At 46.2% G+C, this 71428-nt stretch overlaps 2 protein-coding genes across 2 annotated transcripts in view; both read left to right on the forward strand.

Annotated features, from left to right (window-relative positions):
- Window positions 1–18048: 18048 nt before the first annotated feature.
- On the forward strand, window positions 18049–42223 carry LOC130483034 (vitamin D-binding protein-like). Its single transcript, XM_056855927.1, has 12 exons — window positions 18049–18112; window positions 23836–23905; window positions 25159–25291; window positions 27866–28077; window positions 29095–29227; window positions 31926–32020; window positions 33190–33319; window positions 35871–36073; window positions 38118–38250; window positions 39129–39226; window positions 40363–40495; window positions 42170–42223. The coding sequence occupies exons 1-12, from the start codon at window positions 18049–18051 to the stop codon at window positions 42221–42223; spliced, it is 1458 nt and encodes a 485-aa protein (XP_056711905.1).
- A 6901-nt stretch (window positions 42224–49124) lies between these two features.
- LOC130483033 (vitamin D-binding protein-like) overlaps window positions 49125–71428 on the forward strand; it is a 25023-nt gene continuing 2719 nt past the window's right edge. The window contains exons 1-10 of the mRNA XM_056855926.1: window positions 49125–49188; window positions 52870–52939; window positions 54233–54365; window positions 54994–55205; window positions 56473–56605; window positions 59426–59520; window positions 60690–60819; window positions 64229–64431; window positions 66448–66580; window positions 68561–68658. Of these exons, the coding sequence (XP_056711904.1) occupies window positions 49125–49188; window positions 52870–52939; window positions 54233–54365; window positions 54994–55205; window positions 56473–56605; window positions 59426–59520; window positions 60690–60819; window positions 64229–64431; window positions 66448–66580; window positions 68561–68658 (1271 nt within the window). The remainder of the gene's footprint in view (window positions 49189–52869; window positions 52940–54232; window positions 54366–54993; window positions 55206–56472; window positions 56606–59425; window positions 59521–60689; window positions 60820–64228; window positions 64432–66447; window positions 66581–68560; window positions 68659–71428) is intronic.

The raw sequence follows: 71428 nt of genomic DNA on the forward strand, positions 1-71428 counted from the left end.
AATGAGAGAGTCTGTGCTTTGCCAGTTTGCATTTCTTCCATGGGGTGGTTAAAGAGTGGCTATTTCCCCCCTTGCTTTCAGTTACTTTAACCAATCAATTTACTTTCAAAAGAATTACATCCTAGGGGTTAACAAAGGGAAACATCTCAATAAAATATAAATCCCCTGAAAATAACATGAATCTAAAACGTAAAATGTGAGCCAGCATAATGTAGTGGTTAAGAGTGGCAGACTCTAATCTGGAGATCGGGGTTTGATTCCCCGCTCCTCCACATGAAGCCTGCTGGGTGACCTTGGGCCAGTCCCAGTTCTCTCAGGACTCTCTCAGCCTACGCTAGGCTTACCAGGTCCTGTTGCTCCACCAGCGGGAGCTCTTCAGCAACGTGTGACCCGTGCGACTGCCTCGCGCGACGTGCCCACGTCCCTTCCGGTTTTCCCTGGAAGTGACGCAGACACTCTATCAATCTCTGCCAAAACTCCCCCACATTGCCCGCCGGCTCTCAGATGGTCAGTGGGCAGCCCGGTGGATTGGCGGGATTTTACCCACCACCACTGGGCACTTGGCAACCCTAGCCTACGCGGAGGCAGGCAATGGCAAACCACCTCTTTCCTTGGAAACCCTATGAGGTCGCCGTAAGTCAGCTGTGACTTGACAGCACTTTCCACCACGAAAACGTAACATCAATAACCCAAATGTGAACCACGCAATAGCACAAGAGCCAGCTTGGTGTATTGGTGGGAGCAGAGATTCCCAACATTGTACCCACGGCTTCCATGTAGGGTTGCCGGCTCCAGATTGAGGAATACCTGGAGATGTTGGGGGTGGAACCTGAGGGGGGCGGGGTTTGGGGAGGGAAGGGACTTCAATGAGGTATAGTGCCATGGAGTCCACCTTCTGAAGTGGCCATTTTCTCCAGGCAAACTGATCTATTGCCTAGAGATCAGTTGTAATACCAGAAGATCTCCAGCCACCACCTGGAGGTTGGCGATGCTACCTCCATGTTTCCCATCAATGCCTGTTCTGGTGCTCACCAAGTGTTTTTAGGAAGTGATAGGGGCCATGTGGGGCTTTTGCCCAGCAAGGCTTCTCTATTGGAGATTTGATTGGCTATGTGGATTTTTTAAAATGTTGCTTTGGCAGCAGCTGCCACCACACCACAAGGATCTGCACTGTGTTATTGACTTTAAGCTGTGGCAGCCCTTTTGTGGCTGTGCTCACCAAGCTCCAAAGGTGCCCATTGGGCTCAAAAGGTTTGGGACCCATAGGACAGAGTGTTGAAGTAGGACCTGGGAGATCCAGGTTCATATTCCTACTCTGCTGTTGAAGCTTGCTGGATGATCTTGACCCAGTCACACACTCTCAACCGAACCTACCTCACAGGGTAGTTGTTTTGAGGATAAAATGGAGAAACCGCTTTTGGGTCCCCTTTAGGGAGAGAACTGGGGTATAAGTGATGTAAATAATGCCCACTTATTTCTTCAGCCTGTTTTTTTTCCCCTGAACATTTCTTCAGGGGATTATGCAACAGGATGCTGACAGAATGGGGTTGCCAACCTCCATGTAGTGGCTGGAGATATCCCACTATTACAACTGCTCTCCAGTCCAGCCGATAGAGATCAGTTCCCCTGGATAAAATGGCCACTTTGGCAATTGGACTCTATGGCATTGAAGTCCCTCCCCTCTCCAAACCCCACCCTCCTCAGGCTCTGCCTCCAAAATCTCCAAGTATTTCCCACCCCGGAGCTGGCATACCTATGACAGAAAGACCTTGGAGCGCACAGTCAGCAGCTGAATGGCCCCACCAAGTCACGGTGTGCTCCATACCGTGCACACCATGTGCAGCAGCAATTGGTGAGGAAACAAAAAGTTGCAACAGAGCCTTAATCTGTGTGGCCATCTCAGAGCCAGCATGGTGCAGTAATTAAGAGCGGTGGTTTGGAGCAGTGGATTCTCATCTGGAGAACCGGGTTTGATTCCCCACTCCTACACATGAAGCCAGCTGGGTGGCCTTGGGCTAGTCACACTCTCTCAGCCCCACCTACCTCTCGGGGTGTCTGTTGTGGGGAGGGAAAGGGAAGGCAATTGTAAGCCAGTTTGATTCTTCCTTAAGAGGCAGAGAAAGTCAGGATATAAAAACCAACTCTTCTTCTTCTTCTTCAGTCTAAGGGTATAGCATGAACTAGTGACATAAAGCTTGCAGTTGTCACTGGGAGCTCGAGAATTTGAGTTTCCATGGCAAATGCCAGTGATTTTCTATCTTTCTGAACGCCGGTGGAGAAAATAAGGCAGTGAAGGACAGCGTTCAGAAAGCAGTGTTAGGCTCCCATTAAAATGTTATTTTCTTTCATCGCTCTGTTTAAAAAAAAAAAAAACAAATTTTGCCCGAGTGTCTCCTGCTTAACCATCTTCCTGCTTATAAGGAAAGGTGACACATAAATGGCTCAAATGAATAAAATTTCAGGTGAAACAAAAAGGAGGAAAAATAAAGGAAGTCTCACCCAGATGTTGGTTACAACTGGACGTTGTTCCTTTTCAAACGACGCAAGATGCAGCCTTAACACTAGAAAGAGAGATGGGAGATACAAAATCTGGCAAGAATGAATGCCCTTCCTTCGTCAATTTTGGAGTACAGATATAAAAAAAAGTGCCATACTCAAATAGAACATGTGGATGCTCATCTGACAAAGTTGAAACTATTGAACATATGATCATGGATTGTCCTATATCTGATGAGCTGAGGGCCAGTTTAATTTACTCCTTTATTTAAAAATATGGAAATGTCCAGCGAGGCATCTGGCAGTACAAGGGTGCAGGTGACATGGCTACTATCAGATACAAATGATTCTGTTACTCTGAGGCAAAATTTATAAGGGTAATAATTAAATACTGAAAGAATAGCTGTATGAGCAGTACTAGATGACAGACAGACAGACAGATTAGATAGACAAAGATGACGAAGAAGAAGAGTTCGTTTTTATATGCCGACTTTCTCTACCACTTAAGGGAGACTCAAACCAGCTTACAATCACCTTCCCCTCCCCACAACAGACACTCTGGGAGGTAGGTGGAGCTGAGAGAGCTCTAAGAGAGCTGTGACTAGCCCAAGGTCACCCAGCTGGCTTCACGTGTAGGAGTGGGGAATCAAATCCAGTTCACCAGATTATCATCTCCCGCTCATTTGGGGGAGTGGGGAATCAAACCTGGGTCTCCAGATCAGAGTCCACCTCTCCAAACCACCGCTCTTAACCACTGCACCACACTGGTGATAGATAGATAGATAGATAGATAGATAGATAGATAGATAGATAGATAGATAGATAGATAGATAGATAGATAGATAGATAGATCAAGATGCAAATTTCCGCTTTTGCTTGTTAGAATCATAGAGTTGGAAGGGACCACCAGGGTCATCTAGTCCAACCCCCTGCGCAATGCAGGAAATTCACAACTTCCTCCCCCCCACACCCCCAGCAACCCCTACTCCATGCCCAAAAGATGGCCAATGTGGTGTAGCTCTCCTTAGGATTGCACTGTAAATCATAAAATCATTAAAATGAGCTTCCTGTTTTAACATACTTGGGGAGTGTGGGGGAGAGCCAAGTTCTCTCAGGACCCATTTTGCTGCTTAAGGCACTGAGCATACCTTCCATAGCACTAGCCACTGTTCTGGCAGCTCTGGCAAATCTCCTCCAGAAGATGAGATGGGTTTTAAAAAGGAAAGAAGGATGCAACCCCTGGGAGAACCACTTTGCTGCAATCTTTGCTTCAGCTTGTCATAGTCCCACCTGTGAGAGTCATTATGTTCATTTGCTTCAGCGCACTCTGCCACTGTGTCACATGTCACCCTCCTCCACGTTTTGTCAATCCGTGAAAAGCTGTTCTCTGACATCCCCCGGAATCATTTGGGGCTTGTTTACCAACTTTCTAGGCCTAATCTCTTTGTTGTTGTCAACTATTTCCAAGAAAACTAAATGGGTTTAACAACCCAAGGTGGGAGAGAAGGAGAATTTCATAGTAATCTTTGTGGCTGCAAACACTACAAGGTTGTTTATGCATGGGTACTTTCACTCACATTCGCCCCTGGTCTGTCTCAGTTGTTCCTTGGAGTTATGCATGAGTTTTCCCTCCATTAGAGATGACCTCACTGCCAGCCCAGGCAAATCCCGGGACTTCCTTTTCCTCTGTTAACCAAATTCTTCCCTCTCCCCTGAACTCAGCCTGGGTGAAATCCCTGTGCAGAAGGCAAAGTGCGGGATGCAGAAGCTTGTTTTCTCTCACACCCAATTACAAAGCAGCGTGTAAAGGGGTGGGGATTCAAATGCTTCCTGCTTCCTCGGAGCTCTTTCTGAGCAGGCATTTTAAAACCGAGGCTTGGATTCCCCCCCCCCTTTCAGATTGTTCCGTTTTTTGTTTTTTGTTCTTAAAATGCCTTTTTATGCAGCAGTTGGGTTTTGGAGGGGGGAATTTTCACTCACAGTAAGCTCTACAACGTAGCCAATTACAAAGCAGCATTTCAAGGGGCGGGGACTTGATTTGAGCTTGGAGACTGCTGGTGCATAGATTCCCAACAGGAAAGTGTAGGTCCAGCAAGCAACGAACCTCAGGTAAAACTGCCATGCATAAACGACCTACGATAGAAACATAGAGATGGAAGAGACCTCAAGGGTCATCTAGTTCAACCCCTGCACAACACAGGAAATTCACGGGGGGAGGGGAGAAATCCAAGCCTCTTTTTTAAAAAGCCTTTCTTTTGCTCAGAAAGAGTTCCGAGGTAGCAGGAAGTAGGAAGCACTTGAATCCCCGCCTCTTTACACACTGCTTCGTGATTGGCTGTGAGAGAAGCCAGCTTTGAACAGGAGCCTGAGCCATCAGTTTGAATGGTGAGAATTTAACATTTATCCACTGTACACTCAGATGTCCATAACCATCCACATCCTGTTGCCCAGGAGACAAGGGAATGGGGGCTTGCTTTGAGCACAGAGATAACAAAATATGTGTAGAGATGCAAGAGCAAAGCCGTGAGTGTAGAAGAGTAAAGATGAAAGGTAAGATAAAGAGATCAGAAGGTAAGGAAAGGAAAATATAATATTGGAGGTGAAGGAGGAAAGCAGATTAGAATGCAAAGAGGAAAAAACTGGGGGTTGGGGTTGGGTTTTTTTGCAAGGCTTCGACCTTAACAGTTTTAGCAACATCCAATTCAATTCAGTTCAATAACCTTTACTAGGCATAGTACAAAAGTCAGCTCATACAGATTCTCACGATCGAAAACAGATCACTAGGGCTGTCGATTTGGTTTGGCCCAAACCGAAAAACAGCCGAATTTCCCCCGATTTGGCGGTTTTTCGGTTTGGATTGAATCAAACTCAAAAAGGGGGGGAAACGGGGAGCCGAATTTGGCGAGTTCGAGTGTTCCTGAATAAACCTCTATGCATTTCCCAACCCAGAGCTGACAACCACTGTGTGAACAGACTGCTGGACTTGATGGGCCTTGGTCTGATCCAGCAGTGTCTTTCTTATGTTCTTAACCTTAGGCCTGTGAGAATCCACCATGGGCTGTTCTGTCTGGCCTCCTGCCCATGCTAAGCTTCTTAGCAAGCTAGGGTTGCCAACCCCAAGTCTGGAAATCTCCTGGAATTGTGACTTACCTCCATGTAACAGAGATCAGTACCCCTGGAAAATATGGCTCTTTGGAGGAGGAGGTTCACAAGGTTGGAAGAGACCACAAGGGCCATCCAGTCCAACCCCCTGCCCTGCAGGTTCCCACAATCAAAGCGCTCCCGACAGATGGCCATCTAGCCTTTGCTTAAAAACCTCCAAAGACGGGGACTCCACCACCCTCTGAGGCAGTGCATTCCACCATCGAACAGCCCTCACCGTCAGGAAGTTCTTCCTAATGTTTAGGTGGAATCGCTTTTCTCTTCGTTTAAATCCATTACTCCATGTCCTAGTCCAGGGGTCTCAAAACTGCGGCTCCAGAGCCGCATGCGGCTCTTTGGCCCGTTGAGTGCGGCTCTCCGAACTTGGTTCGGAGCCCCTGCTCTTGTGCCTGCTTGCGCCTGCAGCCGGGCTGCGGAGCCGGCGCGCCTGAGAGAGAGAGCTGGCACGCTGTCTCTCCCCCCCCCCCATGAAGAATGGCCGGTCCCCCTTTCCCTTGCCCTCAATGGTTGGGAGGCTAAAGCTTGCCCTCCCCTCTAGCCGTGCGATTGCTGGGCGGGCGGCTCGGCAGTTCCTGGCCTCCCTGCTCGCCTATCAGCTGTTAGGCGGGGCGGGCTTCCTTTGGTAGACCTGGCCTCCGGCTGAGTCTCATTGGGAGGCCATGTCTACCCACTGGCTTTCTTGGCGGTAGACCTGGACTCCGAGGAGGGGAAAAAGTCCCCCTTCAGAGGCCAGGTCTACCAATTGGCTTCTATGGGCCTCCGGAGGCCAGGTCTACTGCCAAGAAAGCCAATGAGTAGACCTGGCCTCCCAATGGGACAGCCGGAGGCCAGGTCTACCAATAGGCTTTTATGGCGGTAGACCAGGCATCCAGAGGAGGACTCCAGACGGGGAGGGGGAAATGGCAGGGACTTACAATTTAATTTTTATCAATAAATAAGATCACTATTAAGTATGATATCAAGTTTTATTCAGTGTACCTATAGTTTAATTAAGACTTAAAACTTTAATTAAAGTTTATTAAGTTAATAAACAGTGTACCTATATAGTTTAAGTTTAAGAAATTTGGCTCTCAAAAGAAATCTCAATCATTGTACTGTTGATATTTGGCTCTTTTGACTAATGAGTTTGCCGACCCCTGTCCTAGTCTATGGAGCAACAGAGAACAAGCTATTTCCCTCATCAACATGACATCCCTTCAAATATTTAAACATGACTATCATGTCACCCCTTAACCTTCTCCAGACTAAACAAACCCAGCTCCTTAAGTCTCTTTTGAGGTCCCGCTCCTCCCCAAAACCCACTCTTCCCAGGCTCCACCCCAGATTTCACAAGAATTTCCCAACCTGGAGTTGGTAACCAATACACTGAGTGACCCAATGCTTTATAAATAGGATTGCCAGCTCCGGGTTGGGAATAGGGTTGCCAGGTCCCTCTTTGCCACCGGCGGGAGGTGGAGCCTGAGGATGGTGGGGTTTGGGGAGGGGAGGGACTTCAATGCCATAGAGTTCAATTGCCAAAGCGGCCATTTTCTCCAGGTGAACTGATCTCTCTCGGCTGGAGATCAGTTGTAATAGCAGGAGATATCCCGCTAATGCCTGGAGGTTGGCAACCCTAGTTGTCCTGTACCCTGTGATTCTTGGGGGCTTCTGTGTTAAATATCAGGGCTGTGTAGAACCACCCAGTGTCCAGGAGGTTCAGCATAGCTTTGACAATTTCTCCTGAATCCGCACACTCGTATGTTGACCATTGCAAAGGGAAAAACTCAGCCAGGCGCTTAGTTTGTCTCCCTTAACTCAAAATATCAGCCAGCGTCTATTTTCTCACTGCTTAGTAATGTTCTCTCTTTGATACGTAATCAGGAGGGGGTTTGGGATAATGGCCATTCAAGATCTTGAGCCTGCAAAAGAAAATTACCATATAATTAAGTCCATTGTACTTTATCCTTCAGGGCCTTTACCAATTTTCAGCCAAGACTGCAAAACAGACCTATTCCAAAACTTCACCTTCTGTTTCTATGTCATAAGGATATATATTTTTTACACCCCTCTATGATTAGGAAACATTATCTACTTGGACAAAATGGCCTTTTTTTAAAAAAATTGCTCTCTCTCACATCTTGAAAATGCTACACCAGTAATAATAGCAAAGCAGTAATGACCTTAAAAGCAAGATTGTGTTCACTAGGGGAAATAGCTGGACTCCAAACTGTGCATTATTCTGGATGTGGAAAAAAAAATTTTTCCAGAACAAACCCTACACAATGGATGATATCTAACTGCTATTCAAGGAAGTGGTTACCTGTTAGCTAGCCTCAGAGGCAAAATTGTGTGGCTTTCTGGGGAAAGATTATGGTCGTTTATGCATGGTAGTTTTACCTGAGGTACATTGCTCGCAGGATCCACAATTTCCTGTTGCGGATCTATGCACCAGCAGTCTCCAAGATCAAAGCAAGAAGCATTTGAGTCTCTGCCCCTTGAAACATGGCTTTGTTAAATGGCTGTAGTGCTTACTGTGAGAGAAACCCCCATCCCGAAAACCAATTGCTGCATTAAAAAGCATTTTAAAAAACAGAGCTCTCTCAAAGGAATGGGGGGTGGGGGGAGAAACCCAAGCCTTGTTTCTAAAATCCTTTCTTCTGCTCAAAAAGAACTCTGAGGAAGCAGGAAGCATTTTAATGCCCGCCCCTTGACACACTGCTTTGTAATTGGCTGTAGTGCTTTCTATGAGAGAAAGGTCACTTCCCCAAGCTTCCGTGTCCCATGCTTTGCCTTATGCATGGGGAATTCACCTGGGCTGATCTCAGAAGAGATCGAAGAATCGGGTTAACAGAGGAATGGGAAGTCCCGGGATTTGTGAGGGCTGGCCACGCGGTCAGCTCTAATGGACAGAAAATTCATGCATGACTCCAAGGAACAACCGAGACAGACCAGTGGGTGATGTGAGTGGAAGTACCCATGCATAACCAACTTATAACTCTAGTCCAGGAATAAGTGACTCCAGATAATATGTGCTGTTTGAAGGATTAAAATTAGGGGAGGGACAGAAGTACATGAAGTAAATACATAGTTCACAACAGCAGAAGCTATGCAACTATCAGCCTCCCTTCCAGAAAGATTAATTGGGCTCCGTCAATATGCTGTAATAGGATTACTACAGACATATCTGTCAGGTACATGAATTGTGGAACTCCCTGCCCCAGCATGTGGTGATGGCTGCCAACTTGGAAGGCTTCAAGAGGGGACATGATCATGGAGGATAGGGTTACCCATGGCTGCTAGTCAAAATGGATACTAGTCATGATGCATACCTATTCTCTCCAGGACCAGAGGAGCATGCCTATTCTATTAGGTGCTGTGGAGCATAGGCAGGGAAATGTTGCTGCAGTGGTCTTCCTGGAGGCACCTGGTTGGCCTCTGTGTGAACAGCCTGCTGGACTTGATGGGCCTGGGTCTGATCCAGCAGGGCTTTTCTTATGTTCTTAATAACAAAGTTATATATCATGGCAGAGAACTCTCTTGGCAATTAGGTGTAGTAACTGAACAGTATGTCTTAACACTCTGCACTGCTTTCCTCTGTGTTGCTTTCCTCTGGCCCTTCATAATGCCCCAGTTTCAAACAGCAACGTTACTTCAACCCCCATCAATACCTTCTGTGTATTATAACTCCTGTGTTCAGCCACCTCCTCTCCCCCCACATTTGGAAATAATGAGAGAATTAGAGAAATCCTTTCCGCACGGCAAGGTTTCCTAGTCAGAATGAAACAGATAAATTCACACCGAGTCATATTTGAATTTGGGCTACGTCTTGAGGGATGACACTAAGTTATCTAGAGATGACAGTTTTACCACAGGTTTTTTCTCACATCTGTACCCAGTTGTAATCACTTGGCAGGATGTCATGGGCAACCAGGTAGGGTTGCCAGCCTCCAGGTACTAGCTGGAGATCTCCTGCTATTACAGCTGATCTCCAGCCGATAGAGATCAGTTCCCCTGGAGAAAATGGCCACTTTGGCCATTAGACTCGATGGCATTGAAGTCCCTCCCCTCCCCAAACCCCATCCTCCTCAGGCTCCGCTCCCAAAACCTCCTGCTGGTGGCGAAGAGGGACCTGGCAACTCTACAACCAGGTTACTCCAGGGTGAGAAGGCTCACTTCAGGATAGTTTAATCATCTGCGTGGGTTTGTTGATGATGAGTATTCTCCAGATGGAAAACTGAATTTTGTTCCAGATCGGAGAGCCGCATTAATTAAGGAGTGAAATTAGCAGCGTGCTACTGACGCCAACTGGCTTTGAAAGAAAGTAGCAACTAGCCAATAGTGCATACAGAGAACAATTACCTGGCTCCTGTTCTCTGTCAGACTCCATCTTTCCTTTCTTGGCAGGGCACCATAATACTCTTTGGCATTAGTGGGTAATACTAAGCTATTTTTAAACTAAACCAGTGACTTTCAAACTGGGCTGGGACCAGAAAGTGGGTCATGATACTCTCACAGGTGATTCAGGAGGCCAGGAGAGAAGGAAGGAAAGAGTGAGCTAGGGAGGAGACTCGGGGCCTTCCTCCTGTCACTTAGATAAGGGCAGGGAGCTGTTCCTGTTGGCAGGATAGGACTCGCAAGAATGGGTTTAAATTGCAGGCAGAAAGGTACCGGCTGAATATTAGGAAAAAAACTTTTACAGTAAGAGTGGTTCAGCAGTGAAATCCACTGCATAGGGAGGTGGTGAGGTCCCCCTCACTTGCAGTCTTTAAGCAGAGGCTGGACAAGCACTTGTCAGTGATGCTCTAGGCTGATCCTGCATTGAGCCGGGGGTTGGACTAGATGGCCTCTATGGCCCCTTCCAAGTCTTCGATTCTATGATTCTATTCTCCCCTTCTTTTGTCATGTGGTCCCAGTCATTGCCTCTAGGTATGCCAGCCTCCAGGTGGGGACTGGAGATCTCCTGGAATTACAACAGAGGTCAATTCCCCTGGAGAAAATGGTTCGTTGGGAAGGTGAACTCCATGGCATTATACCATGATAAGCTCCCTTCCCTCCCCAATCCCACCTTCCCCAGGCTCCATCCCAAAAAACCTCAAGGAATTTCCTAACCTGGCAACCCTGTGTGGCCCTCTGGGTCAGAGACACAATACATGTACATTTACCTCTGAAATCTTACATTTCATACATTTAAACCTGCATTAACAACTTTCCCCTCCATAATGTGCGTGTGTTCAGATGATAGATCTGCATCTAAAAGCGCACGTGTGTCCTTCCCTTCAACATCAACAGCACATTTTTGCTGTATCTGGCTGTTTGTTCCAATACTTTAACACACACACACACACACCCGTTTAAACGTGGTTTGATGTTTGTACCCTGACAGTCTCTGGAGCACCATCTGGCTAACATCACCAATTAAAGCCCGATGTGGTGTCAGTGAATTCAATCAGGCCAACCCTTCCATGGAGGGTATTTAAAAGGGAAGTTAATTAATGATCAGATCTAACCGAATGTGTGTTTGCAAAGTACAAACAGTCTGACGGGGAGAGAAGAGCGAGAGTGAAGGGAGCCCGCGGGCATTGTCCTCCTCCTTGTTTGCAGAATATTGTGCTTAAGGGATCTGGACGAAGCATCTCAGGGAATGTTTAACCAGGTCAGCAGGAAAGCGATGGAAAGTCAGTTCAGCAATGGGATTCCCAGAACTGTCTGACATGCTGTTCGATGTGCAAGCTGAGTGAAGCTACCACAGTTGTTTGGGTTGCCAACCTCCAGGTACTAGCTGGAGATCTCCTGCTGTTACAACTGCTCTCCAGCCAATAGAGATCAGTTCCCCTGGAGAAAATGGTCGCTTTGGCAATTGAACTCTATGGCACTGAAGTCCCTCCCCTTTCTAAACCCCACGCTTCTCAGCTCCGCCCCAAAAACCTCCCACCGGTGGCGAAGACCCTGCAGCAAGAAGACAATTAGATAATGATAGCGAAGTCATCGGCACCTTCTCTCCTGTTATGTGTTATTCCTTGTCTGTGAACTAGTTCAGGTTGGGAAATACCTGGAGACTCGGGGGGTGGAGCCTAAGGAGGGTGGGATTTGGGGAGGGGAGGGACTTTAATGGGGCATCATGCCATAGAGTCCACCTTCTGTCGCTAGGGTTGCCAGGTCCCTCTTCACCACTGGCGGGAGGTTTTTGGGGTGGAGTCTGAGGAGGGTGGGGTTTGGGGAGGGGAGGGACTTCAGTGCCATAGAGTCCTATTGCCAAAGCGGCCATTTTCTCCAGGTGAACTGATCGCTATTGGCTGGAGTCTGATCTGGAGAACCGGGTTTGATTCCCCACTCCTCCACATGAGCGGCGGAAGCTAATCTGGTGAACTGGATTCGTTTCCCCACTCCTCCACATAAAGCCAGCTGGGTGACCTTGGGCTAGTCACAGCTCTATTAAGAGCTCTCTCAGCCCCACCTACCTCACAGGGTGTCTTTTGTGGAGAGGGGAAGGGAAGGTGATTGTAAGCCGGTTTGATTCTGCCTTAAGTGGCAGAGAAAGTTGGCATATAAAAACCAACTCTTCTTCTTCTTCTAATAGCAGGAGATCTCCAGCTAGTACCTGGAGGTTGGCAGCCCTATCTGTCGCCTGGAGATCAGATGTAATAGCGGGAGATCTCCAACCACATGGTTATAGCAGGCTTCCTTGGCTGGTGGCAGTCGGTCTCCCTTTAATCAGAACTAGCTGGTAAAGCACAAGCCGAAACTCTGTCTAACAACTCTCTTTCCCCAAACCCCCGTTCTCCTCAGGCTCCACCCCAAAAACCTCCCACCGGTGGCAAAGAGGGACCTGGCAAACCCTATCAGTAGCCCCGAGCCCTAGCAGAGCTTGAAACTGTAGAAATGCAAGGGAGAAGTCCAGGTTTACTGGATATTTTTTATTGATGATGACCTAGAAGCCCCCACCCCATTTGCATCCTCCCCCCAAATAAGAACAAAGTTTGCTCCCAAGTATTGATTGTTCTGTAAAGCTCATCTGGATTCTCATTAAGTATGGTTCCGAATCTCCACTGATTGACCGCTGCTTTCATATTCATTTGCTCAGGGGTTGGTGCTGGCCTTTGAATTACTGATGTCATTCATTTCTCTCCATTCCTATTAAAAGTTGGCATCTGGCTTGACCTTCTTCTTTTCCTTGGAGCACTCTGATGCTTTGTCAAAATTCCTTTTAAAATTATTATAAGCGTCTGCTGGCTCATCAGAAGCCCTGATGGGTGTTGGGAGAGTTATCTCTGCTGGATGATTTAGAAATGTTAATCCTTTTTAGACAGTGATTAAAATCCTCTTTAGTTACAGACAGAACCGTTAATGGTTTGAATGCAAAGAAACCGCTTCGCTTTTGTCTGCGTTATTGTTAAGAATGTTGACATCCCTAAGCTATCTTTATTACTTCAAACTAATTCCCATTAAAGTTAAGAGCGGTGGTTTGGAGCGGTAGACTAATCTGGAGAACTGGGTTTGATTCCCCACGCCTCCACACAAGCGGCAGAGGCTACTCTGGTGAACTGGGTTGGTTTCCCCACTCCTCCACATGAAGCCACCGGCGTGACCTTGGGGCAGTCACAGTTCTCTCTAGTCGTAGACCTCTCTCAGCCCCTGTCTGTTGTGGGGAAAGGAAGGGGATTATAAACCTGTTTGATTCTTCCTTAAGTGGTAGAGAAAGTTGGCATATAGAAAACCAACCACTACATACAAACAATACAATATCACATACACAACACTGCAAATTGCAACACAAACTCTACAGTGCACTACAATATACCCTAACGTACTTTACCAGATGCTCTTAAAGCATATAATCTCATTATAAATTGTGTTACCTGCCATATAAGTCTATACTATTCATCACCAACAACCTTACACAATATTTATGATTTCACTTTTCATATGTTACTCCCCCTATTCATCTAAACTTGTTACCATCTTATATTTTTATCCCGGGGGTAAATGAGGGCCACATTCATATAATGTTATATCCACACACAAATCTAGCCAGTTTTACATTTACACAAGTCTTACACAGCATATGAATTATACAGTTCCCTTTTAAAAAAAAAACATCATTAGAGCTTTTGTTCACAAAAATTTGTCAGCTTTGCCATCACTACATATTCTGCAACTTTGTTTCTCCAGTCTTCTGTGTCAGGGCTATCTTCTGATTTCCATTTCGTTCAGAAGTGGTGTGCCGTTGCCTGCCTCAGCATCAAAACTTTGGTAGTTCCTTGGTGGTCTCCCATCCAAATACTAACCAGGGCCGACCCTGCTTCGCTTCTGAGATCTGACTAGATTGGGCAAGCCTGGGCTATCCAGGTCAGGGCTAGAAGACAACTTTATGAAAACCCAAATACTAGCTGAAACAATACATTGCAGGTCTCCCATCCAAATATTTGCCAGGGTTGAAGCTGAGAGTGTGTAACTAGCCCAAGGTCACCCAGCAGGTTTCCATGGATTTCCATCTGGGTTTTCCAGATCCTAGTCTGACACCTTAACCACTACCCCATGCTGGCATTTAGATTTTACTTAAAATGCCAATGCAACCACAGTATTTACTCCAGCGTGGTGTAGTGGTTAAGAGCGGTGGTTTGGAGTGGTGGACTCTGATCTGGAGAATTGGGTTTGATTCCCCCGCTCCTCCGCTTGAGCGGCGGAGGCTAATCTGGTGAACTGGATTTGTTTCCCCATTCCTACACATGAAGCCAGCTGGGTGACCTTGGGCTAGTCACACTCTCTCAGCCCCACCTACCTCACAGGGTGTCTGTTGTGGGGAAGGGAAGGGAAGGTGATTGTAAGCCAGTTTGATTCTTCCTTAATTGGTAGAGAAAGTTGGCATATTAAAACCAACTCTTCTTCTTCTCCTTCTTCTTCAGTGTAAGGCTAATTTTTTTCCCAGGTATGCCATCAAGAAAGGAGGGGATTATCTTACATCTGCATGCACTTCATAGTTATGTCCAGTTTAAAAAAATTGGGGATTATATAAAATGGGGGGGCATCTTTCATTCAGAGTAGCCTTTCAAGTAAATACAGTACTTAAATTCAACAACAACAACAACAACAACAACAACAAAACCTTTATTGACATAAAAAATAAGGTGTACAAAAGCAAATACATAAAACCATACTGTACAAGGATCTCCATTGTTTTTACAATAGGCCAGCCTTACACAAGCGCTCACGTTCTTGGATTGCAAACTGTAGAAATCTTGCCACCAATTCAATTTTTATTGGGTCCTGAGTGGTCATAAGGAAAGACGCCTTAATTTTGGCAGGTAACCATTCCCTGTCCACAAATAACGGGTCTATAAACTGAGAACGACCCATAGAATAAAACGAACAGTTAAGAAGGACATGAGGAATTGATTCTATTACACCCTCCCCGTAAGGACAGGCCCTGTCCATATATGAGACATTATTGAATCTTCCATAGAGCAGGGCGGAAGGATTGGCATTGAATCTAGCAAGCATGTAAGCCCTTCTCTGTTGGGGGCCAGTTAAACATGTGAGGTAATATGCCAAGGACTGATTGTATGGCCAGTACTTAAATTATGTGGGTTTTGAGTACCAATTCTTTTCTAAAAGACTATTAACCGAGGAACACACGGAGGAGAGAAAGGCGGATAATTGTAGAGCGGAAGAGCACACCTCATAACGAAAGGCTTTCATTTCATCCTTTCAATCTGTCGAGTTTATTACAGAGGTTAAGATGTGCCTTGATTCAAGTATGATTTCTTTGTTAAAGAGGGGAGAAGGAACGCAAAAGGTGCCTCGGCCAAGATTCAGCCAAGAGCTCTTCAACTTGACCGTAGTGAACTTTGCCCACCTCAGCCTCTCCAACCATCTCTGAATGCCATTAAAGGAATTTTTGAAGAGTCCTTCCTTTTGGAGAGATTGATGTGTACCTTTCCTCAGCCAGGGCCTTTTTAGCTCTGGCCCCGACCTGGTAGGATGTTCTGCCAAGTGGGATCCGGCCCCTGTGGGACCTGAAGAAATTCCGTAGGGCCTGTAAGTCTGAGATTTTCCACTATGCTTATGGTTGAGGACAGCAATGGTTTCCATCTTGCTGGCCTCCCTTCTTTCCTTCCTCTCCATTTTTACTATTTGTAGGATATATTTTATTATTTTTGCTGGAATATGTATATTCTTTTATCTTTTCCTCTGTTTGGTTCCCGCTATGGCTTTATTGTTACCATGTATGGTTTAAGGGTAGGGTTGTCAACCTCCAGGTACTAGCTGGAGATCTCCTGCTATTACTATTGAGACAGCAGCAAAAACTGGAAAAATACACTGGAAAGATTCAGACAGGTACAGAGTGAGGTCAAGTGAAGAGGGAATATGATTAGAACGTGATTTAAAACCAAATGGTATAGGATGGTAACTAATGGGATGCTGAGTGAATACAGCTAAGCAAGAAGAGTCCAGATAAGAGTTAATTGGAATGGCCAGAGCATAAGAAGAATGTTAATTAACAATGGTTAAACACAAACCTATGCATGCAAATGAAGGGTCCAAACAGAACCTGGAGAAAATGGCCACTTTGGCAATTGGACCCCCATGATTAGAAGGCAGGATCCAGCCTCCTGCCATCCAAATACTGAATTCCCCTGGAAACCCTACACGTCCTTAGAAACCAACTTAGCATAATATGCAAAGTAGAAGGAAAATACAGCTTTTTCCATCATGCTGGCTGAACATTAGAACATTATTTATTTTATTTATTTTTTCAAATGTATAGCCTCATTAATTAGAGGTGTCATTGCAGCAGCAAACCAAGAAAAGAGCATATGTCTGTTTATTGTCAGAAATGCAGAGCCAAAATCCTTTTTAAAAATACGACATTCCATTTCACAGACGTGATGATTCGATATACATTATAATCATTTTGTCAAATTTCAATATATATATATATATATGTATGTATGTATACACACTTGAAAGAAGAGGGCGGGAAGGAATCGGGAAAATGGCTCAGTACATTGATTCGAAATTACAGGTGCAAGCACAGAGAATTTATTTAAGTAATGGTGTTTAAACTATATCATTTCATTGATATCAAAGCAAGCTATTACTTGTCCTTCTATCTTTAGCTCAGAAGACGAATGTGGGAGGCCACGCTCCGCCCCCCATACCTTCGTTTCATAGACAGCTAAAGATTTCCTCAGCGTTGTGTGCATAGTAGGGATGCCAGGTCCCTCTTCGCCACCAGCGGTTGGTTTTTGGGGTGGAGACTGAGGAGGGCGGAGTTTGGGGAGGGGAGGGACTTCAATGCCAGAGATTCCAATGGCCAAAGCGGCCATTTTCTCCAGGGGAACTGATCTCTATTGGCTGGAGATCAGTTGTAATAGCAGGAGATCTCCAGCTAGGACCTGGAGGGTGGCAGCCCTAGTGCATAGTGTAGCAACATTTGCAGCCCAAGATGTTAGAAGTAGGTGTGTGCAGTGGTCAAACCTCTGAGTGTCGGGGAAGCAAAAACCAATGTGGCGAGCCTGCCGGTATAAGGTGGGAGGTAGGGTTGCCAGCTCCCTGTCAGGAAATACCTGGAGATTTTGGGGGTGGAGCCTGAGGAGGGCAGAATTTGGAGAGGGAGGCACTTCAATGCCAAAGAATCCAATTGCCAATTGTCGCCTGGAGATCAGTGGTAATAGATCTCCAGCCGCCACCTGGAGGTTGGCAAACCTAGTGGGAGGACAACCTTGTGCTCCACCCTAAGGGCTAAATAAAAATGAATCAAGAGAGATTCAGACAATGGATGTGGACCTAGGGCTGCCAGGTCCCCCCTCTCCTCTGGAGGGAGCTTTTTGGGGCAGGAGAGTGGCATGCGCACATGTGCGCACGCGGGCGCCAATGCGCCCGTGCAGCATTTCCGGTTTGCAACCAGAAGTGCCTCCTCGCGAGGAGCCTTATGCCACTCAAAATGCTTTTACAGCCGGAAGTGCCGCATCGCAAGCCGCCCTTTACCACTCAAACTAAGAGCTTGAGTGGCATAAGGCTCCTCGCAAGGCGGCACTTCCGGTTGAAAACCCCAAAAACCTCCCACCGGTGGCGAAGAGGGACCTGGCAACCCTAGTCTCTGAACTCTGCTCGGACAAGCCTGAGTGCCTGAGCTCAGCTCAGTAAATATTTAAAACTGAGCATGCTTTAGGAGCATCCACCCGCACCAAGGTCTATTTGCATTTCCCAGATTCCTCTTTTTTTATCTCTGTCAGGCCAAGGATAGCTGCCCTTTTGCCTTTAAGCCACAATTAATAATTGATCAGGATATTGGGGGTATAAACTGCAGGATGACCAGTTCATCTTTTTTTCCTGAAGAGGACTGGGGTTAGTGTGAGCTGTGGTTAGCTAATAAGCCCTGTGTGCCACTGGAATTGTGGAGGGTCCAAAATGAAGACGGTAACCATAACCATTTTGCTACTTACTTTAACAACGAGCCATGCGATGGTGAGAGGTAAGGCTATGTTTGGCTGTTTTTAATATTTGAATGTGTGTTGCAGCTATGATGTATTCTATTTTGCCAAGGCCTTGGTGTTGTGCCAACCTCCAGGCGGGACCTGGAGGTCTCCTGGAATTTCAGCCGATCTCCAGACAACAGAGATCAGTTCACCTGAAGAAAATGCCCACTTTGGAAGGTGGATTCTATGGCATTAAACCCTACTGACCACCCACCCTCCCCAAATCCTGCCCTCCTTAGGCTCCACCCCCAAATCTCCAGTAATTTCCCAGCCAAGAGTTGGCAGCCCTACCTTGGACTGATCTTCCTCTCTTAAGGTGGCATGTGGAAGCACAATTTAGGCATCATAGCTCATAGCCATTGAGAGACCAACCTTTCACGAATTGTCCAATCCCTTTTTTATAACCCTCTAAAGCAGCGGTTCCCAAACTGTGCTCCCCGGAGCATTTGGTGCTCTGCAAAACATCTCCTAGTGCTCCGTGAAGAGATTGGAAAATAAAATACTACTGTCATTCAGTTTAGTATATAGGTGCTAGGTGAAGATTAGTTCTCCGTGACAAATTTCTCTCCTGAAAAGTGCCGCTGACAAGTGCTCCAAGTTTGGGAACTGCTGCAAGTATTGGCTCTTACCCCACATGGTGGCAGCACATTCTGTAAACTGAGTGAGATTCTTAATTACTTCTATGTGGAAGGGTGTGTTTTATTTTCTCCCCCCCCGGAATTACTGCTCACCTCCAGACCTCAGAGATCAGAGAGGGTGGACTCTGTGGCATTTTACCCCACTGAGGTCCCTGTCCTCCCCAGGGTCATAAGAACATAAGAAAAGTCATGCTGGATCAGACCAAGGCCCATCAAATCCAGCAGTCTGTTCACACAGTGGCCAACCAGGTGCCTCCTGCCTGCGTCCCACAGCACTTAATATCATAGGCATACTCCTCTGATCCTGGAAAGCATAAGTATGTATCATGACTAGTATCCATTTTTACTAGTAGCCATGGATAGCCCTCTCCTCCATGAACATGTCCACCTCCATGAACATGTCCACCACCTTCCACGTTGGCAGCCATTCAAGTTGGGTCCATCCCCAAATCTCCAGGAGTTTCTCAACCTGTATCTGGCATCCCTACCCCTCCCATCCCCCACCGGTGGCCGGGGGGACCTGATAACCCTAGGGTGAACTAGCCAGGGGCAAATGACTAAAAACACCTCACTTAGAAAATGGACTCTGTCTTTATTTCGGAAACATCAGGTGTTAAAGCAAGACTAAAAGCAGGGGGGAATGTTTCATTGATATTCAGAAAGCTGTACCAGGAATTTTTGGACTGGACAAAGCCATTGGACAAAAATAGGGTTGCCAACCTCCAGTTGATAGAGATCAGTTCACCTGGAGAAAATGACCACTTTGGCAATTGGACTCTATGTAAGGTTGCCAGGTGCCCGCTGGTGGCGGGCAAACCCCCAGTAATGTGCCCCTTTGCCCGCTGACCAGCTGAGGGCCGGAGGGCAATGGTGCACGCACACGCCAATGCGGCACTTCCGGTTTACATTTGCCGCCTCACGAGGAGCCTTAGACCACACGCGCATATGCGATCTACAAAGAAACCTCCCGTCGAAGGTGAGTGGGGACCTGGCAACCCTAACTCTATGGCATTAAAGTCCCTCCCCAAACCCCGCCCTCCTCAGGCTCCGCCCCAAAAACCTCCCGCCGGTGGCAAAGAGAGACCTGGAAACCCTATTCCCATTCCCCACCAGTGGCCAGAAGGGGTCCCTGCAACCCTAATCAGGAGTCACCCCACAAGTAAGGAACAGTGGAAGCATCATTTTCGCAGAGCGGGTACTTGTTGAAGTTAAGGAAAAACTCACTGCCAAGTTTCCAATGGTCCTGTTTGACCTATTTGACATTTAATTGGATTGGGGGCGGGGGGGGGGGGTCTAACCAAATGCACTTTGTAATCTAAATCAATTCTGTTTTGTGGGATTACCTGTTCATTAATAAGTCCTTTGGTGTCTGCTGTAGCTACAGCCCTAACAGCCATCTCTTCTGTGACTGTGTTACAGGGCTGTTTTTGTAAATATTTCTGCAGTTAATATATATTTCTCTCCGATAAGTCAGTACCGCTGGAGGATTGTCCAAACTATTGGCCTTTTCAAAAATGTGCAGCGCAATATCATCCTCTTCAGGTCTGTGGTTGAACTACAATCCTGTTTTTCAAGCTTATTCAGAGACTGCTCCCAGCACCAAGCAAGAGGAGTAGAATTCTAGACATAAGAACATAAGAGAAGCCCTGCTGGATCAGACCAAGGTCCCTCAAGTCCAGCAGTCTGTTCACACAGGGGCCAACCAGGTGCCTCTGGGAAGCCCACAGCACTTAATATAATAGACCTCCTCCTCTGATCCTGGAGAGAATAGGTATGCATCATAACTAGTATTCATTTTTACTAGTTGCCATGAATACAGCTCTGCTCCATGAACATGTCCACTCCCCTCTTAAAGGCTTCCAAGTATCTATAGACAGCTATAGTCAGCAGCTGCCTTGACCTGGACAGCCCAGGCTAGCTTGATCTGGTCAAATCTCAGAAGCTAAGCAGGGTCAGCCTGGGTTAGTATTTGGATGGGAGACCACCAAGGAAGACCAGGGTCACTACGCAGAGGCAGGCAACGGCCAACCACCAGCACAGGCAACCCTACTTCCCATATAAACCTTTCCACCTGAAATTCTCAGCATTGTTTCTAGAACAAAAAATAATTAGTTTTGTTCTGTGGGGTGGGAAGAGGCTAGGGTTGCCAGGTCCCTTTTAAGTGCTGCGTGTTTTCACAAGAATTTTTTTAATTTCGGCACTCTCCAAAGGGGATAAGGTCATCCTCCACAGCAGAAACATTTTCTAAACAAGGATGAAAGATAAACAGATGCTCGAGGTAGGGGTTGCCAACTCCGGGTTTCTAAATACCTTGAGATGGGGTGTGGAGCCTGAGGAGGGCGGGGTTTGTGGAGGGGAGTGGGGACCTCAATGGGGTATAATGCCTTAGAGACCACCTTCCAAAGTGGACATTTTTCTCCAGGTGAACTGATCTCTATCGGCTGGCAATCAGTTGTAATAGCAAGAGATCTCCAGCCACCACCTAGAGGTTGGCAACCCTACCAAGAGAGGGCCTTCTCAGTTGTAGCACCCAAACTCGAGAACTCTCTCCCCAGGGAAATTCACCTCTCCCCTTCTATTTAGGGGTGTTGATTCGGTTCGGCCCGAACTGAAAAACAGCCGAATTTCCCCTGATTCTGTGGTTTTTAGTTCGGGACAAACCGAACTCAAAAATGGCGGGCAACCGGGGGGGCCGAATTCAGCGAGTTCGGGAGTTCACGAATAAATCCGGCAAATTCGGCCGTCTGTAAGCAGCATAACCATCACTAAACAGCATTCTCCTCCCCCGGCCAATCGGTGGCCAAGCTGGGTCTTCTTCTGGCCAATCAGTCAGGATTGAGTACTGGAGGAATCAGCTGATGTGCGGCCCGGCCGGGGAGAGAGAGAGAGAGAGAAATCATTGTGTGTGTGGGGGGGTGCTTGTGCACATTCACTCCTTTTTGTGGCTGCAGGGGGCGTATTTTTGGGGGTTCAGACACAAAACTTTCAGCAGAGATTCAGACAAGCCTTCTTAAGAGACCACCCAAGTTTTGTAAACATTGGGTCAGGGGGTCCCGAGATATGGGCTCCCCCCTTTTTTCTTTCCATGGCTGCAGGTGGCGCATTTTTGGGGGTACAGACCCCAAACTTTCAGTGGAGCTTCAGATGAGCCTTCTTAAGATACCTCCCAAGTTTTGTAAACATTGGGTCAGGGGGTCTCGAGATATGGGCTCCACTCCTTTTCCCTCCCCCCTTTTCCATTTCCGTGGCTGCAGGGGGCGCTTTTTTGGGGATAAAGCCCCCAAACTTTCAGCATAACTTCAGACAATCCTTCTTAAGATACCACCCAAGTTTTGTAAAGATGGGTTCAGTGGGGGCAGAAATATCGGCTCCCCCCTTTTCTCTTTCTGTGGCTGCAGGGGGCGCATTTTTGGGGGTGCCGATCCCAAACTTTGAGCGGAGCTTCAGACAAGGCTTCTTAAGAGACCACCCAAGTTTTGTAAACATTGGGTCAGGGGTCCCGAGATATGGGCTTTCCCCTTTCCCCTTTTCCCTATTGGGATGAATGGATCAGCTGATCCTGTGCATCTCCAGAGCAAAACGTTCCGTGCCTAATTGGAATCGTCTTGGATTACAAGTCCTCCCCAGCCCCTCCTGATGGAACAGAAGACAGCCACAGTAAGACCCCTTTGGGGGCTTTAATCTATAATTTTTCTCCTGTGTGTGGGGGGGGAAGCAGAGTCTGTGTGTGTGTGGGGAGGGAGCAGTTTCTGTGGGTGGGGGGGAAGCCAAAGGGGGCTTTTGCCGGTTCTGCCTGGGGGTGTGTTCCCCCTCGAGTCTCTCTCTCCCTGGTTTGAGGGGGGGTTTCAGTTGTGTGTCTTCAGGTTTTCCCTCATTCATAAGAGCGGTTAGGTCTATTTGGATGCTTGCTCAAAACTTGTTTTCAAATGGTGACTAAAGAATGCATTTGGAGTCCGATGCAAAACGGGAAATTCCACCCCTGCTCATTATGCATAGCTAGCTGCCTCTGTCTCTTTCCATGGTTTGCAAACTCCCAGGTGTCAGGTGTTGCTTTGCACAGTTGCAAAGGTGTTGCTTACAAGGTTGTGTTGCTTTTGCAGTCGTGTTGCTTGCAGTTGTGTTCGGGGCCCATATCTCAGCCCCCCCTGACCCAATCTTTACAAAACTTGGGGGGTCTTTCAAGAAGCGTCCTTTGAAGCTCTGCTCAAAGTTTGGGACCTCTACCCCCAAAAATGCCCTCCCAGAGCCGCGGAAAGGCGCGGTTGTGTTTTTAATGGCTTTATTCGGCCGAATTTTTTTCCCGAACTTTGAATTCCCGCCGAATTGCACGGACCCGAAGCGGGGGAGTTCAGACTTCGGCATATCCCGAATCTAAACGGGCCAAATTCAGCCGAATCCGAACTATACCGAATTTTTTTTAATTCAACAGCCCTACTTCTATTGCCGTCTTCTGCCAGTATTGACGTACACAGTGTAATCCACTGTTTGAGCAAGAAAGGCGGATGATAGATGGATAGACAGACAGACTCAGTTCACAGAGGCACCCTCCAAATTGCTAAGCAAGAAAGGAATTAAGAAAATGTTATTTTGGTCACTGCCAATCTGCTAGAACAAAACAAAACAAATTCCGCGGCACTGATCCTGTCGAAAAAGTTAAGGAGGAGCAGGACCACGGAGGTGCCCCTCGCACTGCGATAAGAGCAGACGTACTCACGAAGTGGCAAAGCAGCAGGGCAGGAACGCCTACAGTTCACACACACGCTCTGCATAATCCTCCAGGCGGGAGATACACTCCGAGAACGAGAGTCTCCCGGAGGCCGGGAAACATGCATGGGAAGTGGGAATCCCCCACGGAACAGAAAACCATGTAATGTCGGAAGGAATGAAGACACGTGAAGTCCAACAAAATTAGCTGCTCAAATGAACCAAGTGATGTCAGGTTTTCGGCTTCAAAAGCAGCCATGTTTAATTGAAACTGCCTCTTTTTTGGGTACAAAAGAGTACTGAACATCTGGATGCATAAAATGTAATTGGGATATTTAAAAAAAATGATTGCCATTCTCCTTGATTGGTTTTTGCAGGGCGAGACTACATGAAAGAAAAAGTCTGTCAAGAATTCAACGTCTTAGGGAAAGAAAAATTCCGAGCTGGGTATGTATTCTGAAGACTCCCTATGCTGAGTCACACTCTTATGTTCAGTCTTGCTGGCATTCAGGATACCAACTACAGTTTGCAAAAATATAGATGTAAAGGAAATCATGAAATATTTCACCATTCCTTTGTGTAGGCTGACAGCTTTCAGGTTCAAAACTACCAGCTTTGGGGGAGGGGGGGCAGAGCAGATCCTGGTAAGTTGGGATGGTTTGAAGGAATCTTGCAGGCCAGGGAACCAAGTCAGCATCTGGCAAGACTAGCTGGAGCCAAGGACACTGGGCAAGTTGGAGGTGGTCAGGGCCAGCATGTAACAAAATCTGCTTTTCTGACCCACATACTAGCTGGTTATCACCCTTCTTTTAAGTAGTATGGAAACTGTGAAGTCAGTGGGACGGGTCCAGCGGTAATTTCTGCCGATGGAAGGGATTTCTGTTAACGGAACAGGGCTTTCTCGCCTTCCCACCTGCTCTGAAGCCTCCCAAAATGCAAAATCCATGGTGGTGGTAATGACCTTTAAAGCCATATATGACTTGGGGCCACCATGCCTTAGGGATGGCCATATGAACCTACCTGACCAATATGGTGATCTTCAGAAAGCCTGTTTCAGGTGCCGCCTCCATCTGAGGTTTGACAGGTGGCAAACCTCGAACTGGCCTTTTCGGTTGTGGCACCAAAGTTGTCTAACTCCATCTCCAGGGTGATTCATTCACCCCCTTCTATCACTGGCCATTTATGCATGGGAGGTTTTGCCTTGGATTTTCCACTCTCTAGATCAGGGGTGTCGAACTCAATTGTTACGAGGGCCAGATATGATAGAAAGGACACTTGGTCGGGCCAGGCCAGGCCTCACCAGGCCAGATCAAGAATGAGGAGGGTTGGCTACCTCAGCTGGCTTGCGAGCCGGATAACAGCTCTCGAGGGGCCAGATCCTGCCCCCAGCCTTATGTTTGACACCGCTGCTCTAGATGCACATTTTCCCCATCCGAATTCTCAAAACTCAAAAAAAAGCCCCCATGCAGAGTTTTGAGAATTCAGATGGGGAAAATGTGCTTCTGGAGAGTGGAAAATCTCCCGCGCATAAATGGCCACACAGCCCGGATAACCTACAAGAACCAATGAACTCTGACCGTGAAAGCCTTCGACAATATCCTCCTCTATATATTTACATGATTCATGAAGGAAGGGAGCAGGCAGGGCAGAACAATTTCCCAGATTATAACTTTGAATCGTTCACTCCTATTTGTCCACAGAGCAATTATCGCAAGCAGCAGAAAATACTCCAACGCCACGTACGAGGAAATCATGAACGTCGTGAACGAGATTCTCTCTATCGCAGAAAAATGCTGCCCAGAAGGAGCTGATCCTGATTGCTATGAGAATGAAGTATGTTTCTGCCGGCTCCCATCATGATATAAGTGGACACAGGCTGTGTCAACCCTGTCAGGTCTCTCAGCTTCACATTTGCTATTGGAAAAAATGCTTCTTAAAAAATCCATTCCCTTTGTGGTTACTCACAAGGGCTGCCAACCTCCAGGTACTAGCAGGAGATCTCCTGCTATTACAATTGATCTCCAGGCGAAAGCGATCAGTTCCCCTGGAGAAAATGGCCACTTTGGCAATTGGACTCTATGGCATTGAAGTCCCTCCCCTCCCTAAACCCTGCCCTCCTCAAGCTCCGCCCCAAAACCAATCGCCAGTGGCGAAGAGGGACCTGGCAACCCTCACATATTCTTCATTCCTTCATGGTTCCTTATACTCCCAGGGCTATGCATCTCCTTAGGGCCTCCATAGGGTGCCAGGATACCCCCTGGGTCCCCAGTGGGGGATGGGGGAGTAGGGTTGCCAAATCCAGGTTGAGAAACTCCTGGAGGTTTATGGGGGAGCCTGGGGAGAGCAGGGACCTCAGGGGAGCACAATGCCAAAGAGTGCACCCTCCAACACATCCATTTTCTCCAGGAGAACTGATCTCTATTTGCTGGAAGTCCGTTGTAATAGCAGGAGATCTCCAGCCACCACGTAGAAGTTGGCAAACCTACCTACCTCACAAGGTGTCTGTTGGGAGGGGAGGGACCTCAGCAGGGTATGATACCACAGAGTCCACCCCCCAAAGCAGCCATTTTCTTCAGGGGAACTGATCTCTGTCATCTGGAGATCAAGTGTGATTAGGGTTGCCAGCTTGCCAACCTCCAGATGGTTCAAAAAATCACAGCACCAGCTCAACTTATAATATTTTAAATGTATAATATTTTTATACTTCAGATAGAAATAAAGGAAAAGGGTTACTTCACCACAATTAAATACAAGTAGTTCCTGTAAAAAAGTAATTAATTAATAGTCCATGGGTTCCACAACCTCAACACAAGGTATCCAATATCAGGAAATAGTCCACACAGCAAAGTCCAAAACGAAGGTGTCCAATATCTGGGAAATTTCCAAATTCAACAAAAAACATAATCCAAAGTCCAAATTCAAAATCCAAAACGGCACTTCCGGATAAGTGATCGTTTCACAATATATATTGCTTCTTCAGTTGATTATTCCTTTTTTAATCCTGCCCTTTGGGGTAATGTTATCCTTATTGCGAAGGGGTACAGAGACCTCTGTAAAAACAACATATACAATGTATATCCACACACATTTAGCATGCTATAACAATCAAATACTACATTATTAGTGAATTGAAATTCCAAAGCTTACCACCAATAGACCAGCAGACCCTCACGGTTCCTCAAGCTCTGCTAAAGCTGGTATAGAGTGCAAATCTCATCCTGAATATGTTGCTAGTCTCAAATAGTCTACACCTGTCGGTTCCAAAGAGTGTATGCATTTAAAGGAAACTGCTCAAATCAAATTCATTGTTCAGACCTAATGGCATCATCGTTTTAAATAAATGGACAAATTTCATTTCATATCTGTGCAATTGTTTAACAACGTCTTCTTGACAGTACGGACGCGGTTTATATTGCCATAATGCAAAAAATAGTAAGTCTTTGTCTGAATGGCCTTTTTCTAGATAGTGATTGGTTAAAGGAGCCTCACGTGTTTTGGAGCGAATCCTTGCCCTGTGCTCTCCAATACGAATTTTTAATTGTCTTGATGTTGATCCAATGTATAATAAAAAACACGGGCAAAAAATTCCGTACACCACATTGGTGGAAATACAGTTGGTGAATTGTTTTAGTTGAAAGTAAAATTAGAGCTCAAGGAACTAACTTCCTTGATCAGCAAGCTATAAGCGCACATGGCGCATGCGCCACATTTAAAATGACCGTGCGGTTTAGTTTCTTTCTTGCTGTCCAAAACATCTGACTTCACCAAATAATTCTGCAAAGATTTGGTTTTCCTGAGTCCAAATAATGGAAATTCAGCGCATCCAGGTATATTATATAGAACATGCCAGTGCTTACGTACGATCTTCTGAATCTCATAAGAAAGATGATTAAACTCTAAGGAAGCAAAGATTCTCGGCTTGGTAGATGGTGGCTGGAGATCTTCTGTTACAACTGATCTCCAGCCAATAGAGATCAGTCCTCCTGAAGAAAATGGCCGCTTTGGCAATTGGACTCTATGGCATTGAAGTCCCTCCCCTCCCCAAACCACGCCCTACTCAGGCTCCATCCCCAAAAGCTCCTGGTATTTCCCAAGATGGAACTGGCAACCCTAAATGTGATAGTGGGAGATCCCACCTGGAGGTTGGCAACCCTACCCACGCACCTGAACAGATTCATAGAATCATAGTGTTGGAAGGGATCACCAGGGTCATCTAGTCCAACCCCCTGCACAATGTAGGAATTTCATAACTACCCCCCACACCCCCAGTGACCCCTTCTTCATGCCCAGAAGATGGCCAAGGTGCCCTCCCTCCCATCATCTGCCTAAGGAAAGTGAACAAAAAAAATGTAATTTGTTCCTTCTTGTCTCTTTCTCCCCCTCCTGTTCGCCTCCCGCCTACACCAGTCTGTAGCTCTCTCTGCCAAATCCTGCCGGGAGACTGCTCCATTCCCCAAGCACCCGGGAATAGCGGCCTGTTGTACAGAGGTAGGCCTGGAACGAAAGCTGTGCCTGGCAGCCTTGAAGCACCCTCCTAAGGAGTTCCCTACATACGAGGAGATAACGGATGCCACAGTATGCGAGGACTTCGCAAGGGATCCCCAGGGCTTTGCAGACAGGCAAGTTTTTTAAAGCAAGTTCATTTTAATGGTGCTGTTTCCTGAAGTGCTCACGGCACAATAGCAATCATAACTAGGGCTGCCAACCTCCAGGTGGTAGCTGGAGATCTCACATGAACACAGGAAGCTGCCTTATACTGAATCAGACCCTTGGCCCATCAAAGTCAGTAGTGTCTACTCAGACTGGCAGCTAGGGTTGCCACGTCCCTCTTCACCACCGGCGGGAGGTTTTTAGGGTGAAGCCTGAGGAGGGCGGGGTTTGGGGAGGGGAAAGACTTCAATGCCATAGAGTCCAATTGCCAAAGCGGCCATTTTCTCCAGGTGAACTCATCTCTATTGGATGGAAATCAGTTGTAATAGCAGGAGATCTCCAGCTAGTACCTTCAGTCAATAATCTTACCCTTAGAGGAAGGATTTTTGAATTTTACCCTGCTTGGGACATTTTGATATTGCAATATTTTGGAAACCTTACCCTAAGGGGATTGTGCAATATGGATGTTAACATAGGAATTTATGAGACTTCTGTTATGAAGGACTGATGAAGATTTGAATTTGAGTCTTCGAAATGATCGTATCCTCATGATGAACTTTTGTCCATTGACATCCTTTCGTCCATACAAACCTGCTCCTGTTGTAAAAGAAACATAGAAAGATTTTTGACTGAAGTGTACTCACCCTATTTATTACTCACCTTTTGTGTTTGATGTATGTTGCGTTTTGTATGTTGATGGTCAACGTGACTATTTTTGGAATATATATGTGTGTAGTCACAATAAGAATTTGTTGATTTCTAATAATATTCGCTCCTGTACTGATTTTCTTAGCTCCTGGAGGTTGGCAACCCTACTACAACATGGAACCACCTGACACTGGACCACCATTACAACTCTGCATACAAATGATGCTCATTGCGCTATGTCTGGCTAGAATGGAGCTGCCCCAGGGCTTTACTAAGCTGGATGGACTAATTTGTACCATAGCACTTTCTTATGTTTTCTTTTGTGGTTTGTTTTCTAGGTATCTCTATGAGTATTCCACAGACTACAGCAGCGCCCCATTGCCTGTGCTGGCAGCCTCTACAATGAGTTACTTATCCATGGTCACATCGTGCTGCACTTCTGCCCAGCCCGTGATGTGCTTCCTAAAAGAGGTCTGAGCATTTCCCTTTTTAATCTGAAATGTTTCATGTTTCCTTTGCATGCTTCCTTTGCCACCTTCCACCGCCCCACCCCCAAAGACAGCCAGACCCCAGCACTGGTGGCAAAGGAAGCCTTAGCATCTATGCAAGTACCACAAGTACATATATCCCATTACTGAGAAGCCCTTTCTTGCTAGATTTAGAGGAGGGGCTGTGGCTCAGTGGTAGAGCATCTGCATGGCATGCAGAAAGTCCCAGGTTCAATCCCCGTCATCTCCAGTTAAAGGGACTAGGCTTGAAGATGATGTGAAAGACCTCTGCCTGAGACCCTGGAGAGCTGCTGCCAGTCTTATTAGACTTCCTAGAGGCGCCTGGTTGGGCCACTGTGTGAACAGACTGCTGGACTTGATGGACCTTGGTCTGATCCAGCAGGGCCTTCTTATGTTCTTAAGCCCAGTTAACCTTTGAAAACCTCCAGCAACCATTCAGGGAAGGTTGCATGAAACAAAACGTTCTGTACATCTGACAAAGTGTCCACAGGGCTGGGGAGGGGCTGTGGTTCAGTGGTAGAGCATCTGCCTGGCATGCAGAAAATCCCAGGTCCAATCCCCAGACCCCGGCATCTCCAGTTAAAGGGTCTAAGCTTGCAGGTGATGTGAAAGACCCCTGCCTGAGACCCTCAAAAGTCGGCTTTGATGGACCAAAGGTCTGATTCAGCATAAGGCAGCTTCTCGTGTTCATGTGTTCATCAGTCATGCCAGGTGCTGTTTTAGGGCAGGTTTAATATCTTGTCCCACTTTGTGGCATGGACAGCCATGCCTGGGGGAAGGGGTGGTCATGCAGACACAACCACGTGAGTCAAGGCAAGAAGAAGAAGAGCTGGTTTTTATACCCCACTTTTCTGTACCATAAGGAGTCTCAAAGCGACTTACAATCACCTTCCCTTCCTGTCCCTACCACAGACACCTTGTGAGGTAGGTGGGGCTGAGAGTCTGGAGAGAAATGTGACTAGCCCAAGATCAACCAGCTGGCTTCATGCGTAAGAGTGGGGAAACCAACCCGGTTCTCCAGATTAGAGTCCGCCGCTCTTAACTACTACACCATGCTGGCTCCCAATCTTAAATTAACATTTGATAATTATTTTATTTTTATTTTGTTTTTTACTTCATTTATACTCCACCTTTCTCCCCAGTGGAGACCCAAAGCGGTTTCATTAGTTCATTAGTTCCTCCATGTTATCCTCCCAACAACCCTATGAGGTAGGGCATCTTGGGCATCTTCTGGGCATGAAATAGGGGTCACTGGGGCTGTGGGGGGAGGTAGTTGAGAAATTCCTGCATTGTGCAGGGGGCTGGACTAGATGACCCTGGTGGTCCCTTCCAACTCTATAATTCTATGACTCTATAGGTTAGGCTGAGAGTACGTGACTAGCCCAAGGTCATCCAGCTGGCTTTATGTGGAGGAATGGGGAAATCAACCCAGTTCTCCAGATTAGAGTCCACCGCTCTTAATCACTACACCGCACTGGCTCTCCAACTCGTCTTACAATACTGCTATGCCACCTCTATGGAGTGTAGAGAGTAGAACAGCTATAGCAGCAAGAAGCTTGAGGAGAGGATTTGAATCGCTCATTTGTTCATTCCCTTAGAGGGTTTCTGCACCACTTCTCCAAGAGAAATGCCTAAGACAGCAGTGAGATCACAAACAACAATTACATTACGACAAGGCCCTGGAATATAGCTTCTCATGGTGGGAGTAGGCCCCTTGTGCCAGAGAAATAGGGCTGTCAGGTCCCTCTTTGCCACCGGCAGGAGGTTTTGGGGGCGGCGCCTGAGGAGGGCAGGGTTTGGGGAGGGGAGGGACTTCAATGCCATAGAGTCCAATTGCCAAAGCGGCCATTTTCTCCAGGGGAACTCATCTCTATCAGCTGGAGATCAGTTGTAATAGCAGGAGATCTCCAGCTACTACCTGGAGGTTGGCAAGCCTACTCAGGGAAAGTGCCAGTGTTAATTAAACAGATCCATCTGTCCGTCCATCAGTAGTCTCTGACGCCTCTCCGTGGGATTGGTGCAGCATCTACATCGGCTTAATAGATCAATATCTATTTTTCCCCATTTTTTTACACATGGGGTTTTAAGGCTGAATTACCCTCCCACCCATACCTACACCAGTCTAGTGCTGCAGATCCAGATCTGAAACGTCATCTTTAAGTATATGAAGGGCTGTCACATAGAACAGGGCAGGGAGCTGTTCCTGTTGGCAGCAGAGGATAGGACTCCCAATAATGGGTTTAAATTGCGGGAGGAGAGGTACCGTCTGGATATTAGGGGGGAAATTTTTTACAGTAACAGTTGTTGGACAGTGGAATCGGCTGCCTAGGGAGGTGGTGGTCTCCCCCTCACTGGCAGTCTTTAAGCAGAGGCTGGACAAACACTTGTCGGGGATGCTCCAGGCTGATCCTGCATCGAGCAGGGGGTTGGACTCGATGGCCTGTCTGGCCCCTTCCCACACTATGATTCAATCTGCCAGACCAAACGGAACTGAATGCTGTAATTGGAAAACTGAGCTCTCTCTATTCAGAGATATGAGCTTTGCTACTTTTTTGCGCCTCGTCAGAGGTTTGTGTGCATTTCCAGGCTCACTTCAAGCGACTGTCTTTGGCAAGTGGTTCGTCTCTGTCTAAGTAACCACTATCCTTTTTGCCTTGCAGAAGTTCAGCCGGAGGTCTGCTGTAATGCTCACCAAAGTGTCCAACAAAATATGCTCCCACTATGATTTGTTGGGGAAAGAAAGAACCAAGTTCAGGTACGAAAGGTGTCTTATACGTTCAAATGTGCAATATGTAACTCTTGAGCACTTCCTGATCGCCATGAAAACCTGGGGAGATTTGTTGGGACCGTAACTCAGTGGTATCCCTGGCATCTCCAGTTAAAAGGATCAGGTAGTAAGTGACATTAAAGAACTCCCATTCCAGTTCCAGTGCAATAAAGAGCTCCTGTATGCAAATGAGCATTTAGGTGTTACTTGATTATAACATTTGGTGTATTTTCAAAGCTGTTAAGTAATAAACTACAGATAGAGTAACATGGCTTTCTTAGAATGGCAATGCCGTAATAAAAATCTGTTCTGTTCTGAGTTACATGGCGCTTTCACATATGCCGAATAAGGCACTTTCAATCCACTTTCAATGCGCTTTGCAGCTGGATTTTACTGTGTGAAATGGCAAAATCCACTTGCAAACAATTGTTAAAGTAGATCGAAAGTGGATTGGATGTGCATTATTCAGCATGTGTGAAAGTGCCTACAGCCTTATCATTACCAGACAGCAGATAGATTAAGTGGCAGTCATGAGAATATGCAGGAAAGTGTGAAATTAATGGAGTTCACCAGATTAGAGTCTGCCACTCATGTGGAGGAGCAGGGAATCAAACCCAGTTCTCCAGAGTCCACTGCTCACGTGGAGGAGTGGGAAATCAAACCCAGTTCTCCAGGTTAGAGTCCACCACTCTTTAACCACTACACCACACTGGCTCTCCACGAGACCCCGCCCCATGAGTATAGAGATGCCCTAGGAGAAACCGGGTACCGAAGCCAGCCTGAGAAGCCAGGTCAGGAAAAACACAGACAGCTCCCAGGTAGCTGTCATCCAATAAGGATGAGTTGAATGTTCCCTATGTCGCTTCGTTTTACACGTGTTTACATTTTGTCAGTAGCAGGCTAAAAGCCCAGACTAGCCTGATCACATCACAGCTAGGAAACTGAGCAGCCTCAGCTACTGTTAGTATTCGGCTGGGAGAGCACCGAGAAAGTCTAGGGTTGCTATGCAGAGGAAGGGGAGATGCAGATGATCCCCAAGATTCATCAGTGCATCTAAATCTAAATGTTTGTCCTATCAGGATCACCAAACATACTTAGGAATGGCCTATGCAGTGGCAAAACTAATCTTACATCTCATTTCATTGGCCCTCATCTAGCTACATAACAAAGTTTGCCCAGAAAAGTACCAATGCTTCACTCGATGATGTCATAGCTCTGGCCACAGATGCTTCAGAAGTGTTTTCCAGGACCTGCAATTCAACAACCGATGACAGCTTCCAGAGAGAGGTGGGTGCTGTGGAGCCAAAGGCCCTTTCACAAGTCACTAGGAGCTGTAGTTCAGACCTCTGGCCGATAATTCGGTTGGTGGAAGGGTGATTCGGGTTATCCGGTTGGTGGAGTTTTCTGTTCGTTCGTGTTATTAGGGTGTTTGCGAAGGATAGTCCACAATTCAGGTAGTTCCAGCACAGGGGAGAACAGCAGCCTTTTGGAACAACGGGAAGACAGATGTGCTGAGAGCCAGCAAGGTGTAATGGTTAAGAGGGGTGGTTTGGAGCAGTGGACTCTAATCTGGAGAACCGGGTTTGATTCCCCACTCCTAGGGAAATCCATACTGCTATGGGGATTTGGTTTTCAGGTCCAATATACTTGAATCAGAATTTTACCTTCTTCTTTTTTTTGTGATGCACACCCCTAATGAGGACAGCATATTGCAGCTAGCAGTTAGGCACAAAGTTTACTTAATTTTTCTTCGCCTCCACAGAGGGGGGAAATACACTTTAATTAAAAAAAAAAACCTTATGGATTTTACAGGAAATATATCCTTGCAAAAACAAATCAGTATGGGAAACATTGCTTTGCAAATCGCCCATTAGCTGAATTTGTTTACTTAATTTATGTATACCCCACCTTTCTCCCCAAGTGGAACCCAAAGAGACTTACAGCATTCTCCTCTTCCCCTTTTTATCCTCACAACAACCCTCTGAGATAGTAGAAAAGAGCAAGAGTCCAGTAGCACCTTCAAGACTAACAGAATTTCTGGTAGGGTATGAGCTTTGCGAGTCACAGCTCACTTCTTCAGATACAGCTAGAACCTCTGAGACAGAAGAAGAAGAAGAAGAAGAAGAAGAAGAAGAAGAAGAAGAAGAAGAAGAGTTGGTTTTTATATGCTGACTTTCTCTACCACTTAAGGAAGAATCAAACCAGGTTACAATCACCTTCCCCTTCCCACAACAGACACCCTGTGAGGTAGGTGGGGCTGAGAGTGTGACTAGCCCAAGGTCCCCCAGCTGGCTTCGTGTGGAAAAGTGGGGAAACAAATCCAGTTCACCAGATTAGCCTCCGCCACTCATGTGGAGGAGAAGGAAATCAATCCCTGTTCTCCAGATCAATCCACTGCTCCAAACCACTGCTCTTAACCACTACACCACACTGGCTGAGTGTGATTGGCCTAAGGCAGGGGTCGGCAAAGTGTGGCTCCCGAGCCGCAAGTGGCTCTTTGGGCCCCTGAGTGCGGCTCTTCCCACGTGCGGGCGCGCAGGTCGCGAATGTCGGTCAAGACGGGGGGCAAGGGGGGACGAGACGAATACCAGCATGGCAGTACCAAAAAGGGGCGGGAGAGAATCTGCGCAGGAGGCGCTCGCGTGACGAAGCAGCGACCGCATGCCGCCGATGCTGGCGGGCCTGCTGTGGGGATTGGGGTTTTTTTTAAGCACCGGAGGGAGCGGGTTGGGAGGGGTTGTGACGGAGCATCCCAGCCTCTAATTCTTTGGGTCCCAGCCTCTAATTCACATTGTGCCAAAGAACACGCATCGCCCAGACGAGGAAGCCCCGTGCGGCGCCTTTCTCTCCACTCTTGAGGCCGCCCGCAGCCTGGAGGGGAGGGGGAGGCAGAGAGCGAGCTGCCCCTGCGGCCACCACCTCCCTGCCGTGCGGGCCCTCCTTCCTCCCAGGCTGGCAAGGGGAGTGCCAGAGCACGGCGCTCCCTGCAATGTAGAGGGGGGCTTGCCAACGATGGAGGGGCCTAAGCCCCGAGGTGCCCTCCCTGGCCCCTCGGCCAGTTCACAGCACAAGTGGTCTGCTTTGAAAGACCTGGAGAAGGAAGACATGATGATTTTTAACACCTGGAATAGTATTCCTGACTCATATGATCAGTTAAAAAAACTAGCGTTTGCTGTTCTTTCCCTTTTCGGTTCTACATATTCAGGCGAGCAAGCTTTTTCAAGCATGAACCTTATCAAGAGTAAATTGAGAAGTCATCTTATTGATGAGAACATGGAATCGTGCCTAAAATTAAAAACAACAACATACAAACCTGACTTACCCAAACTTTCCAAGGAGATGCAAGGCCATTGTTCACATTAAGTGTGTGTCAGTCATTGTCATGATTTAATGTTATGGATACGTTACCTACAATTTAATTTTTATCAATAAATAAGATCATTATTAAGTATGATGTCAAGTTTTATTCAGTGTACCTATAGTTTAATTAAGACTTAAAACTTTAATTAAAGTTTATTAAGTTAATAAACTATGTACCTACCTATATATTTTAAGTTTTAAAAATTTGGCTCTCAAAAGAAATCTCAATCGTTGTACTGTTGATATTTGGCTCTCTTGACTAATGAGTTTGCCGACCCCTGGCCTAACGTCATCCATCAAGCTTCCATAGCACAAGTCAGGATTTGAACCTTGGTCTCCCAGATACTAGTTCAACACTCTTAACCACTACACCACACTGGCTGTCTAATTCACAGCTAAACAATACAGATCCTGTTCGACATACACAAAAATGTTCGGTTCTGTTGCATTGCTAAATCATTGGCTTCCTCTTTTCCAGTTGTTGGAGCATACCACCAAAATCTGCAGTAAATTGTCAACCAAAGATCAAAGGTTTGATGGCTGCTGTAAAGATGCAAACACCCTGAGGGCATATTTCTGCATTTATTCACTCCCGTGGGCCAAATCTCCCAATCTTCCTGCTGTTCAAAAACTGAGGAATGAAGACATCTGCAAGGGAGGTTTGACTCCAAGAAATGGACAGTAAGTGGATTTAGAACGATCCTCCCTCCCTTCTCCTGAGATAGAGGTTCACCCTTGTAGCCTATGCTTATTAATAATTATTAATATCCCCTGGTTTCATTTTCACAATTACTGATATCACTGCATCTAATTCTCAACATGATCCCATCTGTGAACACTTAAATTCAAAGATTGGGGCCATGAACAGACAAAACACCTCTTTCTACAAACCGGAGAAAAGTCTCGTGTTTGCAGAAAAACCTGAACCATAAAAGGGAAAATAAAAGAAAATAAAAGTGGAGAGTTAAAAACCCCAAATGATGGAAGCAGTGCCTGTAGCTTAAAGAAGTGAATCCCTCAGTGGTCATTGCTAGGCAGCCACAGCAATATTCCTAGCCTTCAAGTCCTGGTTTCTGTCAGTAAAAGGTAGGGTGAAAGCAGGCAGGGTTCTTTCCAGGCCTGTTTTGGCCTTTGAGGGCTCATCAGACTAATCACTCAGGTATTATAGCAGCCACTGGGCAACCTGATACCATACAACCTGCATGTCTCATCCAGGCCTGGCTACTTGCTACTGCTCAACATCAGCCAACCCAAGAAAGCCAGTGTGTGATGTAGTGCTGCCCTGCCCAGTAGTTGGAATCTCATAGTTTTCCCACTGAAAGTATTTGCTGTGATTTCCTTTTCCATGAAAATCAGAAATATAAGTTTTGCTGTGGCCAGCATTAGGGGTCAGCAGGCTACCAATCTGGCCATAGTGATCCATGATCTGATCAAAGGGAGCTTGGCTACCGTTGAAAAAAAGTTCTGATGTTTCCATGGGTCCATAACACGGCAGCCATGTCACTGTTGATGATCGTATTGCCCCTTTGCTGAAAAGTGTACACTGGCTGCCCATTTGCTTCTAGTTCTTACTTGTAAGGTCCTCAACAGCCCTCCCCCCCCACCAGTTACTGTCCTCTTCACAAGCCCACAGATTGGCTATATCTCTAAGGTGGCACTTCCCTTTATGAGTGCCCTTCCCCTTGAGTCTTGTGTGGTGCCTATTTTGTTTTTCTTTAGGCGCCAGGCCAAAATCGTTCTCTTTACGAAGGCTTTCAATGAAGGGTTTTCTTTTTTTAGTTCTTTCATGGCACATTCATAGCTGAGGACTGCTTTAATAATACCATTTTAGACTGGTCTGTTTGTTTGGTGTGCATTTATAGCCTTGCTTTTTAAATTGGCTTACAAAAAATAAATTGGCTTGGCTTGCGCTTATTGGCATCTATTTATTGATCTAGGTGACCAAATGGCTGCTTCCAGAGGGCGATCCCCTATTGCCATGTTTGGAGTGGTGGACTCTAATCTGGGGAACCAGGTTGGTTTCCGCACTCCTACGTATGAGCGGTGGACGTTAATCTGGTGAACCAGGTTGGTTTCCCCACTCCTGTACATGAAGCCAGCTGGGTGACCTTGGGCTAGTCACAGTTCTCTCTGAACTCTCTCAGCCCCACCTACTTCACAAGGTGTCTGTTGTGGGGAACAGCAGGAGCAAACTGGGGGGAAAACTTAAATCACACTGATCCTGTGACAGCATGAACCCAGCATGAACCCAGAAGTGACATCACCACTTTGGAGTGACGCTCTCTGGTAACGCCTGAAACCCTATAGTAAAACATTATGGTAAAAACATTCTTTGGGCATTTTTGGCTGTTGCCCTATTGTTGCTGGTTGCGAAGGGGCCCCCATAACTGTTTATGCTTCAGGGTCCCAAAAATGTAGGTCTGCCACTGCATTAAGTAATTACTTATGTTCTGAAATGCAAAGAGAAGTTACTCCATTCCCCAAATGGCACACTGCTGTGAAGGCCTTTGTCTCTGGCTACAGGGCCTTTCTGCTGTACTGAATGAGCAATTGATCCCCATAGTTCTCAGGGCAGGGATGTCTGTAAACTTGCATACATGTGAGGAACTGACGTTCCCGTTTCAGTTCTCTGCCCTGCGTCTCAGCAAGAAAGGCAGACTGCAAATTACTTTCGGCTGATGCAAAGACTGAAATGTTGGCTATTTTTCCCCTTTTTAAATGACAGCTACTTATTTGAGGTTGCTCGAAGGTACACCTATGCCCCGGAAGCGCTTTTCTCAGTCTTGTTCGAGTCTTCCCGAAATTTGGTGGAAAGCTGTTGCAATGACACCGACCCCAAAGCTTGTATTGATGTAAAGGTGAGACGCAGAAATCTTCTCCCAGCATCTTTCCCCCCCGCCATATACACTCACTGGGCATATCTCTACCACAGACAAAGGACTTTTATGAAGGGGTATTTCCCTGCGGTCATCCCCACCGACTGCTTCAGGGCTTCCTTTTGATCCTGCACACCTTTTCCACCCATCAGAAGTAGCCTGGCTCTCCCTGCGCATTTTGCCCACATTTTCCAGCTTCTGCTTAAAACAGCAACTGGAAAATGTGGGCAAAACCCACGAGGAAAGAGAGGTGACCTCTGATGGATGGGAAAGGCATGCATGATCAAAAGGAAGCCCCGAAGTAGTCGGCGGGGTGACCGTGGGGTACTGTTTCCTTATTAACAATTGTTGATTAACAGTATAGTGAGTTATTCCTTACAACAACCTCCAGGTACTAGCTGCAGATCTCCTGCTATTACAACTGATCTCCAGCCGATAGAGATCAGTCCACCTAGAGAAAATGGCCGCTTTGGCCATTGGACTCTACGGCATTGAAGTCCCTCCCCTCCCCAAACCCAAGCCTCCTCGGGTTCCCCCCAAAAAACCTCCCGCTGGTGACAAAGAGGGACCTGGCAACCCTACTGCGGGGAAGCGTCCCTGCATAAAAGGCCTTAGTAGTCTGAGAAACCCCTGAAAAGTTCATTGGGTACTGGGAGTTACCTGTTCTCAGTAGGAGGGAAGCAGGGGGACCAGACCACTGCTTTGCAGGGAAGGTCCCTGAATAACTGTAGTCCCTTTTCTGTCCTCCCATAGGAGTAAATGGCTCCCAGTGGCTTCAGAGAATGATTGATTCATTATTATTATTTTGCTTTAAGAGTTGGTTATTAATGCAGCTTTATGCTTTCTTGTCTGAACTCCAGAGACCAAACATGAAGGAACAACTATTTAACTTGTTCGAAAAAGGAAACGAATTGTGTTCGGAATATACACATCTTACCTTCCTCGAATTCAAGAAAAAGTAAGTGTTATGTTCTAGACAAGGGTGGTCTGTTTAATTTCTCTACAGTGGCCTTTTCAGGTAATTGCGGTGTATATTGGGAGCTTACCAACAGGAGCACAATCTCCCCCACCCTGCTGCTGATGTGTATGGTTGCCGTTTCATGTGAAGAGGGCAACACATGGATTTTTCCTCTGTGGCTTCAGCATGTACCAAAGTAGGGTTGCCAGGTTGCTTAGATTGACGGGCAATTGCCCGCCAGTCCAGTGCCTGGCTTGAAAGTGGATATAGACAAGCTGGAAGGATGTAGACAAGCTGGAACGTGTCCAGAGGAGGGCAACAAAGATGGTGAGGGGTCTGGAGACCAAGTTCTATGAGGAACAATTGAAGGAGCTGGGTATGTTTAGCCTGAAGAGGAGAAGACTGAGAGGGGATATGATAACCATCTTCAAGTACTTGAAGGGCTGTCATATTGAGGATGGTGCCGAGTTGTTTTCTGTTGCCCAAGAAGGCCGGACCAGAACCAACGGGTTGAAATTAAATCAAAAGAGTTTCCGTCTAGACATTAGGAAAAAATTTCTAACAGAGCTGTTCCTCAGAGGAACAGGCTTCTTCGGGAGGTGGTGGGCTCTCCTTCTTAGGAGGTTTTTAAGCAGAGGCTAGATGACCATCTGACAGCAGTGCTGTTTTTGTGAACTTAGGCAGATCATGAGAGGGCGGGCAGGAAGGGTTGTGTCAGTGTTTGGCTCTCATGGCCCTTTCTTATATGCCCAGGAAAATGCTGATTGCCGCTTTGGGGTCATGAAGCAAATTTCTTGTAGGCCAGTTTGTCCAGGGATCCTGGAGGGGTTTTGTTTTGATTTTGCCATCTTCTGGGCGTGGAGTAAGGATCACTGGGGGTGTGGGGGGGTAATTGTGAATCTCCTGCATTGTGCAGGGGGTGGACTAGATGACCCTGGAAGTCCCTTCTATGATTCTATGATAGGACATTTTGGGGGGTCAATTCATAGGGTCGCAAGAGGTTAGAAACAACTGGCTTATTACACACACACACACACACACACACACAGGTAATATGTTTCATCCAGTCATCATTTGCCTTGTGAGGGTTTTTTATATTCATACTAGCTGCATGACTGTGTTTCATTGTTCTGCAGGCTAAGAGAGACCTATCGCAAGGCACTGCCTGAGGCCACTGAAGAAGTCCTTTCTGGGCTGGTTGAGCAGAGGTCCAACTTCGCTTCCACCTGCTGCCTTATGAATGCTCCTCCAATATATTGTGGCTTGCAGGTAAATGGAAATCCCTTGAGTCTAGAAATCAGTAATGGCATAGTGGAAGAAGAAAAGAGCAAGAGTCCAGTAGCACCTTAACGGCTAATACGGTTTCTGGCAGGGTATGAACTTTAGTGAGCCACAGCTCACGTCTTCAGATACAGCTGGAATGGGAGTCCATCTGTCCTTAAGCAGAGAAGAGTGAATTCAGACAACCGATGTCAATGTAAATGTCAAAAGCAAGTAAATGGCATTAGCAGGCTGATTGGATTAGGCATAGTGGAACTTAAGTATTTTTAAGGCCTTTTATGCATGGCTGTTTCCCTCGTGGCCATTCTGATTCTGCATGCCGTTTCCGACCATCAGAGGTCGCCTCACTCTCCCCCTGCCTTTCCGCGCATTTTGCCCGCATTTTCAGGGACTGTTTTATCTCGAATTTGAAAACACGGGGAAATGCAGGGGGAGAGCGAGGCGACCTCTGATGGTCGGAAACGGCCTGCATAATCTAAACAAAGACCGAAGTCCTCAGAGGGGTGACAGGGATTAAACAGCCATGCATAAAAGGCCTAAATTTAAAAGAGAACATTTCTATCTACTTTGGGTGAGGGGGGATTGAACATGCAGGCCATTTGGACTAGTAGCTTGGAAAGCGGAAGGATCTGGAAGAGGCAGTGTACTCAGCAGAGTTCAGGGGAGGCCAATACATTACTTTTGTGTCCTATCCAAAGCATCTAGCATAATGTTAAATAAATATTAAATAGGGCGTAATGAATATGTACATTTTAAAAATCAGTTAGCCCTGTTTTTTGTGAGAAAGGTCTGTTTCATATTGACTTTAACAGAATGTCAACTCTTCAGAAATTCTGAATTTTTTAAAAATTAGGAATCTTTAAGGGTCACGATTCCAAATTTCGACTCTGAATGTTGAACCTGGATTTTTATTCTAACGTGCATCCCTCAAGACCGGTTTTATAGTTTTACAGATTAATTTTATTGCTAGGAAGTTTGATCCACTGACTTTAAATGTTTTATTTCTACCGGTTTTATAGTTTTAGTGATGAATTTTATTGCTAGGAAGTTGATCCACTGACTTTAAATGGTTTATTTCTATCTGATGTTGTTTTTATTTTATTTCAAAAAAAGCTTTTCAATTGCTGCACTTTTTCTTGCTTGGTTAAACAGTTTTGTTTGTCATATTGACTGTGGTTTCCCATTTTTAACTTCTTCTGTAGACTGCTTTGAGAACATGATGGTAGTGAGGTAGCACTAAAATGCATACCGAGAGAGAGAGGGGCCCCTCCACCTTTTTCAACCTGTGGTCACCTTTGGAATTCTGACACAGCGTGGTGGGCGCAGCCACAACATGGCTGCTGCAGGAGGCGGAGCCAGATTAAAAAAAAATGGCTATGGCATCTAACCTTCAGTCGCACAGTATTTATCCTTGTGCTGTGGTGGCATCTGCTTCCAAACCAATATTTTTGTGTAAAAAAAAAAAATCTGCCCAGTCAATCAAATCACCAGTGGCCAATCAGAAGCCTTGCTGGACCAAAGCCCCACCTGGACCCACCCTCTTTCTAAAAACACTTGGCGGTGCCAAGAAAAGTGTTGGTGGGCTCCAGGGTGCTCACGGGCACCACATTGGGGACCCCTGATTTAGATCAGTATTCTAAATGGGTTTTTTTCCGTTTTCAGATTAAAACTGGAGCTTCTCAAACGTGTTCCAGTGACGTATGCTTACTGCACTGAGGAAAGGAGCATTGTACATACATGCTTTAAAAACACACACAACTTAGGTAAGTGGGAAATGGCACAGAAATTGCATGCACTGGAATGGAAGGAATCTAATCTGTCCCCTGTGCCATTCTCTTCCCAATCCCACCATGGTTCTTCAAACACTGAAGATAAAAAGGGAGGTAAAATTTCTGATAACTAAATGAAACCTCCATTGTCAGGGGTAGTATACCCCTTTATTATTAATTTTTCCTTATAACTGTAACCAATTTTCCTTTTCAGGGTAGCTAGTGCTTGGGAAACTGGTCACTTTCCTGATACAAGCCAGTCTCTGTTACCATGGACCATCTATGGTGATATCCTCCTGAGTCATCTTTCCCTCCTACAGACTGCAGACTGAAAATCCTAATAAAGCTATAATGAGCGTTTCCCTTTGATGCAGTTATTTCAAGATTGGTTTTGGGGTTAAGATGCGTGTGTGAATGTAAAGTGCCATCAAGTCACAGTCAACTTATTGCGACCCAGTAGGGTTTTCAAGGCAAGAGACTAACAGAGGAAGCCCACAAGCAAGACAACTGCAGCAGCATTGTCCTGCCTGTTTCCCACAGCACCTAATAGAATAGGCATGCTCCTCTGATCCTTGAGAGAACATAAAATCATAAGAAAACTCAACTATTAGAACTAGGCAGGACAATCAAATATTTGGAGTAGTTTCGAAAGACAGCCAGCCTTCCTAGTATTGTAAAGGCTGGGCAGGTGAACCACCTTCTCGAATTCAGCTATGCATGAATAACCAATGCCAGTTAGGGTTGCCAGCTTCCAGGGTGGGGGCTGGAGATCTCCCGGAATTACAACTGATCTCCAGATAGGGTTGCCAACCTCCAGATACTGGAAATTAGCACAGGAAAATAGGTACAAAAATGCACAAAAGACGGGGTACAAGGTAGAAAAAATCTAATATGTGACTGTAGCAAGTAAGACAAAATACAAAGGAGCACAACAAAGAATCCTAAATATGCTATCCTACTAAATATATACAAATGTACAAGGTAACTATAATGCAGTCTTAGTGCAAAGCAGGAGGCAAGAGTCCTGGGTATCTATAATAGACAATTCCTGTAGAGTATCCAAATATTGGTATAGTCCAAAAGAATAAGATGGGGGGATGGCCGTTTCACATTCTTTTCTTCAGCCCCATATTATATCCTACATTTAAACATATTATTTTAAAATAATACACTAATATCAATAAAGTATGAGCACAAGCACAAAAGTACAATAGGAAATACATACTTACATTCATTTTGTAGTAAATAAATTACACAGAAAAGTTATCTGTCTTGGTTCAATATTCTACAGCAGCAGTATGATTATTCAGTTCCCTGAAGGATACTCACAAGTGTGACATAAACTGTCTTTTCCAACCCATGTTTTTGATTAACCTCCAGGTACTAGCTGGAGACCTCCTGCTATTACAACTGATCTCCAGCCGAAAGGGATCAGTTCCCCTGGAGAAAATGGCCGCTTTGGCCATTGGACTCTATGGCATTGAAGTCCCTACCCAAACCCCACCCTCCTCCAGCTCTGCCCCAAAAACTTCCCACTAGTGGTGAAGTGGGACCTGGCAACCCTGTCTCCAGACTACATAAATCACTTGTTTGTTTATTACTTCTTTATTTAAAACTATTCCATTTCTCTTGGAGAAAATGGCTGCTTTGGAAGACGGACTGCATGGCATTATACCCTACCAAGGTTCAATAGTCACTTTTTGATAACACAGGACGGACAGGCACATGACATTGTACATGTGGGCAATGTCCATGCAGTTAGTTTCTTTATGTATAGTCTGAAAGATGGAGATGTGTAGCCAAAGTCCATATTAAAATCAAACACAATCTTAGTGTTTCCACAAACTTTTTAAACAACAAAACTTATCCTTTTGTAACTGTCAGTGTCAGTGTCAATCGCCTCCAGAAATCACATTGGAAACACTCAGGAAAGGGCACCCATTGTCCAGAGGTGCTGTGTTCCCTCTCTGCAGAACAAAGTGAGGGTTTAGGGCCTGAGATTTTTATTGTTGATTCAGCATCAGGCATTTGGGATACCTTTTCCACATGACTAGCATGTTCCCACGCTGTCTTTTCTGCGACTGACTGCTGTAAAAGGTATTTGAGCAGTACCTGGAACATTTGCTCTACCTCAGTTGTAGGCCATCAGCTCCGCAGAGTTCCTGGATCAGTACCCATTTGCCTGGAATGACATTATATCTGGCACAGGCCCTCACGAGTTTTTAGGCATTTTAATTGCTTGACCTGTATTAAGAAAGATAGTCAAAACATTTTTTTGCAGCAGTAAGAAAGTCCAAGCCTTACTTTTAAAAAGGAGTCCGTTTTTGTGAGTGTTGGATAAGAGCCAGAGTAATGATGAAGAGGCTGGAAAGAGGGTCAGGCACTGGAAACCACGTTTTCTGACTCAGGAAAAACATCTTTGTAAAGGGGTCACTGTCTTTGATGAAGACCCTGCAATAAACTGCAACATTAAAAGTACCTGAATGCCACACGTCTGGCATTAAAGGCTGGATGGAGGGGTTGTTCCAACCCTTAATTGTTTGATCCGCTTGTGGGGATAGATTTATTTCACATGACAACTTTCCTGCACCAAACACACAAAGCTTGTCTTCTGATGTTTTCTGTTCACGATTCAGTCTTTTTCCTGGAAATAAAATTCTATAACAATTGCTCATGCGTTAGGTCTGATCAGAGAGTTTCCTTTAACTAGATAACGAGCTAAATGCCAGCATTTGTTACTTGTTACAGTTGGAGGAATGTGTGCGTGCTTTATGCAGACTTAAGTGAAAGGAAAAGAATAGAAAGAGAGAGGACGGAGGGGCGGTAAGGAAGATTCTTGCACCTGTTTATGTACACAGGGCCAGTTTATAGTGCCACAGGTAGACCTTTATTAGGGGCACTTTATTTTCCCCCGTTTTTTCATGTTAATTGACATTCTTGTCAATTTTAGGGTGATTCCAGGAGATTCCTGGAGATTTTTGGAGATTTCCTAAAACTGCTTTATTTAAGAGTCCCAGAGGTGGACAAACTCAGGAGAGACAGTTTGAAGAAGCAGTAAGCACTTGTCCCGTGGTAATCCCACCAACAGCATCCAGAGACAAAGAGTCCAAAAGAGAGCTGATTTAATGGAAAAATCAGAGCTTACAGGTACATTGGCACGAATGGCAACTGGGAGCATGGGGTAGGCCTATAAGGGAAAGTATTACTCACAACAGATCTACTGAGGAGCCGTTCCCACGGGAGATAGCACTGGAACAGGAATTTAGCAGTTAGCAAGTTTGGCCTTGAGAGGCTCCTGGTAGAATCGAAACTAAAACAGTCAGAGTCTGACAGGCTGCTTAGAGCTGTGGAAAGCAGGCCTGACAGAAGCATAGACTTAGCAGGAGCCCCAGTAGGGTTTTGGTGAGCCGGCAATGTAATTAAACAAGAAGCATTTATGGAGAGCATAGACACCTTATAAGACATGGTATAATAAATGGCAGAAACAACAATTTAGGAATTGCACATCTTAGAAAAAACAACTTCCTCCACCATCCCTTTTTAAACAAAGTATCCCAAAAACTAGAATGAAAAGCACTTTGCCAACTTTGAATGGGAACATGTACAGCCTTACATATATTTGATGCAATATTTAAAACTGCATTCCCTGAATCCTTAACCTGTAAACAACAATTTTAGAAATAAAAAGAGGAACCTGCTTCTGCCTCCTCCCCCCCCCCTTTTCTATTGCAGGGCAGGGGAAACTGCAAGTTCAATTGTTATATGCAATATTTTATACAGAAAACAAAGACATTATAATTAAACAACCCGTATATTATTATTATTTTTTCTTCGAACCTTTAAAAATACATACATGGAAGTCTGGATAAACTCACAAAAATAGACAAAAATTACCGTCTTATAAAATGCTGGATTCATGATGCCCTTTGTAAGACCTTTAGGCATTTTAATTTTCATCTTCAAGATAACCTGGATTTTATTTTTCATCAACAATTAAATAATACTGTGGGTACCTGCTTAAAAGACAAAAGACACTATTTTTACCAACACTTTAACATCAAAATTAATATAACCATCAGAGCAGGATGGGGGTTGGTCATCAGGGAATTGACAGCTTATTTTCACTCTTAGCCACACATTTTTAAAACAATAAAACAAGGAAAAACAATAGTAATAAGAACATATAACAAGAATTCCAGAGACCTTTTGTTGAACCAGCAATGGACAAGAGAAGCTTAAATCTTATAATAACTTTGTGTTACTATACACAGTAGCATTGTAACACCTCTTTGAATATATCAACATTTATGTTAAAAAAAACCTTATTTTAAAGCTGAGTCCTTTTTAACCCAAAACAAGCTTAGAAATTGTAATTAAAATACAAAAAAACAATGTTTAACCTCTTTGCTCTTTACCACAGCAAAACATAAAATTTAAACATAGGTTTCTTTTATTTTAGTACACCTTTCCTGACCTTCCATGCACAATACACCCAACTCTCCTTTCTACTTTCTCATTCCCTCCCTTTTTTTATTTGCACAGAAACACCTTCTGACTATCATCTTTAATAACCCTTTCACATTGTCTCCTTTGCTTTTAATACACAAACCACTTTTACCACCTTTTTCAACGTTTATTAAACCAAGATCCATCAATCACAACAGTCTGTCATGAAGACAGCCCCTCCTTATTCCACTTTTAGAACTTACCCTGTTTACACTTTCACAGCCACCATATGAAATTCCACATGCTCAATTGTTTTATTTGCTTTACATCACCACAAAACAAAACACTAAACACAGAGAAAGAAGCCGAACAGAACAAGCACAAGCAATGAGCCTTTCCCTTTTCACAGCAGCCAACCTTGCGTCTTGCTCCCGTCGGGATTCAGCACCCCAGCAGGGAGCAGGCTGCATTTTTTTTGTTCTGCGAAAGGAGAAAGGAAGGAGGGAGAGAGGAGGGAAGTGATTTATGGAAGGCATGTATCTGGCTATGCAGGGCTAGGCAGATTCAAACAGCTTGATAAGTACGAAACAGCTTTTTAAGAGAGAAAGAAAGACAGAAAGCTTTAATACAATTCATTGTTTAAAATTTAAACAACTTTTTTTTACTTAAAAAAATCTTTTATTTTACTTTCATTCCCCTTATATACGGTTAACCTTTTCTGATGCATCTCAGCTTTTTAAACTTCAAAGGGACCTTTTGTCCTCTTACTTTTAATCCTCTGGTCCTGAATTAACACTCTTACCCCAATACCCCAGAGGGCAGGAAGTAGATACAGGAAAACCAGGGATAAAAGTTTTCTTTGAGTTTTTTAACACACATCCCATGGCTCTGATCCATGGGGACCCCTCCGGCTAAAGCTTTTCTTCACTCGTCAGTGAGAATTGACTGATAGAACCCGGGATTTTTTTTTCCCTGCCAGTTACCTGCAATCCGACCTTACCATGGTGGAGGGGCTACTACCATTACTCCTGGATTTTATGAGGCAACACCTTTCACACAGACAGTAAAAATCAGGTGCCTTCATTCATACACACACATGCACATGTTCTGTTTGGTTTTCTTTCATCATACTCACAACGGATCGTGATCCCAGCCATTCATTCTTCTTCATGCAGTTTAACCTCCTTGAGCGAATGTTCGGGTGGGCTTTTTCTGGAGTCCTTCACCCCCCAGGGAAGCAAGCTGGGGTCCCACCAGCCAAAAGGGCTGGGTGCGCACTACGGACGTCAGGACTACCCTGGGGCAATTTTCTCCATGCCCGCCTACCAAAGGCCAGAGAATTCTAAAAGTGAATCCCCTCCCAATTATGTTGGGGTGTTTAAAAAAAATAGGGAGAAGGCCTTACAGCTTCGCCCCACGTTGCCTGGGCACCATATGAAGAGCCTGGTTGTCCAATAAAGTCCCATAAAGAGTCCAATAAAGACAACTAGGAGGAGGTTAAAAGCAACAGTTCTTTATTTAGCTAAACAGAGACCCTGGGGTGAAATAACCCACAAATAAGATGCAGAGTTACTCACCAGAGAAACAAAGGAAGCTTACTATCATTTATGCATTCGCATGGGGCAGGCCCATGGCTGCTGACAAGCAGATTGATACACAAAAGCACCAATGCACATTAGGTGTCTACTCCACTCTAATTAGCATAGCCTATAGATATTGCCCAAAGGCGTCTCTAGGTCTTGTGATGTTGGAAGTAGAAAACACATTCCTAAGGATGAAGGTAATTCAGAGCTCTCTACTGGTGAAAGGCCGTACCAGGCACAGAGAGCATGATTTGTTGGTTCATGGCTCCCGGATGCCAACTTCCCCAAAGCTTCCATGTGTGCACATATGAGTACATAGTATTTTATACCAGCCCTTATATCTGGGCATTACACAACCGGTACAGATCAGTTCCCCTGGAGAAAATGGTCGCTTTGGCAATTGGACTCTGTTGCATTGAAGTCCCTCCCCTCCCCAAACCCCACCCTCTTCAGGCTCCACCCAAAAACCTCCCACCAGTGGCGAAGAGGGACCTGGCAACCCTAATCTCTGAACTCAGCTCATACAAGCCTGAGTGCCTGAGCTCAGCTCAGTTAATATTTAAAACTGAGCATGCTTTAGGAGCATCCGCCCGCACTAAGGTCTATTTGCATTTCCCAGATACCTCTTTTTTTATCTCTGTCAGGCCAAGGATAGCTGCCCTTTTGCCTTTAAGCCACAATTAATAATTGATCAGGATGTTGGGGGTATAAACTGCAGGATGACCAGTTCATCTTTTTTTCCTGAAGAGGACTGGGGCTAGTGTGAGCTGTGGTTAGCTAATAAGCCCTGTGTGCCACTGGAATTGTGGAGGGTCCAAAATGAAGACGGTAACGATAACCATTTTGCTACTTACTTTAACAACGAGCCATGCGATGGTGAGAGGTAAGGCTATGTTTGGCTGTTTTTAATATTTGAATGTGTGTTGCGGCTATGATGTATTCTATTTTGCCAAGGCCTTGGTGTTGTGCCAACCTCCAGGCGGGACCTGGAGGTCTCCTGGAATTTCATCTCCAGACAACAGAGATCAGTTCACCTGAAGAAAATGCCCACTTTGGAAGGTGGATTCTATGGCATTAAACCCTACTGAGCACCCACCCTCCCCAAATCCTACCCTCCTTAGGCTCCACCCCCCAATCTCCAGGAATTTCCCAGCCAAGAGTTGGCATCCCTACCTTGGACTGATCTTCCTCTCTTAAGGTGGCATGTGGAAGCACAATTTAGGCATCATAGCTCATAGCCATTGAGAGACCAACCTTTCACGAATTGTCCAATCCCTTTTTTATAACCCTCTAAAGCAGCGGTTCCCAAACTATGCTCCCCGGAGCATTTGGTGCGCTGCAAAACATCTCCTAGTGCTCCGTGAAGAGATTGGAAAATAAAATACTACTGTCATTCGGTTTAGTATATAGGTGCTAGGTGAAGATTAGTTCTCCGTGACAAATTTCTGAAAAGGGCCACTGACAAGTGCTCCAAGTTTGGGAACTGCTGCAAGTATTGGCTCTTACCCCACATGGTGGCAGCACATTCTGTAAACTGAGTGAGATTCTTAATTACTTTTATGTGGAAGGGTGTGTTTTATTTTCTCCCTAGCCTGCCTGGATCCCCCCGGAATTACTGCTCACCTCCAGACTACAGAGATCAGAGAGGGTGGACTCTGTGGCATTTTACCCCACTGAGGTCCCTGTCCTCCCCAGGGTCATAAGAACATAAGAAAGGCCATGCTGGATCAGACCAAGGCCCATCAAGTCCAGCAGTCTGTTCACACAGTGGCCAACCAGGTGCCTCCAGGAAGCCCACAAACACGACCACTGCAGCAGCATTATCCTGCCTGCGTCCCGCAGCACTTAATATCATAGGCATACTCCTCTGATCCTGGAAAGCATAAGTATGTATCATGACTAGTATCCATTTTTACTAGTAGCCATGGATAGCCCTCTCTTCCATGAACATGTCCACCACCTTCCAAGTTGGCAGACATTCAACCCCGCCCTCCTCAGGCTCCATCCCAAAAACCTCCCACCGGTGGCAAAGAGAGACCTGGAAACCCTACCCCCATTCCCCACCAGTGGCCAGAAAGGGCCCCTGCAACCCTAGTCAGGCATCAACCCACAAGTAAGGAACAGTGGAAGCATCATTCTCTCAGAGGAGGTACTTGTTGAAGTTAAGGAAAAACTCACTGCCAAGTTTCCAAAGGTCCTATTGAACCTATTTGACATTTAATTGGATTGGGGGCGGGGGGGGCTCTAACCAAATGCTCTTTGTAATCTAAATCAATACTGCGTTGTGGGATTCGCTGTTCATTAATAAGTCCTTTGGTGCCTGCTGTAGCTACAGCCCTAACAGCCATCTCTTCTGAGACTGTGTTACAGGGCTGTTTTTGTAAGTATTTCTGCAGTTAATAGGTATGCATCATAACTAGAGAATAGGTATGCATCATAACTAGTACCCATTTTTACTAGTAGCCATGAATACAGCTCTGCTCCATGAACATGTCCACTCCCCTCTTAAAGCCTTCCAAGTATCTATAGACAGTTATAGACAGCAGCTGCCTTGACCTGGACAACCCAGGCTAGCCCTATCTCATCAAATCTCAGAAGCTAAGCAGAGTCAGCCCGGGTTAGTTATTTGGATGTGAGACCACCAAGGAAGACCAGGGTCACTACGCAGAGGCAGGCAACAGCCAACCACCAGAGCTGGCAACCCTACTTCCCATATAAACCTTTCCACCCGAAATTCTCAGCATTGTTTCCAGAACAAAAAATAATTAGTTTTTTTCTGTGGGGTGGGAAGAGGCTAGGGTTGCCAGGTCCCTCTTCTCCACTGGTGGGAGGTTTTGGGGGCGGAGCCTGAGGAGAACAGGGCTTGGGGTGGGGAGGGACTTCAATGCCATAGAGTCCAATTGCCAAAGCAGCCATTTTCTTCAGGAGAACTGATCTTTTATCGGCTGGAGATCAGTTGTAATAGCAGGAGATCTCCAGCCAGTACCTGGAGGTTGGCAACCCCACTGATAAATAGGTCCAGGAGCTAGAGCTCACACCTATTGCTATGTCTAAGTTTGGTACTGACCTGGATACCCCAGGCTAACCTGATCTTATTGGATTTTAAGAGCAAAGTACAGTCACTAGGATTGCCACCTCCGGGCTGGGAAATACCTGGAGATTTTGGGGGTGGAGCCTGAGGAGGGAGGTGTTTGGGGAGGGGAGGGACTTCAATGCCATAGAGTCCAATTGCCAAAGTGGCCATTTTCTCCAGGGGAACTGATCTCCATCGGCTGGAGATCAGTTGTAATAGCGGGTGATCTCCAGCTGGTACCTGGAGGTTGGCAACTCTAGAAGAGGCAAATGAAGGAAGTGCGAAGGAATCAATATTTCCTGGCCCTAAAAGCTGCAATAAATTATAAGCAGGTACATCAGGAGAATGGAATCTCCTTGGAAACCAAAGAAACTGAGATGTGGCCAAATTATTTGAAAACATATTTTCCCTTTGGCTCTTGTCCGGACCCTTTTAAGTGCTGCGTGTTTTCAGAAGCCATAATTTCGGCACTAAGCTGCCTTTAACTCAAGGATTATGTCTCTCCAAAGGGAATAAGGTCATCCTCCACAGCAGAAACATTTTCTAAACAAGGATGAAAGATAAACAGATGCTCGAGGTAGGGGTTGCCAGCTCCAGGTTTCTAAATACCTTGAGATGGGGGGGTGGAGCCTGAGGAAGGCGGGGTTTGTGGAGGGGAGTGGGGACCTCAATGGGGTATAATGCCATAGAGACCATCTTCCAAAGTGGACATTTTTCTCCAGGTGAACTGATCTCTTATCAGCTGGAGATCAGTTGTAATAGCAAGAGATCTCCAGCTGCCACCTGGAGGTTGGCAACCCTACCAAGAGAGGGCCTTCTCAGTTGTAGCACCCAAACTCGAGAACTCTCTCCCCAGGGAAATTCACCTCTCCCCTTCTATTGCCGTCTTCTGCCAGTGAGTATTGACGTACACAGTGTAATCCACAGTTTGAGCAAGAAAGGCGGATGATAGATGGATAGACAGACAGACTCAGTTCACAGAGGCACCCTCCAAATTGCTAAGCAAGAAAGGAATTAAGAAAACAAAACAAATTCCACGGCACTGATCCTGTCGAAAAAGTTCAGGAGGAGCAGGACCACGGAGGTGCCCCTGGCACCGCGATAAGACCAGACGTACTCACGAAGTGGCAAAGCCGCAGGGCAGGAATGCCTACAGTTCACACACAGGCTCTGCGTAATCCTCCAGGCGGGAGATACACGCCGAGAACGACAGTCTCCCGGAGGCCGGGAAACATGCATGGGAGGTGGGAATCCCCCACGGAACAGAAAACCATGTAATGTCGGAAGGAATGAAGACACGTGAAGTCCAACAAAATTAGTTGCTCAAATGAACCAAGTGATAAGTCAGGTTTTCGGCTTCAAAAACAGTCATGTTTAATTGAAACTGCCTCTTTTTTGGTACAAAAGAGTACTGAACATCTGAATTCACAGAATGCAAATGGGATATTTTAAAAAAAAATGATTGCCATTCTCCTTGATTGGTTTTTGCAGGGCGAGATTACATGAAAGAAAAAGTCTGTCAAGAATTCAACGTCTTAGGGAAAGAAAAATTCCGAGCTGGGTATGTATTCGGAAGACTCCCTATGCTGAGTCACACTCTTATGTTCAGTCTTGCTGGCACTCAGGATACCAGCTACAGTTTGCAAAAATATAGATGTAAAGGAGATCATGAAATATTTCGCCATTCCTTTGTGTAGGCTGACAGCTTTCAGGTTCAAAACTACCAGCTTTGGGGAAGGGAAGGCAGAGCAGATCCTGGTAAGTTGGGATGGTTTGAAGGAATCTTGCAGGCCAGGGAACCAAGTCAGCATCTGGCAAGACTAGCTGGAGCCAAGGACACTGGGTAAGTTGGAGGTGGTCAGGGCCAGCAGGTGACAGAATCTTCTTTTCTGACCCACATACTAGCTGGTTATCACCCTTCTTTTAAGTAGTATGGAAACTGTGAAGTCAGTGGGATGGGTCCAGCGGTAATTTCTGCCAATGGAAGGGATTTCTGTTAACGGAACAGGGCTTTCTCGCCTTCCCACCTGCTCTGAAGCCTCCCAAAATGCAAAATCCATGGTGGTGGTAATGACCTTTAAAGCCATATATGGCTTGGGGCCACCATGCCTTAAGGAGGGCCATATGAACCTACCTGACCAATATGGCGATCTTCAGAAAGCCTGTTTCAGGTTCCGCCTCCATCTGAGGTTTGACAGGTGGCAAACCTCGAACTGGCCTTTTCGGTTGTGGCACCAAAGTTGTCTAACTCCATCTCCAGGGTGATTCATTCACCCCCTTCTGTCACTGGCTTTTTATGCATGGGAGGTTTTGCCTTGGATTTTCCACTCTCTAGATCAGGGGTGTTGAACTCAATTGTTACGAGGGCCAGATATGATATAAAGGACACTTGATATGATATGATATATGATATGATATATGATATAAAGGACACTATATAAAGGATATAAAGACCAGGCCTTACCAGGCCAGATCAAGAATGAGGAGGGTTGGCTGCCTCAGCTGGCTTGCGGGCCGGATAACAGCTCTCGAGGGGCCAGATCCGGCCCTGGCCTTATGTTTGACACCCATGCACATTTTCCCCATGCGAATTCTCAAACCTCAAAAATAAGCCCCCATGCAGAGTTTTGAGAAATCAAATGGGGAAAATGTGCATCTGGAGAGTGGAAAACCTCCCGCGCATAAATGCCCACGCAGCCCGGATAACCTACAAGAGCCGATGAACTCTGACCGTGAAAGCCTTCGACAGTATCCTCCTCTATATATTTACATGATTCTCAAAAGAAGGGAACAGGCAGGGCAGAATAATTTCCCAGATTATAACTTTGAATCGTTCACTCCTATTTGTCCACAGAGCAATTATTGCAAGCAGCAGAAAATACTCCAACGCCACATACGAGGAAATCATGAACGTCGTGAACGAGATTCTCTCTATCGCAGAAAAATGCTGCCCAGAAGGAGCTGATCCTGATTGCTATGAGAATGAAGTATGTTTCTGCCGGCTCCCATCATGATATAAGTGGACACAGGCTGTGTCAACCCTGTCAGGTCTCTCAGATTCACATTTGTTATTGGAAGAAATGCTGCTTAAAAAATCCATTCCCTTTGTGGTTACTCACTAGGGTTACCAACCTCCAGGTACTAGCAGGAGATCTCCTGCTATTACAGTTCATCTCCAGGCGAAAGCGATCAGTTCCCCTGGAGAAAATGGCCGCTTTGGCAATTGGACTCTATGGCATTGAAGTCCCTCCCCTCCCCAAACCCCACCCTAATCAGGCTCCATCCCCAAAAGCTCCTGGTATTTCCCAACATGGAGCTGGCAACCCTAAATGTGATAGTGGGAGATCCCACCTGGAGGTTGGCAACCCTACCCACCCACCTGAACATAGAATCATAGCATTGGAAGGAACCACCAGGGTCATCTAGTCCAACCCCCTGCACAATGCAGGAAATTCATAACTACCCCACACACACCCAGTGACCCCTTCTTCATGCCCAGAAGATGGCCAAGGTGCCCTCCCTCTCATGATCTGCCTATGGAAAGTGAACAAAAAAATGTAATTTGTTCCTTCTTGTCTCTTTCTCCCCCTCCTGTTCGCCTCCCGCCTACACCAGTCTGTAGCTCTCTCTGCCAAATCCTGCCGGGAGACTGCTCCATTCCCCAAGCACCCGGGAATAGCAGCCTGTTGTACAGAGGTAGGCCTGGAAAGAAAGCTGTGCCTGGCAGCCTTGAAGCACCCTCCTAAGGAGTTCCCTACATACGAGGAGATAACGGATGCCACAGTATGCGAGGACTTCGCAAGGGATCCCCAGGGCTTTGCAGACAGGCAAGTTTTTTAAAGCAAGTTCATTTTAACGGTGCTGTTTCCTGAAGTGCTCACTGCACAATAACAATCATAACTAGGGCTGCCAACCTCCAGGTGGTAGCTGGAGATCTCACATGAACACATGAAGCTGCCTTATACTGAATCAGACCCTTGGTCCATCAAAGTCAGTATTGTCTACTCAGACTGGCAGCTAGGGTTGCCAGGTCCCTCTACGCCACCGGCGGGAGGTTTTTAGGGTGAAGCCTGAGGAGGGCGGGGTTTGGGGAGGGAAGAGACTTCAATGCCATAGAGTCCAATTGCCAAAGTGGCCATTTTCTCCAGGTGAACTCATCTCTATTGGATGGAGATCAGTTGTAATAGCAGGAGATCTCCAGCTAGTACCTGGAGGTTGGCAACCCTACTGTACAATAACAATCATTACTAGAGTTTCCATCCTCCAGGTGGTCCTTCTTATGTGAAATACAGCACACCTGCTCCACATTCAAAAACACCAAATTACTAAAAATTTCACTAGCAACCAATGTTAGTCTACGTGAATATACTGAGGTTCAAACTAAAAAAAGTTCAATATCCAAATCATACATTCTAGTTGTTAGGAATGTTGGCATCACATATCCATAACACTAAGACATACAAAATAACTTCAACAAATGCAAAAACACTTAAGAAAGACAGTTCCTTCGTTCTGATAGTTACACAGTGTCAATATCCAAAGTTCATTCACAATTCCAAATGGTTTAGGGAAGTCCGTGCGTTCCCGGCGGAGTCTCCGCGATCCGTTCCTCTTGTCAGTTTCCTTCACAGAGCTGCGTACAGCGTTTCCAAGTGCTCCAAGCACTTTTTACCCCTCTATTTAGAGAAGGGGGGTACAGGGGTTGCTTCACCCAAGAAAATCCCAAAGGGATACCAGGTGTGGTACAAGAGTACATGCCTTCCAGATATAACACGTTTCATATGCTTTCATCAGCTCATAACCCAGTATGATTATCTCGTCACTGAGACATTTCCATTTTCTATAAATATAGAGACATACAAAATTATACATAATTCAGAACGAAGATAAATTAAGTATTACTTTGTATATAAGTAATTTCATTAAAGGTTTATGTTTTACCTTGTATTCTCAAGATTTCATTTGGACCTCCGTGATGATACTTATTGCGCTATGACTGGCTAGAATGGAGCTGCCCCAGGGCTTTACTAAGCTGGATGGACTAATTTGTACCATAGCACTTTCTTATGTTTTCTTTTGTGGTTTGTTTTCTAGGTATCTCTATGAGTATTCCACAGACTACAGCAGCGCCCCGTTGCCTGTGCTGGCAGCCTCTACAACGAGCTACTTATCCATGGTCACATCGTGCTGCACTTCTGCCCAGCCCACGATGTGCTTCCTAAAAGAGGTCTGAGCATTTCCCTTTTTAATCTAAAATGTTTCATGCTTCCTTTGCATGCTTCCTTTGCCACCTTCCACTGCCCCACCCGCAAAGACAGCCAGACCCCAGCACTGGTGGCAACAGAAGCCTTAGCATCTATGCAAGTACCACAAGTACATATATCCCATTACTGAGAAGCCCTTTCTTGCTAATTTAGGGGAGGGGCTGTGGCTCAGTGGTAGAGCATCTGAATGGCATGCAGAAAGTCCCAGGTTCAATCCCCGTCGTCTCCAGTTAAAGGGACTAGGCTTGAAGATGATGTGAAAGACCTCTGTTTGAGACCCTGGAGAGCTGCTGCCAGTCTGAGTAGACTTCCTAGAGGCACCTGGTTGGCCACTGTGAACAGACTGTGTTGGCCACTGTGTGAACAGACTGCTGGACTTGATGGACCTTGGTCTGATCCAGCAGGGCCTTCTTATGTTCTTAAGCCCAGTTTTCCTTTGAAAACCTCCAGCAACCATTCAGGGAAGGTTGCATGAAACAAAACGTTCTGTACATCTGACAAAGTGTCCACAGGGCTGGGCTGTGGCTCAGTGGTAGAGCATCTGCCTGGCATGCAGAAAATCCCAGGTCCAATCCCCGGCATCTCCAGTTAAAGGGTCTAAGTTTATAGGTGATGTGAAAGACCCCTGCCTGAGACCCTCAAAAGTCGACTTTGATGGACCAAGGGTCTGATTCAGTATAAGGCAGCTTCTCGTGTTCATGTGTTCATCAGTCATGCCAGGTGCTGTTTTAGGGCAGGTTTAATATCTTGTCCCACTTTGTGGCATGGCCAGCCACGCCTGGGGGAAGGGGTGGTCATGCAGACACAACCACATGAGTCAAGGCAAGAAGAAGAAGAGCTGGTTTTTATACCCCGCTTTTCTGTACCATAAGGAGTCTCAAAGCGACTTACAATCACCTTCCCTTCCTCTCCCTACAACAGACACCTTGTGAGGTAGGTGGGGCTGAGAGTTTGGAGAGAAATGTGACTAGCCCAAGGTCAACCAGCTGGCTTCATGCGTACGAGTGGGGAAACCAACCCAGTCCTCCAGATTAGAGTCCGCCGCTCTTAACTACTAACCATGCTGGCTCCCAATCTTAAATTAACATTTGATAATTATTTTATTTTTATTTTATTTTTTACTTCATTTATACTCCGCCTTTCTCCCCAGTGGAGACCCAAAGCGGTTTCATTAGTTCATTAGTTCCTCCATGTTATCCTCCCAACAACCCTATGAGGTAGGGCATCTTGAGCATCTTCTTGGCTTGAAATAGGGGTCACTGGGGGTGTGGGGGGAGGTAGTTGTGAAATTCCTGCATTGTGCAGGGGGCTGGACTAGATGACCCTGGTGGTCCCTTCCAACTCTATAATACTATGAGTCTGTAGGTTAGGCTGACAGTATGTGACTAGTCCAAGGTCATCCAGCTGGCTTTATGTGGAGGAATGGGGAAATCAACCCAGTTCTCCAGATTAGAGTCCGCCGCTCTTAATCACTACACCGCACTGGCTCTCCAACTCGTCCTTCAATACTGCTATGCCACCTCTAGGGAGTGTAGAGAGTAGAACAGCTATAGCAGCAAGAAGCTTGAGGAGAGGATTTGAATCGCTCATCTGTTCATTCCCTTAGAGGGTTTCTGTACCACTTCTCCAAGAGAAATGCCTAAGACAGCAGTGAGATCACAAACAACAATTACATTACAACAAGGCCCTGGAATATAGCTTCTCATGGTGGGAGAAGGCCCCTTGTGCCAGGGAAATAGGACTGCCAGATCCCTCTTTGCCACCGGCAGGAGGTTTTGGGGGCGGGGCCTGAGGAGGGCAGGGTTTCACCTACGCAGCTTACAGGACCTAGAGTCTTATGCACCTTTAAGGACCTAGAGTCTCACGGACAAGTTGATGCATCTCCAAACGGATTTTACACATGTACTGCATGTTATTGCATCAATTGTATTTTGTACAGATTAATGTGTGTGCACTTTATATCTTGAATAGACTTAACAGCATAATTTTGTCTGTAATTTGTTTTCTTGCCATAAGTGCTTGAGATTTCCAGTAGTACCTGGAGGTTGGCAAGCCTACTCAGGGAAAGTGCCACTGTTAATTAAACAGATCCATCCGTCCGTCCATCAGTAGTCTCTGACGCCCTTCCATGGGATTGGTGCAGCATCTACATCAGCTCCCTCTGTGAGGTCAATATCTATTTTTCCCATTTTTTTACACATGGGGTTCTAAGGCTGAATTACCCTCCCACCCATACCTACACCAGTCTAGAGCTGCAGATCCAGATCTGAAACGTCATCTTGAAGTATATGAAGGGCTGTCACATGGAACAGGGTAGGGAGCTGTTCCTGTTGGCACCAGAGGATAGGACTCGCAATAATGGGTTTAAATTGGGGGGGGAGAGGTACCGTCTGGATATTAGGGGGGAAATTTTTACAGTAACAGTTGTTTGACAGTGGAATCGGCTGCCTAGGGTGGCGTTGAGCTCCGCCTCACTGGCAGTCTTTAAGCAGAGGCTGGACAAACACTTGTCAGGGATGCTCCAGGCTGATCCTGCATCTAGCAGGGGGTTGGAGTAGATGGCCTGACTGGCCCCTTCTTACTCTATGATTCTATCTGCCAGACCAAACGAAACTGAATGCTGTAATTGGAAAACTGAGCTCTCTCTATTCAGAGATATGAGCTTTGCTAATTTTTTGCGCCTCGTCAGATGTTTGTGTGCATTTCCAGGCTCACTTCAAGCGACTGCCTTTGTCCAGTGGTTCGTCTCTGTCTAAGTAACCACTATCCTTTTTGCCTTGCAGAAGTTCAGCCGGAGGTCTGCTGTAATGCTCACCAAAGTATCCAACAAAATATGCTCCCACTATGATTTGTTGGGGAAAGAAAGAACCAAGTTCAGGTACGAAAGGTGTCTTATACGTTCAAATGTGCAATATGTGACTCTTGAGCACTTCCTGATCACCATGAAAACCTGGGGAGATTTGTTGGGACCGTAACTCAGTGGTATCCCTGGCATCTCCAGTTAAAAGGATCAGGTAGTAAGTGACATTAAAGAACTCCCATTCCAGTTCCAGTGCAATAAAGAGCTCCTGTATGCAAATGAGCATTTAGGTGTTACTTGATTATAACTTTTGGCGTATTTTCAAAGCTGTTAAGTAATAAACTACAGATAGAGTAACATGGCTTTCTTAGAATGGCAATGCCGTAATAAAAATCTGTTCTGTTCTGAGTTACATGGCGCTTTCACATATGCCGAATAAGGCACTTTCAATCCACTTTCAATGCACTTTGCAGCTGGATTTTACTGTGTGAAATGGCAAAATCCACTTGCAAACAATTGTTAAAGTAGATCGAAAGTGGATTGGATGTGCATTATTCAGCATGTGTGAAAGCGCCTACAGCCTTATCATTACCAGACAGCAGATAGATTAAGTGGCAGTCATGAGAATATGCAGGAAAGTGTGAAATCAATGGAGTTCACCAGATTAGAGTCTGCCACTCATGTGGAGGAGCAGGGAATCAAACCCAGTTCTCCAGAGTCCACTGCTCACGTGGAGGAGTGGGAAATCAAACCCAGTTCTCCAGGTTAGAGTCCACCACCCTTTAACCACTACACCACACTGGCTCTCCACGAGACCCCGCCCCATGAGTATAGAGATGCCCTAGGAGAAACCGGGCACCGAAGCCAGCCTGAGAAGCCAGGTCAGGAAAAACACAGACAGCTCCCAGGTAGCTGTCATCCAATAAGGATGAGTTGAATGTTCCCTATGTCACTTCGTTTTACACGTGTTTACATTTTGTCAGTAGCAGGCTAAAAGCCCACCCTAGCCTGATCACATCACAGCTAGGAAACTGAGCAACCTCAGCTACTGTTAGTATTCGGATGGGAGAGCATTGAGAAAGTCTAGGGTTGCTATGCAGAGGAAGGGGAGATGCAGATGATCCCCAAGATTCATCAGTGCATCTAAATCTAAGTGTTCGTCCTATCAGGATCATCAAACATACTTAGGAATGGCCTATGCAGTGGCAAAACTAATCTTACATCTCATTTCATTGGCCCTCATCTAGCTACATAACAAAGTTTGCCCAGAAAAGTACCAATGCTTCACTCGATGATGTCATAGCTCTGGCCACAGATGCTTCAGAAGTGTTTTCCAGGACCTGCAATTCAACAACCGATGACAGCTTCCAAAGAGAGGTGGGTGCTGTGGAGCCAAAGGCCCTTTCACAAGTCACTAGGAGCTGTAGTTCAGACCTCTGGCCGATAATTCGGTTGGTGGAAGGGTGATTCGGGTTATCCGGTTGGTGGAGTTTTCTGTTCGTTCGCGTTATTGGGGTGTTTGCGAAGGATAGTCCACAATTCAGGTAGTTCCAGCACAGGGGAGAACAGCAGCCTTTTGGAACAACAGGAAGACAGATGTGCTGAGCGACAGCATGGTGTAATGGTTAAGAGAGGTGGTTTGGAGCAGTGGACTCTAATCTGGAGAACCGGGTTTGATTCCCCATTCCTCCACATGAGCGATGGACTCTAATCTGGTGAACCGGGTTGGTTTCCCCACTCCTCCACATGAAGCCAGCTGGGTGACCTTGGGCTACTCACAGTTCTCTCTGAATTATCTCAGCCCCATCTACCTCACAAGGTGTCTGTTGTGGGGAGAGGAAGGGAAGGAGACTGTAAGCCTTTTTGATTCTCCTTAAAAAGGTAGAGAAAATTGGCATATAGAAACCAACTCCTTCTCCTTCTTCTTCCCTTCTACTAGTGGATAAGCTGCTGTTTCTCTGTTCCCATTTGATTTCCCCCCACCACCCCACAAAAAAGCCTTTTGGGGCTTAAAAATGTACATATGCCTGTTTTTATTAATCCCATGGGAAGCAGGACTACTTGGGTAGCAATTTGAAGCAGAGAAACAATGAGGGAGGGGCAGGGGCAATGTACCCTCCCCCTGCTGTTTCCCTGCTCTAAATCACCCAAGTTTCTGGAGGTTTATTTGTTTTTTAAAGGCCCACCCAGTGGCACTCCAGTCAGTATATTTTCATTTAACCTGTTGTTAGCCTCCAAATGCTGTGCTAACTGAACTCTGCTCACCAACCTGAGATCCTGAGGAGGCGCTGCCAGTCAGAGCAGACAATACTGACTTTGATAGACCAATGGTCTGATTCCACATAAGACAGCTTCGTGTGTAGGTATACAGGCATCTGCCCTGACATTTTGCAAAACAGGATACTGAGCTAGATGGACCATTGGTCTGATCCAAGAGGATTGCTCTTATGGCCTGATGTCCCTGATAGCACAGAGAAAAGAGAAAATTCCCCAAACCATAAATTGAAGGGGAAGGGGGGAATTCTAGCTGATTGCAGAAGTCAAGATGAGGACTAGGGATGTGCATTCATAGATTCACAGAATCATAGAGTTGAAAGGTACCACCAGGGTCATCTAGTCCAACCCCCTGCACAATGCAGGAAATTCATAACTACCTCCCCGCACACACCCAGTGACCCCTACTCCATGCCCAGAAGATGGCCAAGATGGCCTCCCTCTCGTGATCTGCCTAAGATCATAGAATCATCACTGCTGACAGATGGCCATCTAGCCTCTGCTTAAAAACCTCCAGGGAGGGAGAGCTCACCACCTCTCAAGCAAGCCTGTTCCACCGAACAACTGCTGTAATGGTTAGAAAGTTCTTCCGAATGTCTAAACTCTTTTGATTGAATTTCAAGCTGTTGGTTCTGGTCCGACCTTCTGGGGCAACAGAAAACAACTCAGCACCATCCTCTATATGACAGCCCTTCAAGTACTTAAAGATGGTCATCATATCATCTCTCAGTCTTCTCCTCTCCAGGCTAAACATACCCAGCTCCTTCAACCTTTCCTCATAGGACTTGGTCTCCAGACCCCTCACCATCTTTGTTGCCCTCCTCTGGACACGTTCCAGCTTGTCTACATCCTTCTTAAATTGTGGTGCCCAAACTGAACACGATATTCTAGGTGAGGTCTAACCAGAGCAGGTGACTCTCAAGAACCCCCAAGTTTGGTAAAGATTGGTTCAGAGGGTACAATTCCGCAAAGCCGAACCGAAAACATGGTTTTAACCTGTAGCCAGCAATGCTGATCCCGAAAAAGCTCAAAATATTGGCTTTTTTCAGGATCATTTTGAGATTGCCAGCTTCAGCCACTAAAAGACCAAAAAAAAAAAAAAAAAGCCCCCAGAGGTGTTTAAATCCCACCCACCCGCTCCATAGTAGTCTATAGGAAATCTTTCCGGGGCTCTGGGGAGGGGCTATTTTTTAAGGTAGAGGCACCAAATTTGCAGCATGTCTGCTGATGACTCTCCTTAGAGGAACCCCCATGTTTGGCAAAGATTGGTCAGGGGTCCAATTTTATTGGGCCCTATATGAAGGATGTACAGTATGAGGGCCAATGAAATGGGACCCTCTGACCCAATCTTTACCACAGTTGGGGGTTCTTGTAAGGAGAGTCCCCAGCAGCTACGCTGAAAATTTGGTGCCTCTACCTTAAAAAATAGCCCCCACCTCAGAGCCCCAGAAAAAAATTCCATAGGATATAATGGATCCAATTTTTTTCAGATTCCTGGGGAAACCCATACTGCTATGGGGATTTGGTTTTCAGGTCCAATATACTTGAATCCGAATTTTACCTTCTTTTTTTGTGATGCATACCCCTAATGAGGACAGCATATTGCAGCTAGCAGTTAGGCACAAAGTTTACTTAATTTTTCTTCGTCTCCACAGGAGTGGGGGAATACACTTTAATAAAAAAAAACCTTATGGATTTTACAGGAAATATATCCTTGCAAAAATAAATCAGTATGGGAAACATTGCTTTGCAAATAGCCCATTAGCTGAATTTATTTACTTAATTCATGTATATCCCACTTTTCTCCCCAAGTGGAACCCAAAGAGACTTACAGAATTCTCCTCTTCCCCTTTTTATCCTCACAACAACCCTCTGAGATAGTAGAAAAGAGCAAGAGTCCAGTAGCACCTTCAAGACTAACAGAATTTCTGGCAGGGTATGAGCTTTTGTGAGTCACAGCTCACTTCTTCAGATACAGCTAGAACCTCTGAGATAGAAGAAGAAGAAGAAGAAGAAGAGTTGGTTTTTATATGCCAACTTTTTCTACCACTTAAGGAAGAATCAAACTGGCTTACAATCACCTTCCCCTTCCTCTCCCCACAACAGACACCCTGTGAGGTAGGTGGGATTGAAAGTGTGACTAGCCCAAGGTCACCCAGCTGGCTTCACGTGTAGGAGCGGGGAAACAAATCCAGTTCACCAGATTAGCCTCTGCCACTCATGTGGAGGAGTGGGGAATCAATCCCTCTTCTCCAGATCAATCCACTGCTCCAAACTACCGCTCTTAACCACTACACCACACTGGCTGAGTGTGATTGGCCCAAGGTCATCCAGCAAGTTTCCATACAAGTCAGGATTTGAACCTTGCTCTCCAGGATACTAGTTCAACACTCTTAACCACTACACCACACTGGCTGTCTAATTCACAGCTAAACAATACAGATCCTGTTCGACATACACAAAAATGTTCAGTTCTGTCGCATTGCTAAATCATTGGCTGCCTCTTTTCCAGTTGTTGGAGCATACCACCAAAATCTGCAGTAAACTGTCAACCAAAGACCAAAGGTTTGATGGCTGCTGTAAAGATGCAAACACCCTGAGGGCATATTTCTGCATTTATTCACTCCCATGGGCCAAATCTCCCAATCTTCCTGATTTTCAAACACCGGCAGATGAAGACCTCTGCAAGAATGTTATGTTTCCAACAAATGGACAGTAAGTGGATTTAGAACGATCCTTCCTCCCTTCTCCTGAGATAGAGATTTACCCTTGAAGCCTATGCTTATTAATAATTATTAATATCCCCTGGTTTCATTTTCATAATTACTGATATCACTACATCTAATTGTCAACATGACCCCATCTGTGAACACTTAAATTCAAAGATTGGGGTCATGAACAGACAAAACACCTCTTTCTACAAACCTGAGAAAAGCCTCATGTTTGCAACAAAAAAAAAAAACTGAACCGTAAAAGAGAAAGAAAAAAAAAGTGGAGGGTTAAAACCCCCAAATAATGGAAGCAGTGCATGTAGCTTAAAGAAGTGAATCCCTCAGTGGTCATTGCCAGGCAGCCATAGCAATATTGCTAGCCTTCAAGTCTTGGTTTCTGTCAGTAAAAGGTAGGGTGAAAACAGGCAGGGTTCTTTCCAGGCCTGTTTTGGTTTTTGAGGGCTCATCAGACTCATCAGACTCAGGTATTATAGCAGCCAACCTGATACCATACAACCTGCATGTCTCATCCAGGCCTGGCTACTTACTACTGCTCAACATCAGCCAACCTAAGAAAGCCAGTATGATGTAGTGCTGCCCTGCCCAGCAGTGGGAACCTCATAGTTTTTCCGTGGAAATTATTTCTTGTGATTTCCTTTTCCATGAACATCAGAAATATAAGTTTTGCTGTGGCCAGCATTAGAGGTCAGCAGGCTACCGATCTGGCCATAGTGATCCATGATCTGATCAAAGGGAGCTTGGCTACTGTTGAAAAAAAGTTCTGATGTTTCCATGGGTACAGAATTCGGCAGCCAGGTTACTGTTGATGATCGTATGTCTTCTTTGCTGAAAAATCTACACTGGCTGCCCATTTGCTTCTAGTTCTTACTTGTAAGGTCCTCAACAGCCATCTCCCCCCACCAGTTACTGTCCTCTTCACAAGCCCACAGATGGGCTTTATTTCTAAGGTGGCACTTCACTGAATGAGTGCCCTTCCCCTTGAGTCTTGTATGGTACCTATTTTGTTTTTCTTTAGGTGCCAGGCCAAAATAGTTCTCTTTACGAAGGCTTTTAATGAAGGGTTTTCTTTTTTTAGTTCTTTCATGGCACATTCATAGCTGAGGATTGCTTTAATAATACCATTTTAGACTGGTCTGTTTGTTTGGTGTGCATTTATAGCCTTGCTTTTTAAATTGGCTTGGCTTGCACTTATTGGCATGTATTTATTGATCTAGGTGACCAAATGGCTGCTTCCAGCGGGCGATTCCCTATTGCTATGTTTGGAGTGGTGGACTCTGATCCGGAGAACCAGGTTTGATTCCCCACTCCTACATATGAGCAGTGAACACTAATCTGGTAAACCGGGTTGGTTTCCCCACTCCTTCACATGAAGCCAGCTGAGTGACCTTGGGCTAATCACAGTTCTCTCTGAACTCTCTCAGCCCCACCTACTTCACAAGGTGTCTGTTGTGGGGAACAGCAGGAGCAAACTGGGGGGAAACTTAAATCACACTGATCCTGTGACATCACTTCCAGCATGAACCCAGAAGTGACATCACCACTTTGGAGTGACGCTCTCTGATAACGCCTGAAACCCTATAGTAAAACATTATGGTAAAAACATTCTTTGGGCGTTGTTGGCTGTTGCCCTATTGTTGCTGGTTGCGAAGGGGCCCCCATAACTGTTCAAGCTTCAGGGTCGCAAAAATGTAGGTCTGCCACTGCATGAAGTAATTACTTATGTTCTGAAATGCAAAGAGAAGTTACTCCATTCCCTAAATGGCACACTGCTGTGAAGGCCTTTGTCTCTGGCTACAGGGCCTTTCTGCTGTACTGAATGAGCAATTGATCCCCATAGTTCTCAGGGCACGGATGTCTGTAAACTTGCATACACGTGAGGAACTGACGTTCCCGTTTCAGTTCTCTGCCCTGCATCTCAGCAAGAAAGGCAGACTGCAGATTACTTCTGGCTGATGCAAAGACTGAAATGTTGGCTATTTCCCCCCCTTATAAATGACAGCTACTTATTTGAGATTGCTCGGAGGTACACCTATGCCCCGGAAGCGCTTTTCTCAGTCATGTTCGAGTCTTCCAAAAATGTGGTGACCAGCTGTTGCAATGACACCGACCCCAAAGCTTGTTTTGCTGTAAAGGTAAGACACAGAAATGTTCTCCCAGCATCCTTTTTCCCTGCCCGGCTGCCATATACATTCACTGGGCATAGCTCTACCACAGACAAATGCCTTTTATGCAGGGGTGTTTCCCTGTGGTCACCCCCACCGACTGCTTCAGGGCTTCCTTTTGATCATGCACGCCTTTTCCACCCATCAGAGGTCACCTGGCTCTCCCTGCACGTTTTGCCCACATTTTCCAGCTTCTGGTTAAAACAGCATCTGGAAAATGTGGGCAAAATCTATGAGGAAAGAGAGGCAACCTCTGATGGGCAGAAAAGGCATGCATGATCAAAAGGAAGCCCCGAAGCAGTCGGCGGGGGGAGGATGACCGTGGGGTAGGGTTGCCAACCTCCAGGTACTACAATTCAAAAATCGTCCCTCGTGCTATAATAACAGAGTTGAAGGAAAATAACAAGCACTGATGGCTACAGAAGCAAACAAAGTCCCGTGGTGAGACCTCACCTGGTGAAAATTATTTTCACCACGGGACTTTGTTTGCTTCTGTTTCACTGTATAAGGTTTGATTTTTATGACTGAATTATAAAAAGTCTTATTGATGTTTCCAGTAGCCATCAGTGCTTGTTATTTTCCTTCAACCTCCAGGTACTAGCTGGAGATCTCCTGCGATTACAACTGATCTCCAACCAATAGAGATCAGTCCATCTGGAGAAAATGGCTGCTTTGGCAATTGGACTCTGTGGCATTGAAGTCCCTCCCCTCCCCAAACCCCACCCTCCTCAGGCTCTGCCCCAAAAACCTCCCGCCGGTGACAAAGAGGGACCTGGAAACCCTACCGCGGGGAAAAGTCCCTGCCGGGGCCGCTGCGCCGTCGAGCGGGACTTCCCCTGTCGATGCACCGCCTGGCTGAACCCAACTCTTTGCAGGTAGGGTTTCCTCGGCCTCAGACCACTCAGAGGAAGAGGACGACCCTTCCTCCCCTGAGCTGGCCAGCTTGCTAGCTCTCTGGAAGCAGGGAGCGTGATTCACCAGCCATCCTCATTGGCCTCCACCCACGCTGCTTTATACCCCGCCACCACCTGTGCTCCCCCATTCACCTCCATCCGAGGCTATAAATGACCCCTCCCTCTTTCCTCTTTCTTCCCCTGCCCTGGGGAATCCCGCCAGCAGGCGTGGCCCCCGTCTCTGCCTGGCCCGAGCTCTTCCGCCCACCCCGAGTCGGTCAAGCTCCGGGCGGGTCTTCACTTCGGGTGCTTTTCCTCCGCGCCTGATCCCTCCCCCGTCCCAACCACGACCTTCCCTTGGCCGCTGGGGCGGGAGCCGCACCAGCTTGCCTGCCGCCCTGGGGCTGCTGGTCCCTGCTGCCCTCCTCCCTCCTGCCAGCCAATGGGCGGGTTCTCTGGAGCCTTCCCGGAGCCCCTGCTCACCAACCGGCCCGGGTGCCCCGCAACGTGGCGGCTGCCGCTGTGCCCCACTTGCTGGGCGTGGTCCGCCCTTGCCTCTTCTTCCGCTCGCCAGCTGACAAGCGGGGCCATCGGCGGTCGCGGGGGCCTCCAGCCCGTTCGCCGGGGCGCGTGGAGGAGGCTCGGGCCCGCCTCCGCTTGCCGCCCCTCCCGACTCTTTCCCCGGTGAGTGGGGGTTTCCCGGGCCCTTCTCCTCCCTTTCGAGGGCTGTGGCTGGGGCTGGGGTACTTGGGACGGCCCGGGAGCCCGGGCGGGAGGGCGACCTGGGACAAAGGCCTTAGTGGTCTGAGAAACCCCTGAAATGTTCATTCGGTATTGGGAGTTACCTTTCTCCAACAGAGTTCTCAGTAGGGAGAAGGGGGCAGGGGAACCAGACCTCTGCTTTGGAGGGAAGTTCCCTGAATAGCTTTGGTCCCTTTTCTGTGCTTTCACAGAAGTAAATGGCTCCCAGTGGCTTCAGAGAAATAATAATTTATTCGTTTTTTGCTTTAAGAGTTTGTTATTAATGCAGCTTTACGCTTTCTTGTCTGAACTCCAGAGGCCACAAATGAAGGCACAAATATTTAACTTGCTCGAAAAAGGAAACGAATTGTGTTCGGAATATACACATCTTACCTTCCTCGAATTCAAGAAAAAGTAAGTGTTACGTTCTAGATGAAGGTGGTCTGTTTAATTTCTGTACAGTGGCTAGATGTTTATGAATAAAAATATATTATTTACAAAAATTCCTTTCCCTGGATTTAACACCCATTAGCTATTCATCTGGAATTAAATATAGGATTATTGTCAAAGGTATGCAGAACACAATTACCTTTTCCGGTAATTGCAGTGTATATTGGGAGCTTACCAACAGGAGCACAATCTCCCCCACCCTGCTGCTGATATGCATGGTTGCCGTTTCATGTGAAGAGGGTAACACGTGGATTTTTCCTCTGTGGCTACAGCATGTACCAAAGTAGGGTTGCCAGGTTGCTTAGAGTGGCGGGCAATTGCCCGCCAATCCAGTGCCCAGCTTGGAAGCAGGGATCGTGTGCATGCACCGACGCGATTGCATGACGTCCAGTTTACACCCAGAAGCGTTTCATCGCAATGTGCGTTTTTCCACTCAAACTGGGAATTTGAGTGGTAAAAGGCCCATTGCGATGTGGCGTTTCCGAGTGTAAACTGGAAGTGATGCGATCGGATCAGCGCGACCGCACACACGCAATCCCTGCCTCAGCTCCGCTCCAAAAACCACCTGCCAGAGCCGAGGGGGGACCTGGCAACCCTATACCAAAGCCATACATGCATGGAAAACCCACACGTAGTGCTCTTCACACCATACATCTTAGCATGCTGTTGTGTTAGTAGAATCCCAGTACATTGTGGCAGTGGATGTCTGAAAAAGGCTTCTACTCTGTTCTGTTCTGTTCTGTTCATACATACATGATACGTGACTCGTAGAGTTTTTGAGGTATGAGATGATCAGCAGTGGTTGACTGTTGCCACCTTCTGCACAGTACTAACCAGTGTTAGCTGAAGCATCACCGTCATCTATGAAAGATCCTCTCCAACTGTCATCCTCCAAGACTTTACTTTAATGACTCTGCTCAAATGACCAATAGGTTTTAAGCAGGACCACACTAAAGCACAATGGCCGAAATATTTAATATTTAATATATCCCCCTTATCCTTTAAAATTGGCTACCAAAATATATATGCATTTTGCAATCTTTACCATCTCCAATTTATTTGTTATTTTTAAAATGTCAGTAAGGTTGAGTGCCTTCTTTCTGTTATCAAATGACTCAACCAGTCTCTGTCTATCAACCTCAAATAATGAACAGTGAAAAAACTAGGGACTTATTGTACCTACACTGCCAGACCTACAAGAGAAATCCTCCAATACTTCTTCTGCCCAGTAGCAACCCTTCAAGGATTCCTCCACCCCCATCACCATGGGAACTGTCACCTCCCATCTGCTGATGGGACCGTTGATTCATGAAGTGAACACATGAAGCTGCCTTCTACTGAATCAGACCCTGGGTCGATCAGAGTCAGTACTGTCTACTCAGACCGGCAGCAGCTCTCCGGGGTCTCAGGCAGAGGGCTTTCGCATCACCTACCTGCCTAGTCCCTTTAACTGGAGATGCCAGGGATTGAACCTGGGACCTTCTGCATGCCAAGCAGATGCTCTGCCCCTGAGCCATGCCCCCTCCCATGCATCTTAGGTCGGTGTCTCAGCTGTGACCATTCCGCCTTGAGTGACTCTGCTAGGAGTTGACCCTCCTGGCAGAGTCTAAACTCCTGATAGTATTGCTCCGAGCTTCCCTAACCCACTCACCACAATTAAGGTGTGTATCCAAAAGCTGCAGCCTTCTCTTTGCAAGACCTGAGCAAGACTGTCAATTAGGGCTGTTGAATTTAAAAAAAATCGGTATAGTTCAGATTCGGCTGAATTCGGCCCGTTTAGATTCGGGATATGCCGAAGTCCGAACTCCCCCGCTTCAGGTCCGTGCAATTCGGCAGGAATTCAAAGTTCGGGAAAAAAATTCGGCCGAATAAAGCCATTAAAAACACAACCGCTCCTTTCCGTGGCTCTGGGGGGGCATTTTTGGGGGTAGAGGTCCCAAACTTTGAGCGGAGCTTCAAAGGACACTTCTTGAAAGACCCCCCAAGTTTTGTAAAGATTGGGTCAGGGGGGCTGAGATATGGGCCCCGAAAGGGGTCCCCCCACCCTTAATGTGCATATCTGAGCAGAGCTTGCCGCCCACGCACAAAGCTCCCAGCCCCGACAAACAGCTGAGAAGTTTGCAAAGCATTGCAACACAACTGCAAGCAACATGACTGCAAAAGCAACACAACCTTGTAAGCAACACCTTTGCAACTGTGCAAAGCAACACCTGACACCTGGGAGTTTGCAAACCATGGAAAGAGACAGAGGCAGCTAGCTATGCATAATGAGCAGGAGGGGTGGAATTTCCCCTTTTGCATGGGACTCCACATGCATTCTTTAAGTCACCATTTGAAAACCAGTTTTGAGCAAGCATCCAAATAGACCTAACCGCTCTTATGAATGAGGGAAAACCTGAAGACACACAACTGAACCCCCCCCCTCAAACCAGGGAGAGGGAGACTCGAGGGGGAACACACACCCCAGGCAGAACCGGCAAAAGCCCCCTTTGGCTTCCCCCCCACCCACAGAAACTGCTCCCTCCCCACACACACACAGACTCTGCTTCCCCCACACACACACACACAGGAGAAAAATTATAGATTAAAGCCCCCAAAGGGGTCTTACTGTGGCTGTCTTCTGTTCCATCAGGAGGGGCTGGGGAGGACTCGGTAATCCAAGACGATTCCATTTAGGCACGGGACGTTTTGCTCTGGAGATGCACAGGATCAGCTGATCCATTCATCCCAATAG

Source organism: Euleptes europaea, chromosome 9 (assembly GCF_029931775.1).
Source record: "Euleptes europaea isolate rEulEur1 chromosome 9, rEulEur1.hap1, whole genome shotgun sequence".
Lineage (NCBI taxonomy): Eukaryota > Metazoa > Chordata > Lepidosauria > Squamata > Sphaerodactylidae > Euleptes > Euleptes europaea.

Bases quoted from the DNA above. Each gene is read 5' to 3' on its own strand.
- LOC130483034 (XM_056855927.1), top strand. From the start codon at position 18,049: ATGAAGACGGTAACCATAACCATTTTGCTACTTACTTTAACAACGAGC. The intron at 25,292-27,865 runs GTATGTTTCTGC...CGCCTACACCAG, and splicing joins CTGATTGCTATGAGAATGAA to TCTGTAGCTCTCTCTGCCAA. The intron at 32,021-33,189 runs GTACGAAAGGTG...GCCCTCATCTAG, and splicing joins AAAGAAAGAACCAAGTTCAG to CTACATAACAAAGTTTGCCC.